The sequence below is a fragment of the Monodelphis domestica genome, chromosome 1 (assembly GCF_027887165.1).
Source record: "Monodelphis domestica isolate mMonDom1 chromosome 1, mMonDom1.pri, whole genome shotgun sequence".
Lineage (NCBI taxonomy): Eukaryota > Metazoa > Chordata > Mammalia > Didelphimorphia > Didelphidae > Monodelphis > Monodelphis domestica.
Window position 1 is genome coordinate 704,529,622 of NC_077227.1, and position 72,089 is coordinate 704,601,710.

The window sequence follows — 72,089 nt, forward strand, 5'->3', positions numbered from 1 at the left end:
AGTGTAGGTAGCCAATGGATGTTGGCTTAGAAGATTCATCTTGAGGACTGGGAATGTTTTATTTTTGTCTTTGAATACCAAGTGCTGCGTGGGATGAAGCACAGTGCTGAGTAGGTACTTAACCCATGTTTGTTGAGTGATTTTTCTTCTTCATCATCAATAATTATTTTTAATTTTTAATTTTTATTATTAACTTATGAATAACTTATTAATCCTATTCTGTGCCAGGTGCTAGGAATGTAAGAAAGGCAGAAACACAAGGTCTCTGTCCTCCTTATCAGTGAGTGCAACATAATTTAAAGCAGTCGACATAGACTCTTTTTGTTCACTCCTTGGATGTCTTGGGGACCATTTAGTATGCTGACCAAAAAGTCCCAATCAATCACTTTCAATAGGAATATCTCTAGCTTGCTCTATTCCCAGGATGGGACGTTGGTGCTGGACAGAGCAGATCTATCATCCATCTGACTGCTGCTGTGAGTCAGTGGTCATGTCTAGACCTTAATTAATGAAATATTAGCCAAATGGAGCATTTATACTGTTGAGAATTACATGTATGGATATGTATGCATATAAGAGCCATGTGTTTCTGAGCCAGATGACCTTGGTGCACATGCTTGGTGATAAACACAAGACTTTCACTGGCAGAGAAACATTTATTTATTTTAGAATTTATGGAAAAATATATACTGTCTTCCCCAAATGTCTCTGGCTCTTTAGGCCATATGGGGGCAAGAAGCCCTCAAACACCACCCAGATAGAGAAAAGCCAGCGTCATCTTACTGTATCCAACAGAGCTCTTCCTATCCATTAGGCCAACCCGGATGCCTAAGCTGTGCTCAACTTTGCCTTTTGTCCTGAAGATGAACAGCCTGGGACTCACACTACAAAAGGGAAGCCAATTCTGTCTGGTCCTTCCTTGAAAAACAGCTTGTCTCCGGCCTTCCGGTTCACAAAAGTCACAACTGTGAAGCAGGTACACTCCCACTGCTTGAAGCTAAGCTGGGACAGGCTACCTCAGGGAACAGTCTACCTCATCCCTGGCAAGAGAAATCATGCATGATGGATACGAATGAGTCTATGCGGCCATTACACAGACAAGCCAACAAACACCGAGCTAATGAATGCCTTGTGCCATTGCTGGAAAAAATCTGCCTGTCCTTTGGGCTGATCTTCAATAGCCGATGAAAGGCAAAATTTCTTCTGTCCTTGATCTCAAAGTTAGACAAACTTAGACAACTCCATCTTCCTCTTAATCTGTGCCCATAAAACGTTTTTATTAAGACCATGGATAATTGTAAGTTCCCGGAGGAAAAATAGCATTTGGTGACTCTGAACAGTTTTCTTTCTATTGGACAATAACCGTCTGTCCTGGACGTCTTCCATGCTCTCAGCCCCTTTTGCTTGGACTTTTGCAGTCACCTCCTAATTGGTCTCCCAGCCTCCAGTCTCATCTCTCCTTTAATCCATCATGCATGGAATTGCCACACAGCACAGTTCTTACCACACATCACTCCCCTGCTTGAGGAACCTCCATTGGCTCCCTATTTTTACAGCATAAAATGCAAATTTCTCTGTTTCATCATTTTAACTCATTCCCAATTTGCCTCCACTCTATCTTTCCCAGCTCTTTCACATGACTGCCCTTCCTGGTCCCTACGTTCCACCCAAAGTGCTTTCTTTACTGTACTCCAGACACAGTATTGCCTCTCTTACTTCTACACATTTCCAAAGCTCTTGCCCATTCTTAGAATATCTTTTTGCTATTGATTTATAGAATACTCTGTCTCCAAGGGCTTCCTCTTATATTTTTATATATAATATTTTATATTATATTATTATTATATTATATATTTCCTGATCCTCCTCCGTTCATAGAATCTTACCCCAAATAAACAGTTTATATTTCCTTTGAATGGTGTAACTCAGAGCCAGGATATCCTCAGTTCAAGTCCCACCTCTGATAACATACTGGCTATGGGGTGTGACTTCTCAGTTCTCTGATGAGACCATCAGTCAAAGAGAAAGCATTGATCTGCATTCTGGGAATTCCTTCCATCAGTGAAATCATAAGTCTAGTCTCTATCCCCATTCCTATATTTTTTATCAATTTATCTTTCTTTGTATTATCTTCCTCTGGTAGAATGAAAGCTCCCTGAGGTCAGGCACTACTTCATTTTTATCGTCATCTTACAAATAGTAGGTGCTTAATAAATGTTCACTCAATGAATGTTATTTTTATTTCATTTTCCAAAATTTGAGATTATATCCTATCTTAGGGATGTAGGTAGGACAAATTCATGCCATTATTTTTTACCATTTGCTTCTTGGAGTCAAACATTGAGATGATGGGCCAAGATTCTTGATTAGTATTGTATCTGAGTCAGTTGACACATATTCATTAGGTACCTATTGTATGTCAGGCTCTGTTCCATCTTCCGTCCCAATATCTTGTTGCCAAAAAGTTCAAAAAAATTTTTTTTTACCTTATTAGATACTTCCTGAGTGGAAAGCATAGTATTGATCACTAGGGAACATACAGAGGTTAGCTAAGAAATGGTAACTACCCTTCCAGAATCTACAATCTAGCTTTAAAAGAAATTAAAAGACCTTGAGGTTTCCATATGCTTTTACATAAATAAGTGTATAGGGTCCAAGAGATTCTAACTCCAAGGATATAATTTACGTAAAAGGAAAGTCACTATCAAGAAAAATTATTAAATATCCACTTGCTTATGAGGAAACCCGCATCGACCTTAATATGTATAAACTCTTTCATTATTCAGAGTACTAGACACAGGTGTTACGTCAACAATTTTTAAACCATTGAGGTTAATGGCTGTCCTGGGGCTACCAGCCCTCAGTGTACAAACTTGTATCAATGGTATGTGTAAAATCACTCTACTGGGCAGAATTACAGAAAGAAGAAAATCTAGCAGTCATAAAATCCAACTCAATTCAGAACAGGAATGCCCTCTACAGTGCTCCCTACATGTAGTCATCCAGTCTCTTCCAGGGATGGGGAACCAGCTATCTTCTGAGGCAGACCATTGCATTCTGGGATGAATCTCATTGTCTAGATGGTCTCTCTTGTCTACCCTTTGTTTGGATTCCTGTCTTCTGGTGCCAAATAGAACACAGCTAGTGGCCCTTTTATATAACAGCCCCTCAAATGCTGAGAGAAAGCTGCAGGATCACCCAGATGTCTCTTCTCCAAGCGAAATATTGCCTTTTCCTTCAACTCATCCTTGAATGTCCTGATTTCCAAATCTCTTCCTTTTCTTTTTTTTAATTTTATTTTAACTCTTACTTTCCATCTTAGAATTAATACTGTGTATTGGCTCCAAGGCAGAAGAGTGGTCAGGGCTGGGCAATGACGGTTAAGTGACTTGCCCAGGGTCACCCAGCTAGGAAGTGTCTGAAGCCAGATTTGAGGCCTGTTAGTGGTAAAATTTAGGATTGAGACTGAATAGGTTATTTAATGATCATAAGGGATTTAAATTATAAATCCCAATGAAATACTCAAGTCAGAATAGAAATTTATGGTAGTTTATTTACAATAGAAGGAAGAAGTTAAGAAGAAGGATAAAGAGGGAAAGGGGTAAAGATCTACTCCAGCCTGGCCTGAGTCAGGGGGAGTTCAGAGGCCTTTCAGCCAAGGGGCCTTCCCACAAGACTAAATCTAACTCAGCTTCCAGCTAGAAGACATCCTCCAAGCTTAGGGGCCTCCTTGGAGATTGGAAACGTTAGACGGGTCAAGGAAAAGGGGAGTCAGCCTTATCACTCACCACATGGCCATTCAGGGAAGCCGTCTCACCTAGACCACCCTTCAGAGCTCCTCCAAGTCAAATTCCACTGCCCAAGTTCGCAAAAGCCGCCAAAGCGCCAAAGTCCCTCTCATAGGAAGTGATGTGAAATATAAAGGCAGTTCTTTACATCACTTCCTGCATCTCACATGTTCCAATGGTGGCTTAAACTTGGCTTAGGACAGCCCAGGGGGTCAGTCGTTTCTGATTTGTCACTTGCTAGCACAGGAGGGTCACCTATCATCCACCCCCACAGTTAATCCTTAAGTAGGGGTGTATACATTCCTGGTTGCTAGAATTCTAAAGACTAAGTAGGGTGGAGTAAATTTAAAATTCACAGCCCAAGATCACCCATCTCCAGGTCTGACTCAGAGAACTTTCTATTCAAGTTGTACACTTAATACTTAGTATCTGTGTGACTTTAGGCAGATCACTTACCTTTTCTGGAGACATTTTCTCCTTTATAAGATAAGAGTTTGGATGAGATTGATGGCCTCTGAAGCCTTTCCCACTGTAAATCTATGAACCTATTACCTTTGCCTAATTTTGCTTTATATTTTCATATCACACTATTTATTCATATTGAACTCAGAGTCCCTAACACTTACAAATTGTTCTTGTACAGACATCTGTCTAGCTCTGTCTCCATTGCTTCAGACCTTCTGCGATTGACTTTTAGAAACCTGGTACAAGACTTTATCCCTTTTAAATTTCTTTACAATAGAGCTAGTCCATTTTAGCCTCCCGAGATCTTTCTGGATGTGAACAATAAAAGGTTATGTCAGTGAATATTCATGAAGAAGTGAGACTAAAAGGACTGTATAACATAATGGGAAGGTGAGTAATCAAGGCAGAAATCTGGGTCCTTGCAGAAGTTCCTGTGATCCCAATTGCCTATAGTAGTTAGGGCAAACTTACATATCAGAAGGCCCTTACTATTCAGATTTGTGGCATGGGAAATCAAAGAAAAAAAATGTGGTTCTGGGAGTAAAAGATCTGGGTTGAATACTAGGCAAGTCATTTCACCTTTGCTGTGTCTCAGTTTCCTCAGAGAAAATGAAATATTTTATATAATATAAAACAATTAATTTTAACTATCAATGACCATTTATTAAGTATCCTGTGTACTGAACATTAAAGGAACAAGACCAGCAGCCAGATATAGGAACCAGGATTTAAGATCAAAGTGAAACCAGTAGCTAGGAGGACTTGATTCTAAGCCATTGAATTGTGGACCAAAAGATCTTTAAATTTCCTTTGCTTGAGAGCTTGGTTGCTCCTAAAGTCTCGGGTCAAGCATAAGCAGCTAAGATTGAAGCCAGAGAGAGGGTTGGGAGGATACAGGGAAGAAATTCAATTTAACAAATAAGGGTTAAGTGCCTTGATTATGAAGATATTGTGGCACAGAGCCTGCACTCAGGGAGTTTATATTCTACTGAGAGGGATATGATATGTTCACAAATGAAACAAAGTTGAAAATGATAGAAGCAAAGGAGAGCTAGACAAAATCCTGTGAGAGAGCTAGAGTGGAGGGGAGAGTGATCATCTTTATCTAAGGGGTTCAAGGGGGACTTCATGGAAGAGACAGCTTCTGAGTTGGAGAAGGGAGGAACTTCAACAGATGGAGATTAATTGGGTGGGGGAGGGAGGAGGAGGCAAAACATACCTATTGGGGGGAGGGATTGGTGTGAGCAAAAGTACAGGTACTAGAAAAATCAAAATGAGATTTGTGGGACCAGCTAGATGGCTCAGTGGATTGAACCAGGTCTAGAGATGGGAGGTCCTGGGTTCAAACCTGGCCTCAGATACTTCCTACCTGTGTGACCTTGGGCAAGTCACTTAACCCCCATTGCCTAGCCCTTACCACTCTTCTGTCTTGGAACCAATATATAGTATTAATTCTAAGGTAGAAGGTATGAGTTTTATTATATATATTTTAAAATGCAATATGGATATGGAGATAGTCTAGTTTGGCAGGAGTGTAAAATATATAAAGAAGAAAAGCAAGACAAGGCTGGACAGTAGGTTTTCTCTGATTATGGAGTGCCTTGAATTCCAGTTTGGAGAGTTTACTTATTCAGTAGTCAGTGAGGAGTCCCTGAAGATTGAAGACTAGATAAGGAACATGATCTTGGCAGTGAATTAAGAAGATTATTTCAACAGTATGAAGGGTAGAATGGAAAGACGGCCTGAAGACAGACAGACCAGCTAGGACAGTTTTATACTGGCATGGATGAGAAGAGACAAGGCTCTAAATTAGGATGACTGCAGGGAGGGGATAGATGTGGAAGATATTGCTAAGATAGGACGGACGTGGCAACAGGACTAAATGTGTATGGACAGAGATGAGGAAGATCCAAAGGTGACTCCAAATTCTGGGAATGACTGGGGAAATGGTGGTGCAATTAGGAGGAGAGGAATTCAAGGGAAAACAGATTTGGTGGACAAAATGGTGCCTTCAGAAAGAGCTCTGAGTTGTGGGGGTTGGAGATTTGGAAGAGCCTGGAGCAAGAAAAGTCCATGGCAGACTGGACTGAATTAGCAAAACTCTGGGTACATAATTAGGCACTTCATAAATACTTACATATCTTGCTATTGATCCCTCTTTGGTATCACTGCACTTAGGAACCAATGGCCACAAAAAAAGAAAAGGAAAGAGCTAAGGGAAAATGTGCCTTCCATTAAGGTTAATGTAGAATAATGGGAGGGACAGCTAGGTGGTGCAGTGGATAGAATGTCAGGCCTGGAGTCTGGAAAACTCATCTTCCTGAGTGTGAACCAAGTCTCTGGCACTTACTAGCTGTGTGACCTTTGACAAGTCACTTAATCCAGTTTCCCTCAGTTTCCTCATGTGTAAAATGAGCTGAAAAAGGAAATAGCAAACAACTCTAGTATCTTTGCTAAGAAAACACTAAATGAGGTTAAAAAGAGTCCATTGGACATGACTGAAAACAACTGGAATAAAAACCTCAAAGAACAGAATAATGGAAGGAAAACTAGACTTTAAGTCAACCAAGAAGTAGGTCTGAATCCCACTTCTAACTCTTACTGTATTACCCTGGGCAATTTATCCAACATAAGCCTCAATTCTGAGCCTCAGTTCGTGTGTGTGTGTGTGTGTGTGTGTGTGTGTGTGTGTGTGTGTGTGTGTGTGTGTGTGTGTGTAAAATGAGGGCAATGATATCTGTCTCCTAGGGTTGTTGAAAGGAGAAAATAAGATAATCTATTAAATTTACTTGGTAACTTTAAAGTGTGATATAAATGTCAAGTCTGATTATTATTCAAAGTCATTAAATGGTAGCATTAGAGCAGAAATGTGGGAAGAAGGAAAGGATTTGTTTATTTTTGGTGGTATTAATGTGACCTCTATTTCTATAGATTTTGTGAAAGCTTATGAATGGGGTGAGAGCCAACCCCGAGAGCTCATTTGGATGAAAGTGGACAGACCTGTCTCTGTCCTCTCCTGACGCTGCCTGAGAAGTTTTATTTGATACTTGCCATTTAACTTTCCCAGTCTCTCCCTAAGTAATTTTTTCCATATCTTAGCTGAGTTATAAAACATACACACACACACACACACACACACACACACACACACACACACACACACACAGAATTTGAACTTGATTTTCATCCAGCCCATCCTGAATTTTAGATCTAAGCTTCTTGAATCCTATATTTGACACCAGTATAAGATATACAGCACTTTGCTGGGGCAAAGAGTCAATTCCCATCCTCTGTAGGAGTAATGCATTGGATGAAAGCCACAACATTATCTCTCCTATATCTAGCACAGAAGAAAAGAGTTTCATAGTAGGGCTCCAACCAAGAGCCCAAACCAGAGCCTATTTTCCCCTTTCCTGTTCAGCACATGTTCAAACCCAATCCCACTGATTGGCATGCCCAGTAGCATATATATATATGTTTACTGATGGATTGATTAAACAGATGGAAAATGGCCATCCATCACATATTAGCTGCTCTGCCGTTGCCAGGCATTTCTATGGAATATTATGACATAACAAAGACACACGTAGAGTGTTTTCTCAGCCAAAATAAAGACCAAGGAGACTGCTTTACCCAAATAATGGTGTGCTTCTGGATCATTCAGCATATGGTATTGCCTTGCTTCCCATGCTGGCCAAATGTGCGTCCCTGGCTCTATAGATGTGGGCCCACCCACACTTGGGCTAGTTTAGATCCTGGGTTTAGATCCTTGCCATTTAACTTTCCCAGATTCTCCCTAAGTCACCACTACTTCACCCCACATTCTACACATTCCTACTAATTACGTGATCTTATCTTTCAGGTCTATGACTCATGGCTCTGTTTTCCCAGTATCTTTTTAAATATTTCCCTTCTCTCAGATCCTCATTTGTTCCTCCTCTCTTTCTGAGCGAACTTCTTTGGATGGAATCTCTGCTCCCTTGCCCCCTTCACTTAAAATACTTGACACCTTCCCCTTTCCTGTCTATCCATCAAATATACACCCTCAAATATCATCTATTACACTTGTAGAACTCTTCTGACCCTGCTAGCAATAGATTGATAGATAGATGATTGATAGACAGACAGACAGATTGATGGAAGGACAGATGAAGAGAGGGAGATAAAGAGATAGAGAGATAGAGCAAGATAGATAAGAAGATAGATAGGGAGATAAATGACAGGATAGACACAAAAAGACAGACAGACAGACAGAGATAGGTAGGTAGATAGATGATAGGAAAGAAAGGAAGAAGGGAAGGAAGGAAGGAAGGAAGGAAGGAAGGAAGGAAGGAAGGAAGGAAGGAAGGAAGGAAGGAAGGAAGGAAGGAAGGAAGGAAGGAAGGAAGGAAGGAAGGAAAAAAGAGAGCCAAGTCTAGAGACAGTAAGTCCTTGGTTCAAACCTGACTTCAGACACTTCTTAGCTGTGTGACTCTGGGCAAAGTCATTGCCTAGCCCTTGCCATTCTTCTGCTTTAAAACCAACACATAGTACTTATTCTAAAATGCAAGGTAAAGCTTTTTTTTTTTAAATAAAAATTTTTTAAAGGTGGAAGGAGAAAATACAAGAGACTAAATTAATTTTAAGTTTCCTTTGAGCTAAAACATGCTATTATGTATGGATGTTTTATAACATAAATATTTTTAAATGTATGTAACATATATTTGTATGTATATATATAATATTATATATATATATATATATATATATGCAACCAACAAGTCTCAAAACCATTGGTTAGTTAAGGGGAAATCTACCTCACACATGTGAAGATTTTCCCCCAATGGAATGAGCAGATGAGAACAATTTGTTCCAATGGCCATGAAGGTAGCTGAAGCAGATGCCATGGAGCACTTAGAGCTTGATTAGATATCAAAGATGCCAAGGTATTCCACTACATCTTGGGCCATCACCAGTGATTCTAACTTTTGTTTTGGCACTGGACATCAATGACTCTGGAAGAGAGTGTAAAGTTGACAACTTTGTATATTTGTATTTCACTTTAATCCAAATCACATGTGAATCAAGATAATACCCTGAGATATCATTGTTCCTCTTCAAAACAAAGGTGAACAACATATATACACATATATGTATATGTCTACATATATATTTTGTGCATTTTTTGTACACCTATATATGTTACCCAAAATAGTCACCCAAATGGGAACTACGATCTCAGTATATCCAACATACCAAGACTCCTCTTCTTGGAACATAGTTCCCATTCCCAATTTAAGACCACTGAGCAGAACCTTGTGACTTACTCACTTTAGTTTAATCCCTGGAGAAATAGCAGCATTGCTTTAGGATCACCAGTTTTACTGGAACCTGATAGATTTAAAAAGCATTTCCATGAAGCCAAAGTACATGACAGATGTGTAGTACCTAAACAGCATCCCCTAAATAACACACACACCAGGAAGTGCATACTGGGCAAGAGAAATACAATCTTCCAGTTTCAAACAAGATTATTTCATTGTCTCATAGGATGAGTACCAAGTCAGGATAACCTGACATCAAATTTCAGCTCAAGTATCAAAGTTATCCAAAATATTCTTAAATTATTTTTAAGTCACTATCTAGACAGTGGTGGGGAAAAGATTTGTGTAAAATGGTACCCCAGCTTCTGGAAAGTTTATTTATCAAATTCTCAAATTAAGATTTTTATTTGCAATTCAAGGATTATTTTTTGCCAGTTAGTTACAAACAAAACAGTAAGTTTCTGATGCATAATTCTATCTTTCTAGGTATCTGAAAGATGATTAAAAGTTTTGCTATCTTCAGTAATATATTAAACCATTTACATAATTTCCATTATATTATCTGCATCAGTAATCAGACAAAAATAATAAGCGCTTGCTATGTGACAGGCACTATGAAGTCCAGTGTCCTTAATGATAATTATTCTGTAATTTCTATTGCTCATGACCCGATTCTGAATCACTATCATAAACCCTTCAGTTTATATAAACAAATCTACATGACCCAACAATTTGTTCTATGCTTCTTTGTTAATGTATTATTAGTTGAATTCATATGGAAGTCACCCATGATGGGTGTTTTGATTCCACTCTTGTATCTTAGCCATTTCATAGGAGCCTTCTGAAAATTCATAACTTTTCCTTCCATTCAAGATACATATCTGTGATTATCAATCTTTGCTGCATGTGATGAGGACTCTGTATTCCAAAAGTATATCACTAAATATTTTATTATTTATTGCCTTTTGTGCAGTGGTATATTACATGGATGTTATGTCTCTTCAGCTTTCAAGTTCTATGATCCTGAGATGGATATTGAATTATTTTTTCACTTGAGTTGCTATCATCTTAACTCCTGTCATCTTAACCATTTGGCTTTGGCTTTTGCTTGTTGATTTAATAGAATAAGAATTCCTGACTATCTTAATTCTATTTCATGTGTTTCTTTTTCATTGTCTTTTATTGGGTGTTATGATTTCCAAGTTTCCCATTATGCATACTATGCATAGACATTAGGGCCTCCCTTCACATCTTTCTACAAGTCTTTGCTAGTTTTCTCTGCCATGGTGGTAGTTGATTCCTGTCTTTTGGAATATCCCTAGGTAGGTCCACCTTTCCTTCTATGTTCTTTACTGTGACAATAATTCTCAGCAGAACCAGCTTATAAATTGATGATATTGTAGGAGCTCAACTGGTCAACATTTCAGAATTTCTGCCAGATCATTAGAGTTACCTGGAAGAACTCAGGGCATATAAAATCCCCATTGTACATTACCCTGATGCCATTCCATTACTTTATTAGTCTCACCTCTTCTCCCCATGCCTGTGATATGGATGATGGGTTTGTCTTTAAGGAGATGGTGGTTATGACGGTGGTGGTGGTATCAATAGCCCTGGCAAGTAGCCATGGCATGGCAGCAACATGACAAATTATTTTCCAGGACCATGCAATTCTGCCCTCTGGGACCAAGTAGAGCAAGGCTTCTTCATTGAAACAAAAGCCTCTCTTCTCTTCAAATATCCAAAGTCCCAACTAGCAATCAAAATCCTAATCCTACCTTGTCAGACTAGTCTCCTGCCACTCCCCTTTACTCGTCCAATATCCTAGCCTGACTGGACCATCCTTTGTCCCCCAGTTTCCTCACTTCTCCCCCTCTATAACTTTCTTCCCTCTATTCTTTCTACCTCACATGCTGTCCTCAGCTTTGAACGTTCAATCCCTACTATCCAGCCCTTAAAACCCAGTTACAAGCTATGAAGTCTTCCCCAATTCCTTCTCTCACCTTCCCTCCAACTTAGAGGTAAACTTTCCCCTGAACTCCAAAGCACTTAGTTTGTACCTCTCTTAATAGTGATGATTATCCTCTTTACTTCATCATAAATATTTGCCTTATCTCGCTCACTAGATCATCAGGTCCACGGGAGTAGGAACCAACATGTATCTTCTTTGAATCTTGCACATAGCAAGCTCTCGGCAAATATTTGTAGATTCCTGTTGATTCATTGGTTAAATTCGGTATTCTTCAAGTGTTCATTAACAAATTGACGAAATAAGGAATATATATGTATATATTCTGAAGTGACTCTTTGGGTATCTTATCTTATTATATGCCTCACTTTGAAAGAGAGAAAATTATCCTGGATGTAACTGTTACTAATTCGATACCCTGTTTTTGATAAGAGGCATCTCTCCCTCTGGCTCTACAGCCTCTGCGAGAGGAATCTAAAGAGGATATTACCTTTTGACGAAAGGGAAATGATCTATCTTTGGAGTGGCTTTTGAAGGTCTTCCTCTTCCTATGTAGATTTATTCTCCCAACAATCAATTTCCCCTCCAGAGTGGTACTAGCATATTGTAATATGCAAAAAGTAAGGCCCCTGGGAGTCCATCGCACACAATACATGGCTAACTCCTCACAGATGGTTTACTTTTAAGATTTATAATAAAACATTCCAGTAGGAGGGTACCATCAATGAGCCATATTCTATGACTCTGGATGTGAAGATAGGGCTGATGAAAGAAAATCTTTGGAAGTAAGCCCCCTTTGTGTGTGACCCAGAGAGGAGTGGGATTGAACTTTCTTCCCTCATCCTCCCAAGTACTGGAATTTCTGCCATCTTTCCCCTGTATTGATTTTAAATAGACTTATCTTTATTTTTGTTTCCCTCGATAGTCTTAAGCTCCTTGAGGGCAGTGACCATTTCTTCTGCCATTTTGTGTGAAGCAGCTGGTATAGTGACTAATATCTTTCACACACTTAACCAAGACTGATTTATTGACTAAAAAGACTGCAAATATTCAAGTCCTTTCCCCCTCCACCCCTCCTTTAGATTGTAAACTCCTTGGGCAGAACTGTCTTTTGCCTCTTTTTATATTCCCAGTCCTTAACACAGTGCTTGGCACATAGTATGTGCTTAATCAATGTGTATTGAATTGAATTATTGAAGTCAAAGAATGGGGTGGAATTCCCACCTCTGATACCCACTTGCCTGTGTGATCTCAGGCAAATAAGTTATTTAACCTCCCTAGGATTCAGTTTTCTCATCTGTAAATTCTTGTTGCTGATTTATCCATTTGTTCCTGGTACTTTGTTCCATCTGGGATGCAGTCTAACTGCTTGGATTTAATTTGCATTTAAAAGAAAATGCCATAACTCTTAAAAAGCCTTGTTTAAATAAGTTTTTTTTCCAATAAAAAAAAGTGGGACCTCTGTGATTCTTTATGCCTCTAGAACTATGAAATATCATCTCAGGATTACTGGGTTAAAAAGCAAAATAAAACATTTTAACTTTCTGTTCTAGTGGCAACTCTAAGACAGAAGGACAAAGGCTAGGCAAATGGAGTTAAGTGAGTTGCCCAGGGTCACACAGTGAGGAAGTGTCTAAGGACAGATTTGAACTCAGGTCATCACAACTCTAAGCCTGGTACTGTCTCCACTGAGCCTAGCTCTCCCTTGTGAATTGGTTTTTAGATTCACTTAAGGAGCACTAGACCAGCTGAGTGCTGAAATAATGGGAAACAAGATACATGTATTTTGATGTGGAAGAAAAGGAGATTTGAATCCCTGGCTAGCTGAGGGCACGCTAGGTAAATAGATGAACAATATTAAATGATAGGAGTGATTGAAGGGGATCTAAATCAGTTTAATTTGTTTTAGGCAAACATTAATTTGTTTAGATGGCCCAGGTACAAAGCCACCACCTCTGCCATAAAGTCTTCAGTTTCTTCTCTCACCTTCTCTCCCAGCCGGAGGTAAACTCTCCTCTGTAGCTTTCTTAATAGTGTCAGTTGTCTTCTACACTGTCATAATTATTTGTCTTCTGTCTCTCACTGGATGCTAATGTCCATAGTGGAAGGGACCGCCATGTCTCTTCTTTGTTGAATCCATGGATCATTGGATTTCCACTGATTCATTGCTTAAATTCCATATTATTCTTCAATTATTCATTAAACAAGCTGAGCCTAGAGTCTGGAGGAACTGAACTCAAATCTGTCTTCTGACACTTACCAGCTAGATGACTCTAGGCAAGTCACTTCACTTGTCTGCCTCAGTTTCCTCATTGGAGATAAAAATAGCAGGGTTGTTGTGATAATCAAAAGAGATGATATTTGTAAAGTGCTTAATATGGGGCTTGGTGCTTAATAAGTGTTTCCTTCTTGATGATTTCATTTGTCTCTGATTTGGCTCAGAATGAGACAGCCTCCACTGTTTGATTCACAAATGAAGACTGTCAAAGGGAGTCAGCCCATATGGCAGGCTTTTACTTTTCTTATTCTGCATCAAAACGTATGTGTCCTAGACCAACATGTCATAGCACGTACCAAGATAAGGAAAAAATGGAAAAATGATTTGGACATAAAGGGTGATAGTATAAGTAAATTCGGGGAGCCTGAAAAAATGTATCTGTCAGGTCTATGGAAAAGGAAGAGTTTATTACCAAACAAGAGACAGAGAAGATTACAGATAATTTTGATTACAAGAAATTAAAAGGTTTTTACACAACAAAACCAATGAAGTCAAAAATTAAAAGGAAAACTAGAAACTGAGGGGAAAATTTTGCAGCAACTTTCTCTGATAAACACCTCATTTCTCAAGTATTTAAAACTATATCTGCACTATATCCCATTATTTTAGGACTCAGTTCTTTGTTGGATGCCTTAAATGGATCTAATTCACATTGAAGTGCTTATGGCAAAGGAGGTCAGAGTTATCTATATCCTCTTCTTTCTCCATCCCCAATCAGGAGAATTCTCTTTGGAGAATAACCATGGCCTCTAAAGCCCTTCAGCTCCATGACTTCCCAGAGTATCTCCGAGGCACGCAGGAAGGTGACAGAACCAATAGTCTAACCCTTTTTGCCAACAATTCAGGGATATTCTGCTCAGAATAGACTTAGTCCTAGGTTAGGCAGGGAATATGGTAGAAGCAGATCTTCTCCAAGGATGTGACCCAGCATCTGTTGGGTGTGCTGAGAATTGTATGACACTTCCATTCAAAGTTGGCCATAGCATGGCACCATTTCTCATGGCAAAGAATAATACTTGGCTGTGAGAAAAAAGAAGTGTGAGAACCAGAACACCATTAGAGTCTTAGAGTGAGAACACTTTCCTCTTCATTCACAAAGGGTGTATTCTAGTATTTTAAAACATTTTTTAGTTTAATTGATACCTTTTGTATTAACATCAGAATTATTTCTAAACGTATCTCTCCTATTAGGCAAAATACTTGGCACCTACTAGGTTAAGCATAACATCTAGCACATAGTAGGCACTATAAGAATATTTATTCCCTTCTTTGTCCTTTACCATTCTCCTACCATCCCTTAGAAAGCCATCCCTTCAGATAAAGGATTTTTAAAAGGAAAAATAAAATTAATTGAGACAAAATTCCAACAATTCAGCTAAGCGTGATAGTATATACCAGTGATGGTGACTCTTTTAGAGATGGAGTGCCATGCCCCTCCTCCCCCCACCCCCAGAGAGTGCTGGGCACACTCTGCCCCCTTCCCCTTACCCCACACAGGGGAGAGAAAAAGTATTTCTATTGGGCTGCTGGGCAGAGGGGCGGATGATGTGAAGAAATGTCATCAGGCGCAGTGCAGAGGTGGAAGGGAGCAGTTCCATCCGAGTTGCTCTGTCTTTCTAGAAACAAATCATGGGTGGGAGGGAGGGCATAAGGAGTGCTCTGAGTGCCACCTTTGGCACCTATGCCATTGGTTCACCACCACTGGTATATACTATGTTCCACACCCTTGGTCATCTACCTCTAGGGGATTGATGAGGCTGGAAGTAGAATTTGGTTGTAAATCTGGAGCTCTCACCCATAAGTCAATAACTGAAATTTCATGCAACAGGTAGGGCTTGGTCTATATGTTGTGTCTGAGTTTGCAATTCTATGACTGTAGAAAAGGAATGATAGAAGAGCAGAATGATAGGAGCAATGGATAGGTACTCATAAGACAGCAGTTCTTGCCCAGGTTCTATCACAAACTAACTATGGGATGTTGGAAAGTCTCTATGCCACAGTCTTTGCCCCAAGTTCCCCATCTGTAAAATGAGGTGACTGAGCTAGATTATCTTTATCTCCATCCCCAGGCTTTCTCCAGAACCCACTTCTGTATCACTTTAAGTCTACTGCCCGTATCCACCTATGTGCTCAGTAGGCACCTCAGACAATCGATCCACAAAAGCACCTCCGGGTGCCAGGTACTACATTAAGCACCAAGAATACAAATATGAAAAAGGAAGTCAGAGCCTGTCCTTGAGAAGCTTACAATCTAATGAGGAAGAAAACACAAAAAAGGAAGAAGACAGCTGGATAAGAGAAGAAGGTGCTCCAACTCAAGCTGTCTCATCGCACTCATCTTTCCCTCAAAGCTAGCCTTTTTGGTTGGGGTGCCATCATCTTCAAGTCATCAGAGTTCGCAGTGTTGGAGACATCCTTGGCTCATCCTTTCCCTTTCCCTTCCCCTTCATACTCAATGACTAGTTAAATCTTCTCAGTCTTGTCTTCATGATAAAACTCATATCTACCCCCTTCTCTTCTCTTGCCAAAGCTACAATCCAAGCTCAGGCTCTTACCCATTGCTGCCTAGAACATTACAACAGCCTCTTAATGGGTCTTCTTACCCCTAATTTCTGTCCCTTCTAATCCATCCATCACGATAGCCAAATGAGATTCCTAAAGCACAGATTGCACAGTGGTGTTTTCATATTTGAGATTCTCCAGTAGTTTCCCATTGCCTTTAGGATAAATTATGAACTCCTCTTTATGGTTTTAATCTACCTTTCTAAATCCATTGAACATTATTCTCCATCATATACTTCATAATAATGATGATGATAACAACAGATAGTATTTATGTAACACCTTAAAGTTTACAAAACACTTTATATGTATTATCTAGGAGATACTAGTATTATCCCCATTTTACCAATAAGGAAACTGAGGCAGACAACAATTAAGTGACTTGCCCAAGGACACATAACTAGTCAGTTTCTGAGGTTGGATTTGAACTCAAGTCTTCCTGACTCCTGATCTCCTCTCTCCATTGAGCCACCTAGCCACACAAAACAATATGTCCCTCATTCCTCAAATTCACTTCCTTCTGAGCTTGCATATGCATAATGTCTTTTATGCCTACTTGTCAAAAACGAGTAGGTTTTTACATTGCCATGTACCAGGGCAGCTAGTTAGCACACTGAGCACAGTGGATAGAGCTCAACACGTGGAGGCAAGAGGTCCTGGGTTCAAAACTGGCCTTAGTCACTTCCTAGCTGTGGGATTCTAGGCAAGTCACTTAACCCCCAGTGCCTAGCACTTACCACTCTTCTGTCTTAAAACCAATCCTTAGTATTGATTCTAAGATGGAAGGTGAAGGTTTTCTTTTTTGTTTTAACTGCCTTGTATTAAATAAGAGGCACCTAGGTAGCCTACTGGATACAGCATCAGACATGGAGTCAGGAAGACCCAAGTTCAAATCTATCTGTGTGATCCTAGGAAAGTCATTGAATCTTAAAATTAAGATTAGCCTGCCTGGTTCGGTTTACTTATCTACAAAATGGGGGTAATAATAGCACCTATCTCAGGGTTCTTGTGAGGATAAAAATGAGATAACATTTGTAAAGCATTTTGCAAACCCTAAAATGATAAATCTTTCCTGAATGAATAACGTCAGAGGCAGAATTTGAGCCCGAAGTTTCCTGAATCCAAACCCAGCATACCATCCACTATGCCAAGCTAGCTCCACTGTGGTGTGGAATGTCATTACGAACCAGTTTAAGCCCTAACTCAGCATCCCAACTCCCAAAAGGCATTCTTACAAAATTTAAATATATCCTATTATGAAATAAGCAAGAAGCAATTCAGAAGGATGATACCATTTCCTGGATTACCTTGGAATAAGCTTTCGGGTATTATTTCAATCCTTTCAGTGACAGTATTTGAGCAGTTGGTCATCAAATTCAGCCCTGGACGGGGCGAGGTCTCCGGAGAGGACTCTGCCCTTTGGAGAGAGACCAGCTTTGTCAAATTTGGTCACAAATGCATCAGAAGAGCCTCTTTTCTTGGGCATCATCTAAGCCCATTCATCTGCCAGTCATGATGGGAGCAAAGGAGATAATTACCACCTCCTGTGACTCTGGGCCACATTTTTGAAATGCCCAAAGTATTTGCAGATAGTGTTGGTACAGGGGAAAGAAGCCATTCATAGCAGGCTTAAACAGAGAGGAGCCTCTGAATCCAAGGAGGAAATGAGGGGACAGCAGCTTGAGGCAGTATTACATCAGGGAAACAAAGGAAATCTGAAGATCATAATGGAGTAGTTTTTGCCTTTGTGCCTTACCTAATAAAGGCACACAGGCCTTGATTCTTCAGTCTATAAGGTCTATGGGCAGCTAAGTGGTGCAGTGGCTAGAGTCCTGAGTTCAAATTTGGCCTCACATACTCGCTAGCTGGGTGACTCTGGGCAAGTCCCGTATCCCTGCTTGCCTCAGTTTCCCCATTTGTAAAATAAGCTGGAGAAGGAAAAGACAAATCACTCCAGGAATCTCTGCCAACAAAACCCTAAATGAAGATGAAAAAGTCAGACATGGGTGAAAAACTACTAAACAACAACAAAGTTCTCTACACTGGTCTGCACTCATCATACATCAACCCTGGAAGACAATGAGACAGAAAGTTGGTCAATAAACATTTATTAAGCACCTGCTGTGTGCTAGGCATTGCGCTAAGAATTGGGAACACAAAGACAAAAGACAGCCCCTACCTTTGAGGAGCTCACAGTCTAATGAGGGAGACACCATAAAAACAGTTCTATACAAACAGCTAATCCAGGGCAGCTAAGTGGCAAAATGGATATGAGTGTTGTGTGTTGAGTCAGGAAGATTCGTCATCCTGAGTTCAAATCTAGCCTCAGACACTTATAACCGCATGACCCAAATGGCAAATCACTCTGGAGTTTTTGCCAAGAAAATCCCAAATAGGGTCATGAAGAGTAAGACATGATTGAAAAATGAACAACTAAAGAGGATAAATCAGAGATAATCAGCAGAGGGAAGGGAACCCTCGAATATCAGAGACTATACTGACCTTGGAGATAAGATGATCTGGTTTTGAGTACAGCCTCAGACACTTACCAGCTCCTAAGTGACTCGACCCTTTTGTGTCTCGGGTTTTTTCATCTGGAAAACGGATATTGTAATAGCAGCTGCCTAACAGGGTTATTATGAGGCTCAGATGGGATAACAGGACCATAGATTTGGAGCTGGAAGAGACCTTGGAGGTCATCTGATCCAGCCCTTTTATTTTATAGATAACAAAACTGAGAACCAGTGATTCTGCCAAGAAAGCAAACGAATAAATAGCTGACCTGGAATTGACTTCAATTCTACTAATCCAGACTTACTCTCATAATATTAGTGGGAGATTTGTCTTTGGCATCTCAACCACCCGCTTCCACCCTGTAGTTAGTACGTGTTACCTCCCCAGCTGTCCAAGGTCTTCCACCGAGACCTTCTTATCCCCCATGAAACCAATCAGGGCTCCACAACTATTTCCCTCCCATCCTTCTATAAAAATTCCCTCTCAGCCAGCTGCTAAGTTGGAAAAGATGCCAAGTTAAGGCATTGTTGCTTCAAGGGGTATTTGTATTTTAAGCCAGACCAAAGGTAAGAACGGCTAATAATGTTGGAATTCCAGACATTTTGGCAAGTGAGTGGGAGGGAGGTTGAAGGGTTCTCTGCAAATCACACCCCTAGGACCAAGGCTGGTTGTAAATATGAATAGTTGGACTAGTTCTGAAGAGGGAGGGCTCACCCCCATCCTCTTCTCTCTCACTCTCTTTTTTCCTCCTTTTCTCCCTCAGTTGTACCCACTGTACATTGACCCCCACATAGTGATGCCATTTTGGTCCTCTTCAAATATGAAGGGCAACAACCAGTCTCCCTAGTTGATCAGAATGGGCCTTTCTCCCTTCTTCATTTTGCTATTGGCTTTCCCCTCCATTCCCCTCGGTATTCCTCTCATCCCTCATCCCTCTAATTACAACTGGTGTTATAACAACCCATCCATCAACCAATTACCAAGTTGGTATTTAGTTCCTTACTCATTGAGATTCCATTTAATTCACTAAGCATTTATTAAGCTCCTGCTACACTTGAAATACATACTGGAGATACAAAATCAAAGTAAAATTGTTCCTGCCCTCAAGAATCCTACATCCTACTCCATCAAAAGCAACAGGTATTCAAGTCAGGAAATAAAAAAATATATACAAAGTAATTTTGGGAAAAGGGTGATGGCATAAATGGCAAGGGAAAGAGAAGGACCAGGAAGGGTGGTGTAGAAAAGTGCACATACCCAAAGAAAAGAGACTCAAGGGAAATCTCCCTGACTAGAGGCTCAAGAGTGACCCTGCCAATCTAAACCATCTGAGCTCCTGCTCTTCTCCTCATTGCAACAAAGGACCTGGAAGGGCTTTGATAGTCAAACTACACATTGTTGACTTGTGTGTAAACTGGATTTAAGTTGCACAGGACCATCCAATCAAGACATCACCAGTGACATCACTGGTTCTCTTTGAGAGGATGAGGAGCAGCTAGGTGACTCAGTAAATTGAGAGCCAGGTCTGGAGATGGGAGGTCCCATCGTTTTCTTTTTTAATTTTGGAAAATGTTATTTAATTAGTTAATTTAGAATATTTTTTCCATGGTTACAAGATTCATGTTCTTTCCCTCTCCTCCTCCCTCCCCCCTCCCATAGCCAATGAGCGATTCCATTGGGTTTTACACATGTCATTGATCAAGACCTATTTCCATATTATTGATATTTGCACTAGGGTGATCATTTAGAGTCTACATCCCCAATCATATCCCCATCAACCCATGTGATCAAGCAGTTGTTTTTCTTCAGTGTTTCTCTACTCCCACAGTTCTTTCTCTGGATGTGGATAGTGTTCTTTCTCATAAGTCCCTCAGAATTGTCCTGGTCATTGCATTGCTGCTAGTAGAGAAGTCCATTACATTCAATTGTACCACAGTGTATCAGTCTCTGTGTACAATGTTCTCCTGGTTCTTCTCCTTTCACTCTGCATCACTTCCTGGAGGTTGTTCCAGTTCACATGGAATCCCTCCAGTTCATTATTCCTTTGAGCACAATAGTATTCCATCATCAACATATACCACAATTTGCTTAGCCATTCCCCAATTGATGGGCATCCCCTCATTTTCCACTTTTTTGCCACCACAAAGAGCGCAGCTATGAATATTCTTGTACAAGTCTTTTTCCTTATTATCTCTTTGGGGTACAAACCCAGCAGTGCTATGGCTGGATCAAAGGTAGGCAGTCTTTTAGCACCCTTTGGGCATAGCTCCAAATTGACCTCCAGAATGGTTGGATCAATTCACAACTCCACCAGCAATGAATTAATGTCCCAGCTTTGCCACATCCCCTCCAGCATTCACTACTTTCTGTAGCTGTTATGTTAGCCAATCTGCTAGGTGTGAGGTGATACCTCAGAGTTGTTTTGCTTTGCATTTCTCTGATTATAAGAGATTTAGAGCACTTTTTCATGTGTTTATTAATAGTTTTGATTTCTTTATCTGAAAATTGCCTATTCATGTCCCTTGCTCATGTATCAATTGGGGAATGATTTGAGTAATTAGACCTTTGTCCCAGCTTCAAATCTAGGCTCAAATGTTTCCTAGTTGTGTACCTGGGCAAGTCACTTAACCCAAGTTGCCTATCCTTTATTGCTTTTCTGCCTTGGAACCAATACATAATATTGAAAATAAGACAGAAGGTAATGGTTAGAAAAAAAAGGGGGGGAAGAAAGATGAACACATTGGTTTCCTATTAACAGGATGTTAGAACTAGGAATTACCTTCAAGATAATACCAACAACTAGAATTTAATACAGCATCTATTATGTTCCAGACTCTGTGATATGCCCTTTGCAAATATTGCTTCATTTGAACTTCACAACAACCCTGTGAGGTGGGTGCATTATTATCTCCATGTTACAGTTGAGAAAACTAAAGTAATTAGAAATTAAGTGACTCAGGCTCACAAAACTAGGAAGAATCTTAGACTAGATTTGAACTCACACCTTTTGACTCCACACCCAACACTTTATCCACTGAACCCCCTACCTGCCTTAATCAAGGATTCTTAACCTTGTTTGTGTCCTGGATCTCTTGGTGTCAGTCTGGTGAAGCCCATAGCTCCCTTCTCAGAATCCTGCATTTAAAGGCATAAAAGAAGATATGAAGAGAATAAAAAGAAAGTAAACCAATTATATTGAAATAATTATAAAAAAAATTTTAAGCCTCAAGACTATGGGCAGCTAAGTATCAAAGTGGATAGAACTCTACATTGGAAAGACCCAAGTTCAAATCTGATCTAATAAAACCTCCTAGCTATGTGACCCTGGGCAAGTCACCTAAACCTGTTTGTCTAGCCTTTGCTCTTCTTTCTCAGAGTTGTTACTAAGACAGAAAGTAAGGGTTAAAATGATAATTTTAAAAACCCTTCTATAACCCCAGATTAAGAACTCCTGATATTAGTCCAATCTGTTCATCAAGGCTCAGGTTTCTAAATTTTCCCTGCCACCCAGAAAACAAGTATTCCTTCCTCTTTTGTACCCATTGGTTGGGTTTCCATTTTATTTCAAGTAGTAATTGCAAACATATCCACAGTCCCTCACTTGCTCCTCTCCCCCAACCCTCTACAGGGGCCATTGGGTGTATGGAAGGTTAGAGCCCCAACTCTAGGGTTTTCTTTCCTAATTCTTCCCTGCTTTCATCCCTGACTCCATAGAAGAGATGCCTCCAGGACTCCTGCTGTCTCTTTCCAGAGGAAGTCCGGCAGCAGCAGCCACTGCGTCCTGACAGCAAGTATGCATGGGAGGATGAATGGTTCAGAAGGCATCTCCAACTAAAAATAACCTCCATGTGGAGCTGTTATTCTGGTTCTCCTTGTCTGCTGGTGTGACACAGAAATAGAGTGTATGGGGCGCTGGGCAGGGGCCAGGAAATTAACACCAAATGCTGCTGAATGGTGCTGCCACTCCATCAACAATGTCCTGGGGGGTGCCAATCCCTTCACGGCATGCCCCATCTGTGAGGTTATATTTGGAGCATGGCTGGCGGGGAAGGCTTCCAGGCAGTGGAAGCAGAAGCAGAAGAAAGCAATAGGAAAATGTTTTCTGTTGTTTTTAACTTTTCACATTTGGAAAAAGTAATAAAAGACAGACAGAACGCAGAAGAGTTTTCGGTTTGTCTCAGGCGAAGACATTCCTGAGCTATTGGTTGGGTGCTCGTGTCAGTCAGTCGGTCAGCAAACATTTATTCAAAGCACTTACTATGTGCCAGACACTGTGCTAAGATCTGGGAATTTAAAGAAAGACAACAAACAGTCTCTTTGCTCAAAAAGGAGACATTCTCGAAGTGAATCAACAAGGTAAGGGCTTACTATGTGCCTGGCACTGGGCGTAGAAATACAAAGAACAAAACAATCCCTACTGTCATGAAAGCTACATTCCAAAACTCCATTTAAGGTGAGTTCAGCTCAGAAATCGTCTTATTTCTCACCTGGATGCCTTGCTCTGGGACTTCTCCCCCAGCCACAGGAAACTCATCATTGGGATAATCTCATCATCCTTGTGAGACCTTAACAGCCTTGGGATGCCCATCTCATCTTCACCTTCTACAGTACCTCTGATTCCAGAGTGGGACCATGAATGCCAAGACCTCCATTTAAGGAAGGAGTTCAACATCTCCATCATCTCTGATCCTCCCTCCCCATTTTTAGCTTCAATGTGCTGCCTTCCCCCATTGCATCAGTAGATCCCAAGTTCTCTAAGGGCAAGGACTGTCCTTTGTCCTATTTGTATCCCTAGGACTTAGTACAGTGCCTGGCACATTGTTGTTCAGTCATTTCAGTCATGTCCAATTCTTGATGACCCTATTTGGAGTTTTCTTGACAAAAATGGTGGAGTGGCTTACCATTACCTTCTTCAGCTCTTTCTGCAGATGAGAAACTAAGGCAAACAGGGTTAAGTGACTTACCCAAGGTCACATAGCTAGATAGTAATTATCTGAGGCTGGAATTGAACTGGTTGAGAGTGGTCTTCCTGGGCCCAGCCCTTTATTCATTTCACCACCTATCTGTCCTTCTGGCATGTAGCAAACATTTAATTAATGTTTATTGACTATTGTTGACTACATTCCATAAAGTTTTCTGAGAGAGAAGACACTAGCAGCTGGAGAGAGTGAAGGGTCGACCAGGAAAGACCTCATATGGTAGGTGAGAATTGAGTTAAAGTTGAAGGAAGTCAGGAATTTTAAGAGGAGGAGGTGAGAGGGAGAGAGCATTCCAAATATGAGGGACAGTCAGGATAAAGTCAAAGAGTCAGCTATGAACTTTTGGAAAAACTCAGAATGAAGCAGCTTGGACTATTTAGAGTAAGGAATCATGTAAGAGATGACTTAAATGGGGAAGAAACTGGAGTTTTCAAATCTCAGAGAAGGTAGCTAGGTGACTCAGTGGATCAAGAACCAGGTCTAGAGGTGGGAGGTCAGGTCCTGGATTCAAATCTGATCTCAGACACTTCCTAGCTCTGTGACTCTAGACAAGTCACTTCACCCCCATTGCCTAGCCCTTACCACTCTTCTGTCTTGGAACTAATGGTATTGATTCTAAGACAGAAGGGTAGAAATTTTAAAAAATAATAAATCAGAAAAGTTTTTAAAAATAAAAAATAAAATAAGTCAGAACCAGGTGATATCTTAGAAATTACCAGGTCCAATACCTTTTTTTTTTAACACAGTGATTGTTTATTGAAAAAACCATATTACATTGCTATTTGAATGTTACAATATACTAGCAAATAAATATATAATATACAAACATGTTCTTATCAAGAGAAAAGGTAAAAAAAATGATTCTCCAGCAGTAGACAACTCACTCTGGAAACTTTCTTCTCTTACTCCAATAATATGTTCCTTATCCTTAGAAAAACAGAATTCATTTTTTATTATAAATATGTAACAAATTATAATAGACATGCTTATCCAAGAGAAACACATTCTCACATTAGCTATTTCCAAAAATCCATGTCTCATTCTTTTTTCCCCTCTCTCCCACCCCTCCCCAAGGAGGCAGGTGATATTATATGGGTTGTACATATATTATCATAGTTCCCTGTTTGTCACATTGTGAAATAAGAGATATATTAGAGTTAGTAAGTTGAGGCCCAAAGGAATCCAGAGACTTGTCCAGTTCACATTGGGAGTAAATAACAGACAGAATTCAAACCCAGATCCTTTGGCTTTAAATTTAGTTTTCTTTCTACATCACTTAATACTATGAGGGAATTTCATTTACGTAGGAAAGAGAATGTAGTCATACAATGTCAGAGCTGGGAATTCCTTAGAAATTGCTTAGTCTAATTCTTCCATTTTAAAATGGGGAAACTGAGACACAAAGACCATAAAAGACCAGTCTCGTGTCTCATTTCCCAAGAGTCCTGCTTTCTGATGGAGAAGTGAGACATTAATTTGTCCTCAGCTGACAAGGATTCCATTCAACATTTGTACATGAGCTTCATTCAAATAGCTTACCAGTCTCCTTCTGAAAATATGGCACCCAGAACAAAATTCAATATCCCAACTGTGATATAACCATCTCAGTGCAAGTCATCATGGAAGTCATGGAAGTAGGTCAGGTCCCTCCCCTCGGGGAGCAGGTAAGACTTGGTACCCATCAATAAGTCCACACTCATCCAGGCAACACCTCATGTTAGTTACCTTGAATTGTGGGCAAGTGATTGATTGCAACAGACATTTCGATGCCACAAGAGAAGAGGTTCTATTCTGGTATCTACTCTTGGCATGAAGGAGACCCTGGGTTCTCATAGCAAAGTCCAACTTCTGACACATCTTACCATCTTACCAAACCAGAAGGTATTCAGATATGAACTCTGTGACCTATTAATGGGTATCTGATATTTGGGGATTTGGGAACCTGAAAAGGTCAGACCAAGCTGGTCACAGAGTGATGAATTGGCAACTAGAGCCAGTCTCGAAGACTACCTACTGCTAGAAAAATGACATCTACGTCAATGAAGGAAGGACCCCCTGTGTAAAATAATAAAATTTCAAAGTGAAGAAAAGTGAGAAACAGCACTTTTATTAGAAAGAAAATTGGGCTTTGGGGTTAGAAAATCTGGATTTAAATTTCAGTGAACTTCTTACTCTCTTTGTGATCTTGGGCAAGTCAACTAACCTCTTAGAGTCTCAGTTTCCCCATTTGTAAGAGGAAAGAATTAAACAATATGATCACTTCAGCTCTAAATCATAGACATTCAATATAATACATATTTTTGGAACAGAGTTAATCTTGTTAGTACGTTTTCTGCGATAAACAATCTTCACGAGTGAGAATGAAAACATTTTCAGCACATTGACATTATCTCATCTGGTTTCCTCATCTTACAGGTGAATGCCAAGAAAGGTTAAAGGGACTTGCTTAGGAAATTAAAAATAATTTCATTTATGTAAGGGAAATGCTTACTTTGGCAAGTATAACCTTATGTATTAAAACTCTAGTCCTTTGTCAGAATAAACAAAATAGATTTAACAATCTTATTAAACTTGGCTTTTGTAAACTAAAAAAAAAAAAAACAACAAACGAACTAACAACAAAGCTTTACTGAACTCTGAATCTCATTTTCTTCACCTGAAAAAGAGAGATAACCAGGTTAAGCCAACAGGCATGTATGAGATGCACCAGACATAGCGCCATGCAAACACAAACAAAACCAAAAGAAAGACAGTCCCTGCTTTCAAGGAGCTTACATTCCAATTGGGGAAGACAATATATAACGGGAATCTGAAAACAAGGAGGAAAGAAGGTACCTAAATGGAAGCATGATGAAGAAAGAAATCCAAAGAAGCAGGAAGGGAGCAGAGAGGAATGAAGGAGGGAATATGACTGCCAACGTCAAGTTTCCTTAAAAGAGAGGCTCCCAAAGGAACTGACTAATCAGTTAGTAACCATTTATTAAGTATATGCTATGTGTCAGGCACTAGGGATGCAAATAGGGACAAAACTCATTTTCTGCCCTCAAGGAGCTTCTAATCCAATGGAACCCAATCAGAGGAAAGGACCACAAGGGAGAGGGCTCTTCCAGAGTGAGAATTCTTCTGGGTCCTGATGGAGAGAGAAGTCTAGAGGTTCCAGGAATAGAGTCCAGAGAGGAATGAAGGAAAGTCTGGAAAGCCTTTTCCCTATTTCTTTCACAAGAGGCAACGTGGCATAATGAATAAAGAGCTGGTCTTGGAGACAAGCTGATCTGAGTTCAAATCCTGATTCTGATGTATACTGGCCATGAGACCTTGAGCTTAACCTCTCAGTGTCCTGATAACATTTGTAAAGCATTTAGCACAGTGTCTGGCCCATGGTAGTTGCTTCATAAAGCCTCTTTAAGGACTAGGACTAGAAATTGTAAGGCTCTTGCCCCCTCTGCATTGGTGTTTACTCACTAAGACCTCCCTACACGAATGGTCGCCTCCAAAATTCTATTCCACAGTTTTGTGGTGAAGAAAGCATTTTGTAAAGCTTCATATAAATGTAAGCCATTATCACTTCTATTATTTTCTTTTTCCTGGGTGGCCATGGTCAAAACATTCCAATTCTATTGTTCAGCTTTCTGGTGAGGAGCTTCTCTGGACTTTGGTTACCGATTGGTCTTCAGACAGCAGGCTTCCTTTTTCTTTGTTTTATTCATGCCTTTTGTTCTTATGTCATAGTCCTAGGCTGGATAGGACCACTGTTGAGAACTCAATCTAGTCAGAAAACCCAACACTGAATGCTAGCTCTTTACTTAAAATGGATATAAATTTGGGCAAGTCACTACCCTGGAATAATCCTCAGTTTCTCCATCAGTTAATAGAGCAGCTGAATTCGGTGATCTCTAAGATCCTTTCCAGTCTTTCCTCTGTATCAGTTCTTAATCCTAGAGCCATGAACTTTTGAAATTTTATTATTTTTTATAAATAGATTTCAACATTATTGGTTTCCTTTACCATCCTCTTGCCCTTTTTTTTATGCATTCATAAACGAAGAAAGGGGCCACGGCTTTCCCAGACTGTTGCCCAGGGGCATCATGACCCAAGTCGGGTTAAGAAGCCTGGACTGTACAATCGTACGATCCAGATGCTCCCGCCTTCCTGACGTTAAGCCTGAAGTCTTGAAGGTGGCATATAGATGGAGGATAAGAAGCTGGAGCCTGTGTGCATTCCCTTTGGGTTATCTGGGAGTTGCATCAATGAAATATATAGTCTTCCCACCCCCATCAGCCAAACACACACACACACACACACACACACACACACACACACACACCAGCTTTTCCCTCCCAGACCTGAGAGGTACAGGCTGGAGTTTCACTCCTGTGGTTTATAAGGTCAGCACTGCCCCAGAATGGAATGACTGCCTTATGGGGTGTTTGTTTGAATAGTGATTAATCTGTACAAGAAAACGATTTTATGATTGTTCTTTTGCCAGATTCCTTTCTTTAAAAGGCTCCTGTTTTACTACGGGGAACACATGGCATAACTGTTGCTAACCCCAATGACCGCCTTAGCAGACCAGCAAGGAAGGTCTCAAGAAAAACCGCACCCACAATCCCATCCTCCTTGGGTGGAGACTGTGCCTTGGAGGCTGGTGGGAAAGGTCCAACTCCAAGGAGTTTGGCATAAATCATCTGACCTTAGTTTTTTGACCTGGGAAGAGGAATTGGAGTTCCTCCACTCCCTGAGGCTTTAGCATGACTTCCCCTGGCCGGATTTCTGCTTGGATTACAATGAATTGGTTGAATCTAGAGTTATAAGCTTCCTACCGATCCATCACTGAATCCCAGAAGATGGCGGATGAATGGCTGTTCTCTGAACACTCAAGCTCTCACACTAAGCAAGACTATAAAGACCAAAATCAAGAGGTGCCTTCCTTCAAGGAACCTACAATCTGCCAGGGAAGGGAGTATGGGACACATAGATAAGGATAATATAAGATGGGGAGTGATGGGTGCAAAGGGGAGATACAGAGGAAGTGTTCTAGGAAGATAAATATGTTCAGTTATGGGACAGATATTTATTTCCTTCATACCAAAGAACTATTGAGTACAAAAAACTGTCACCAGGACACACTGACCAAAAGACTTCAGACTATTTGAAGAGGGAAGAACACTAGCTACTGAGGGGTTTGGGGAAATTTTCACAGAAGTGGTATGACCTGAGTTAGACCTTGGGGGAAAAGGACCCTGAAAAGTGGAGATAAGGAAAGAATGCATTGCAAATATGGTGGATGCCAACTCAAATGGCAAGGAGACAGCAGATGGCATAGCAAAACCAAGACTGGAACTGGATGCTTGAAGGAGAATAAAGTGAAATGGGGCCAGAAAGGTAGATTGGAATCATTGCCTTAGAGATTTAGAGGTGGAAGGGATGTTAGAGGCCAGCCAGTCCAATTCCCTCAGTTTACAGATAAGAAAATTGAGGTACAGAAAAGTTAAACAACTAATAAGTGTCTGAGATTTGATCTAAATCCAGATATTCCTAATTCTAAGTCCAGTCCTCTAGCCATTACTCTGCTCTGCCATAATGATAATAATTAATGATAATAACAACAGTAATTTTGCTGCTGTTCAGCCATTTCAGTTGGGTTTAACTCTTCATGACCCCATTTGGAGTTTTCTTTGCAAAAATACTGAAATGATTTACCATTCATTCTCCAGCTCATTTTACTGATGAGGAAACTGAGGAAAACAAGGTTAGGTTTATGTGTCAAACACAGGTTACTAAATTCTTTTTTTTAAACATTATTTTATTTGGTCATTTCCAAACATTATTCATTGGAAACAAAAATCATTTTCTTTTCCTCCCCCCCACCTCCTAAATTATTTACAAATATTATCTTATTTGATCCTATTAGTACCAAAATTTTATAGATGAGGAAACTGAGGCAAACAGATTTAAATGACTTAGCCAGGGTCACAGAGCTCTTACATATCTGAAGCCGGATTGGAACAGTTCTTCTTGACTCCAGACTCAGCACTGTCTCCATCATGCCATCGAGATGCCTTCTAGGAAGTCAGATTGTAGAGGGCTTTAAATGCCAGGCTGAAGAATTTCTATTTATTATTTCTATTTATTCATTTTATTTGTATAAATTTTAAAATAATATTTATATATTATCATAATGGCAATAGGCAGAACCTAAAGGATTTTGGATAAGGCAGTGACACCATGTCTGTAATTCATGTTGCTGTCCTATCATAAAGAATCATATTATTTAATTTCCAATTAATTTTTGATTTGCCTTTCCATGTACCCTTGCTAATTATTATCTTTATTGCATTATGATATGAAAAGGTTGCATTTATTATTTCTGCTTTTTTGCACTTGTTTACCATGTTTTTATGCCCTAGTACATAGTCAATCTCTGTGAATGTACCATGTGCTGCTGAAAAGAAGGTGTATTCCTTTTTGTCCCTATTTGTTTTTCTATATATATCTATTAACTCCAGTTTTTATAAGATTCATTCACCTCTTACCTCTTTCTTATTTATTTTTTGGTTTGATTTATGCTTTCCTATCATAAAAGGAAAACAGAAGCCACATAAGTTACATTAATACATTAGGCTCATTATAGTCTGTGTTCCCGGGAGAATGACATAAGACCCTGAGGACCAGAATCTTTAACCCAAAAGAAAGATATCAGTCAACAGAGAAGAATATGGTAGGTGGCTCAGTGGATTGAGATCCTGGAGATATCAGGTCCTGGATTCAAATCTGTCCTCAGACACTTCCTAGCTGGGTGACCCTGAGCAAGTCGCTTAACCCCCATTGCCTAGCCCTTGTTGCTCTTTTGTCTTGGAACTGATACACAGCATTGATTCTAAGATGGAAGGCAAAGGGTTTAAAAACGTAAAATAAGAAGCTATATGAAGATCTTTCCCAGAGCTTGTTCTGGTACCCAAGATACCCAGCTATGAATCTAGCCCCTTCTTCCCTCCTGCAGCCGCCCTTCTCTGAAGAAGATGCAGTGATACTGAGAGTGACTAGATACTTCCTAGAGAATCCCCCAGATACCATCTCCCTGGATGAAGGCAGAATGAGTGGAACCAGCCCTTTTCCCAGGCTCTCTGGGCTGTGCTCCTTTGGGCTAGATCTCCCCACAGGCAATATTCTGGACTCTGACTCTGACTTAGGGACAAGAGGCTTTGGATGCCTGGTTTCTGAGAAGGACAAGAAGACTGGGGAGGGTAGAAACTCTCTCGGGATCCAAAATGCGTATACCTGGATATGGCAGGGGTATGGTATAGATATACACAAAAACTTATAGCCCAGCTACATATAGGAATGTGTATGTATTTAATCTCACTCTCTCTGATATATATATATATCTATATATACATACATATATATGTAGATATCTCTACCTTTATAGATAAATGTATAGATATAAAGAGAGGAAGATACATGTATATCTAAATACACTCTACAGATTCTTAGCACACAAATTTCCATCTATCTCTTGGTTTCTTTTCTCCTTCCTCTCTTTTAGAAATCTAATAATTATAATAATAATAATGGATAGCACTTACACTATGACAGGTACCATGCTAACTTTCCAATTATTATCTTATATGATCCTCATAGCAATGGGGAAAGGGGAGGGAGAGAGGCTACTACTGTCCCCATTTTAAAGATGCAGGCATTGGGACAAATGGGGTTGAATGACTTGCCCAGGGTCATGCAACTAGAAGATGCCTGAGGCAATATTTGAACTCAGGTCTCCCTGACTCCCTTTATCCACTATGCTACTTACCTCTCCATAAGAAGTATGGATAATTTGTATAACCCAGCCCAAATGTCTCAGAGAAAAATGGAAAATGAAAAAAGCAAATGGAAAATGAGTAGTTATGACCCTGCAAACCCCTAAATTTATTGGATGCAAATGGCAGACAGTGCCTAGGCAATGGAAGAAGAAGGAATCAAGCAGAAGATTCTCCTGGCAGAAAATTGAGACTAATTTAAAGGGTCCATGAAAGAGAGAGAGAGACAAAAAAAAAAGAGGTGAAGAAGACATTTTGGAGGAAATCCAGGTCTTGGAGCTCCTAGTGTCTACCTGTGTAGAGATAATGCACCAGAGAAGGAGAGGGACCCTAAAACGTGTCCTGCCAGAAAAGGGAAATACTTTCTGGACAACATCTGTTCAATAAATCAAAGAGCCGTGGAATCTTAGCACTAGAGCAGAGCTAGGAGTTTTTCTCATCCATCCTTTCCTGACAGTCATCCAATTTCAACTGAAAATGCTCATCGGTCACTTAATTGATTGAACTCTATTTCTTCCCAACTCTTAACTAGATCAGAGATGTCAGAGTTGGAAAGGACCTAAAAAGTACTCTAGGTCAAAGGTTCTTAATCAAGGTCTGCAAATTAGATCACAGATTTGTTTTTAGATTGTTTTGATCATTGAATGTCAGTACAATTGGTTTCCTGTGTATCCCCACTGATTAGAATGAGGCTTGGGAAATCGAGACCCATAGACTTAGCCAGACTACTAAAGGGGACTAGGACACACAAAAAAGTTAAGATCTTGGCCAATGCCATCACTATGCACTGGAAAAGTTGAAGTCAACAGAATATTGATGAGAAAGTCAGAATGACTTGAATATGAATCCAAAGTCACATATACTTATTAAATAAAGTCACTGCACTTTTATGCCTCAGTTTCCTCACTTGTATAAGGAGAAAAATAGCATCCAATGGGGCAGGTAGGTGGCTCAGGGGATAGAAAGCCAGACCCAGAGATGAGAGATCCTGGGTTCAAATTTGGCCTCAGAAACTTTCTAGTTGTGTGACCCTGGGCAAGTCACTTAACTCCAATTGCCTAGTCCTTATGGATCTTTTGCCTTGGAACTCTTACTTCGTATCAATTGTAAGAGAAGGTAAATGTTTAAATATGAATTAATGAATAAATTTAAGCTATTATTACTGAGAAGTAAGTGAATTCAAAAAAATAAATTGACATGTCCAAGGTAACAAAAAACTAAAATTAGAATCCAAGTTTTCTAATTATAGAGAGAGTATGATGGAGTGGGAAAGTCATTGAATCTGGAAAAGATATTACTTCCTACCTGGATGTGTGACCTTGGACTAATCACTTCTCTTTCCTTGGTCTCAGTTTCTACTTTGGATATCTGTGTTCTACATAAGGCATCATCCCACTGCAATATGAGGTTTAATGTGGTCTAATGAAAAGGCATCACCGAAGGAAGTCTAATTCCATCATGGTATCCATTCAGTCTCTCCTTTCTGGCTGCTTTGAAAACCAGACGTGAAGATGTCCATATACGAGCTGTGTGATCCTGGGCAAGTCACTGAACCTTCATTGCCTGGCCCTTGCCACTCTTTTGTGAATTGATACTAAAACAGAAGGTATAGATTTGATTTAAAAAGAAGAGGTCCTTCCACCCACCTCACCAGACTCCCTTTAGACTTCAGGTCTTATATCCAAGCAAGTATTCTTTTTTCCCTCCTGGTCTTTAACGAAATGGTTAATTATAGAACCCAGATGATATTAATATTAAAATTATTTCTTTTATTGGATAAACTAATGGCTTCTCTTAAGATAAAAATTCTTGAAAAAATACCCAAATATATTTAAATTTGGTGATTCAGATGTTTTAAAAATCTATTTTAATGGTCGCCTCTCCCAGCCAAATAATCACAGCCCACCCTGTCTGATTCCCAGCATTTCATTTTTCGGCTTTCTTCCATGTTAAAAAAAAAAATGTATTCCCCCCCCCCCCTGCTGCTAACAGCTGCTTATACTTACTTTTGTTTTGAATTTTATTTGGGAAGACTTTTCTGTAGTTTCTCCGTCTTCATTCAGATTGGGGAGCGTTGGGGTGCTGAGCTTTGTAGACAAGAGGTATTGGATGCTGGTTGAATGAATGAAAATCTGAAGGATGAGCTGAGTTCTTCCCTACCTGTGACTTGGGCAGCATATAACATTATGGTAAATACACTAGACCTGGAACCAGGAAGGCCTAGGCTCATAGTCTGGCTCCATTTCTTACTGTGCCCCAGTTTCCTTATCTGTAAAATGGGGATAATAATACTTTGCACTAAAGCTAGTCCCTCATTAGTGGGATAACCGAATCCCCCAAAGTGGTTACGTTATTTGAATTCACACTGTATATTTCCATTGGGCTGGAACAAATGGTCATATTTGACATAATCATAACTTTGAATAATCTGAATCCAAATACATGTGACTATTTTAAGGGCTTCCTTATCCATTATTTGTACTAATGAAGACCTAGTTATACTTACCATTAAAGAGTTGTGGGGAGGCAAAAGATAGAACTTATGATTATTAAATAGTCTTGCTGTTCCATTTTACAGGGAAAGTCCTTACTTAGATTTATGAAAAACAGTCACCAATAAGAAATCCATCAACCCTCCACCCAACTGGCCTTGGTCCTCGGGTCTCCTACCCAAGTATACATCTTAGTCGTCTAAAATAAAGTCATGGACTTGCTTCTCTTCCCACATATCATCCCACATACAGTGGGATGTTCTATTGTGGTTGTTCCCATTTAGTGGTTTGTGAACCCCCAAGGTATTTGTACTAAAAAGTCTTTAATGGTGCCTTAAGCAGGAACTAATGTAAAGAATATTATGAGTAATATTTTAAGTTACCCCGGGGGCTCACAAAAATACATTTTTTTGTTGTCATTAAAAGGGATTCATGGAACACAAAATGGGAAACACTATTCTCTAAGAAAAATTCCGCCAGGGGAAACTAGGTGGCTCGGTGGATTGGGAGCTAGAGATGAGAGGTCCTGGGTTCAAATCAGACCTCAGACACTTCCCAGCTGGGTGACCCAGGGCAAGTCACTTAACCCCCACTGCCTAACCCTTAGTGCTCTTCTACCTTGGAACCAGATGGGATGTAAGGGTTTAAAAAAAAAAAGAAAGAACAAGGAAAATCCTGCCCACCCAAGTGATAGAATTAAATTTGGGGTTAAATCTTTGGTAAGTATTATGAGATCAGTAATATAATTACTTCAGTGCCTGGCATATAATAGATACTTAATAAATGCTAGTTAATTGACTGGTTGTTTGACAGTTTTGCCTTTCTCCCCCTCATTTCATAAAACATTTTCTTATCATCTCAAACAATGAAAACAAAATATATTTTGTTGTCATCTATGGATTCATGCAGATTGTCCTAAGTATTGGGATGTTCATTGTAATTCTGGGTTCAAATCCTGGTTTGACCCCTTGCTAACCATGTCCATCCGCCATCTTGGTTCTTGATGTGGCAATAGTGAAAGAGACATAAAAAAAGAGCTGTTATATTTGTTCATCGCATAGCCCATAGAATCATGGAAGTACGCTTTCCACCCTCAGTGCTGCCAATGCTATTGGCCCCGGACTTCATTGATTTCCCCACTTCTTTCTGCCCATCTACATTCACCCCATCCTTTAAGGCCCAGCTCATGTTTCACTTCCTTCATGATCTTTCTCTCTGAAACCTCCAGTCCATAGTGCTCTCTCCCTCCTTTGAGTGCTCCTTGGGATAAACCTAGCACTCAGCAGAATCTGCTGGTGCCTCTTTTATTAGTGTATTGAACTTTCTTTAAATCTCTTAACATTATTCCCTTTTTCACTCATGTATCTCATTTGGCAGGTGCTTTACCTAGAGTTAGGAAGACCCAAGTTCAAAACCAACCTCAGATACTGACTATCTGTATGACTTTGGGTAACTCATTTAACCCCATCCGAGGCTCAGTTTCCTCAGCAGCAAAATGGGCATAATAACAATTACCTCCCCAGGTTGTTGTGAGGTTGAAATGCAATCCTATCTGTGAAGTATTTGGCATACGGTAGGCTCAATGCTTCTTTCCTTGTTGAATGCTGGTTTGCTTCCTACCAAGTTTGTTGGGGGATGAAATGTGATTGTGTTTTGTAAACTGTAAAGTATCATATAAATTTTAGATATTATGATGATTAATCATTCCTTACATCAAGTAAATGCTGTGCTCCCTAAAGATAGAAGCCCTGTCTTAGCTTCCTTTGTAGAGCACTTAGCACAGTCCTGGGAACATCATCATAACTTTTATGCCATTCATTTCAATTCAATATACATGAATATATATGACATGATATGTCTATATTTAGATATATTTTTATAAACCCATATATGTATGGGTGGACTTGCTAGGTAGTACAGTGGTGTGCCACTCGGGCTGAACCTGGAATCTAGAAGTTCTGAGTTCAGATCCAGCCTTAAATACTTACTAGGGGGGCAGCTGGATAGCTCAGTGGATTGAGAGGCAGGCTTAGAGACAGGAGGTCCTAGGTTCAAATCTGGCCTCAGATACTTCCTAGCTGTGTGACCCTGGGAAAGTCACTTGATCCCCATTGCCTAGCCCTTATCACTCTTCTGCCTTAGAACCAATACACCATATTGACTCCAAGATGAAAGGTATGGGTTTAAAAAAAAATACTTACTAGTTGTATGACCCTAGGCAAGTCACTTCACCCTGTTTGCTTCAGTTTCTTCTTCTATATAATGGGTTGGAGAAGGAAATAACAAAGCATTCTAGTATGTTTGCCAAGAAAACCCCAAGTGGGGTCATGAAGAGCTGGGCATGGCTGAATGACTGAACCGATGTGTAGTTATGTCTGTTTAAATATGTGTGTATATTTTTTATCTATGCACACACACAATACACATAAGCAAACCCATATATTCTCTATACTATACCTACTGTGTAAAGGACCTACATGAGATCCTCTAAGGGATTCAGAGAACTGATCCCTATCCTCCAGGTCAGAATCTTTGAGATCACAGTTTTAGAGATGAAAGACAACTCAGAAGACACCTATCTGGTCCAACCCCCTCATTTTACAAAGAAAGGAAACTGAGGCTCAGAGATGAAATGGTTTTCCCAAAACCCCATCAGTAATAAATAGCCAGATTGAGACTTGAACCCAGATCTTTGTCTTCCAAATTCCAGCTCCTCTTCACTATCTTTGGAAAATTAGCCTTAGGAATCTAATTTGCCAGCTCACAGTGGTCTAGAGCCTTCAGTGGCCTTAGACATCATATAGTCCAACCCTTTTTTTTTTACATGGGAAGAAACTAAGGCTCAGGATGGGAAGATCAGAGGCATTTAGTAACAGAGCCAAGCTTTGGACCTTAATCTGTTCCTCCATGCTTCTATCATCATCATTACTAGCAACATCTTATGATGATCACTGCTCTTTGATCTTTACGGGTGATGCCACTGATCTAGGGAGCCATAGAGAATGAGGGAGTTATAGTCTATAGATTCCCATGTTCCTTCTAGCTCCAAAGCCCTCATCGCAAGCCTAGAGCATCCCCAAGTCTCTTTAGGAGTCTGTGTGTATCCTTGGGGCACCCCAGAAAGGAGAGCCCTGGAGAGATCTGGGATCACGCCCAGGTGGTTGTTGGAGTCTCGCTGCCAGAAAGATTTGGCCACATCCATTGCTTCTTTGTCTCCCTGATCACAAAGTTAGACTTCCTTTGACTTAGGGAGTAAGTCCATGTCTGAGCTAATGACCAGCCGCCCACCTGAAGGAGTTGCTCAGACCAGCATTTCCTCCGCTGAACGCCAGCGGGTTGAATGATTTCTGTATCTCCCAGTTAATAACAGCTGCACTATCCTGAACTTAGTCTCTGTGGCATATTTCAGCTCCAACAGGGTTGGAAGAAAATGAGGTGAAATACCCAAAGCACCAAATAAATGCATTCTTTCCCACTCTGTTTGTGCTGGGGTTTTCTCTGAAAGAATCTGTTCTTGGATCTTGTAGGATAAATAGGTTGCTCTGGATGAAAATGCCTTTGCCTACTCCTTTAAGGAGATTCTGGGTTTGAAGCCCACCTCTGCCTCTTAGGACTTACGTGACCTTGAATGAGTGCTCCATGAAAAGTCAGAGGCTCTGGATTCAAATCCAGTCTCTGTCATTGACTTTATTTCTGACCTTGAGTAAGTGCTTTATTAAAAGTCAGCAGGGAAGAGTTGGGGGCAGCTGAGTAGCTCAGTGGATAGAGGGCCAGGCCTAGAGATGGGAGGTCCTAGGTTCAAATCTGGGCTCAGACACTTCCCAGCTGTGTGACCCTGGGCAAGTCACTTGACCCCCATTGCCTAGCCCTTACCCCTCTTCTCCCTTGGAGCCAATACACACTATTGATTCCAAGACAGAAGGTAAGGGTTTAAAAAAAAGTTAACAGAGCAGCCAAGCTTTAGAGATAGTGGGTCCTGGGTTTAAATGTGGTCTCAGACACTTCCTAGATGTGGGACCCTGAATAAATCATTTAACTCCCATTGTCTAGCCTTTATTGCTTTTCTGCCTTGGAACAGTATTGATTCTAAGACAGAAGTTGACAAAAAAAAAGTCAGAGGCTCTCAGTTCAAACTCTCTCTGCCATTGATTATATCTGTGTCCTTGGGGAAGTTCTCCATTAGAAGTCAGAGGATCTAGGTTCAGATTTTACTATGTAACTTTGAGAGAATGCTGAATTTAGAGTTTAATGATCTGGGTTCAAATCCATCTTCACATTGACTATGTGTGTGACTCTAGGCATATCACCCAGCCTCAGTTTCTTGATTAATAAAATGAGAGGGTTGGATCAGATAGCCTCTGAGGTCCCTTCTAGCTGAATATCGATGGTCCTGTGGACCATTATGTGAAATTTACACATTCTTCCCTGGAAATGGAGGGAATCTGGATTTTTCTTCGTGGTAAAGGACCTAGAATATCTCTGCCCCTGGTTAGAAAGTGGGCCTTCTGGACCATCCCTGACTCTGCGCCATCTCTCCCTGAGGGCCCCTGGATTCCTCCCCAGGTCCTGGCACCTCAGATTCCGAACCCTGCTTCCTCTGCTCTGGCTTTCCGAACCATAAACATGATTGATCGGGATGGTCCACAGGCTACTGAGTTATTTATGGATCTGCTGGGATCCTGGGGCTGCCAGCCCAGGGCACCCAGCCAACAGGGCAAGGGGCCAACCCGTGCAGTCAGAAGTCTCTGTAGCACAGCCCAGCAGGCTTGGGGTAGGATGTGTAGGAGCTGAGTTAAAGTCTTTAAAAATGCTTAACAGACCCATCAAACTGGAGTCATCTTTGGAAGTGTCTGGCACTACCCACAAACGGCCAGGGGAAAGCGAGCAGACAAATGCTCTCTTTGTGAAGGGACACCTCTCTGAGGACCAGTCCTGGAGGATCAGAGAATGTAGATTCCTGGAACTGGCTGGGACCTCAGGGGCCACCAGGAATCCCCTGTTCAATGTACAGGACACTCACTACATCTTGGGGAACCTGTTCTCTTCTTCCACAACTTTAATGGTTAGGAAGTGGTTCCCAAGAGCAAACCCAAATCAGCCTCTTTGTAGCTGGCATTCGGTGTGCCCAGCACTGCCCTTTGAGGCCAACCAGAACAAGTCAAATCCATCTTCCACATGCCAGCCCTTCAAATCCTTGGAGACGGAGTTCATGCTTCACTGTCCTCTCATCCCTTCTCCAGGTAAACAACTCTGTCCCTTCCACTCACAGTCACACGCCAAGAACTCTAAATTCTTTGTCATCCTGTTTGTGTCCTCTACTCACTCTAAAATTAATCAGTGTCTTAATTTTTGTTGTCGTTCAGTTGTTTCAGTCAGGTCTGGCTCTTTGTGAGCTCATTTAGGGTTTTCTTGGCTAAGATACTGGAGTGTTTTGCCATTTCCTTCTCCAGCTCATTTGACAGATGAGGAAACTGAGGCAAGTAGGGAGAAGTGACTTGTCTGGGATCATACAGCTAAGGTACTAGAGTGGTTTACCATTTCCTTCTCCAGCTCATTTGACAGATGAGGAAACTGAGGCAAGTAGGGAGAAGTGACTTGTCTGGGATCATACAGCTAAGGTACTAGAGTGGTTTACCATCTCCTTCTCCAGCTCATTTGACAGATGAGGAAACTGAGGCAAGAAAGGAGAAGTGGCTTGTATGGGATCATATAGCTAAGAATCTGGAGTGGTTTGTCATTTCCTTCTCCAGCTCATTTGACAGATGAAGAAACTGAGGCAAGCAAGGAGAAGTGACTTGTCTAGGATCATACAGTATAAGATACTGGAGTAGTTTGCCATTTTTTCTCCAGCTCATTTGACAGATGAGGAAACTGGGTCAAGCAGGGAGAAGTGGCTTGTCTGGGATCTATAGCTAAGATACTGGAGTGGGTCATTTCCTTCTCCAACTCATTTGACAGGTGAGGGAACTGAGGAAAACATGGAGAAGTGATTTGTCTGGGATCATACAGCTAAGATACTGGAGTGGTTTGCCATTTTTTCTCCAGCTCATTTTATAGATAAGGAAACTGAGGCAAGCAGGGAGAAGTGGCTTGAATGGGATCATATAGCTAAGATACTGGAATGGGTCACCATTTCCTTCTCCAACTAATTTGACAGATGAAGAAACTGAGGAAAACAGGGAGAAGTCATTTGCCTGGGATCATACAGCTAAGATACTGGAGTGGTTTGCCATTTTTTCTCCAATTCATTTTATAGATGAGGAAACTGAGGCAAACAGGGGTTAAATGACTTGGCTAGAGTTATATAACTAGTAAGCATATCAGGCTGGGTTTGAACTCAGTTCTTCCTGACCTGACTGTAGGTCCATCATTCTCCCCACTGTTTTACCTAGTTGCCAGATGAGAAGATTGGATTAGATGGCCTTGAAAGGTGCTTACAGTCCTAATATTCCTGTGATTAGGCTAGGGTCCCTAGGGTTATTGAATGTCCCAAGGGTTATTGAATGTGTTCTGGAGTCATGCTATACACGGTTCTTTCTCTGTTGGTCAATTCTTGATTCTTCAGGAGGGTTTTTCAAGACTCGGTTATCTAGACTCGGTTAGATTCGCCAAGTCCTTGAAAAGAGTCATCCATGCTCTAGACACCATGCTAGGTGCTAAGGAGATGAAGACAAAAATCAAGTCTTGTCTACCTTCAAAAAATTGGCTTTTTTGTTTTAAACCCTTACCTTCTTAGAATCAGTACTAGCGATTCTCAGGCAGAAGAGTGGTAAGGGCCAGGCAATCAGGGTTAAGTGACTTGTCCAGGGTCACAAAGCTAGGAAGTATCAGGAGCCAAATTTGAAGCCTCCAGGTCTGATGCCCTATCCATTGTACTACCTAACTGCCTCAAAGAATTTTCTTTTTAGTTCTTGCTCTTAAGAATAAAATGGAATTTCTCTAAATCAATATCCATCAAGCATTTATTAGACACTTAGTATTTACCAAGCCCTCTTCTAACCAACAGAGATACAAAGAAAGACAAAAATACAGCCCTTACCCTCAAGTTCTAATAGGGTCACTTTGAGGTTACTGGGGAGCTTGTTGCATTCTGTTCTCCAATTAATGATTTCGAAGAACAATTCCTCAATTTAGCAACTAATTCATAGCTTGATGGATGATCCCAGCTTTGGCTGACACTTAGTACTCACAGTGAACCCCAGAGCCCAACTAGAAACCCTGGAATGACCTAGAATTGCTTTAGTTTTATTTTTCAGAGATCAAAAGTTGAACTTTGGACAAAATCCCCAAACTACAGTCAATGAAGAGGTCACAGAGGCCAGGTCAAGGGGGTACAAGTAACCAAGCTCTCCATCTGAGTCTTTTAAGAAGCAATTCTCCATTCACAGAATACTTTAACATTTGCCAAACAAATTTCGTTACCCTTGCAACAACCCTAGGAGGTATATGTTGTCATTATCCTCAGTTTTATAGACTAAAAAAATGAAGCAAATAAAGGATAAATGACTTGCCCAGGGTCACGCATCTAGTAAATTTCTTGAGGCAGAATCTAAACTCAGTTTTCCTGATTTCAGCTCCAACACTCCACCCCCTGGGCCATCCAAAACAAACAAACAAAAAACTGGGGGAAGAAGGGGAAGAGGGGAAAGAGAAGGAAAAAGGGATTAAGGTTAGGCAAAATAATTGGAAGAATTAGGGCTAGGACAATGAAGGCCACTTTCTCCCCAGGAATCATGAAGATCCAACCTGCTAGATAGATGAAGTTTCACTTTTCTACCTCTTTTCCTATCAATTCCTTTCCACCATTTAAAGCCCAGCCACAATGGTACCTTCTCCATGTCTTCTTCCTCCATGTTGGAGAACGTTGGTTTTATACTTCAATATTGACCTTACCACGTAATATTGTGCACTTGGTCACTGAAATGGGTATCTTAGCCCCTTACTGGATTGTAATCTCCACGAGGGCAGTTTTGGGATGATTTTTCCCAAAACTTCCTTTTTAACCCCCTTACCTTTCATCTTAGAATTGATCCTAAGTATTGCTTCCAAGGCAAAAGAGCAATAAGGGTTAGGCAGTTAGGGTTGTGACTTGCCCAGGGTCACACAGCTGGAAAGTATCTGAGGTCATATTTGAACCCAGAACTTCTCATCTCCAGGTCCCATTCACTAGCCATTGAGCCACCTAGATGCCCTCCCCACCCTCATATCTCCCCCAGTTCCAGCACTTAGTGGAACACTGCACACAGTAGGTGTTTAATAGTTACAGTGAAGACAGTCGACACTAGCTCTTGAAAACGAAATGGCTAGATGCCAGCACATTCTTAATATATTCCAGGGACAGAAGTTCCTTTTTTTTTTTTCTGAGTCCAAGATTTGCCAACTGACTTTCTGCCAGATATAGCTGCCTGCCATCAGCATGAAAACAAACAGTCTCCGTGCTGCATTCATGAGTCACCCTTGTATCAACAAATAGACAAGCCAAGGATATTATTTCTTGGGAGGGAAATCACTGGGGGAAGACAGTTCTCCTTTGACAATCCTACCTCATCTCCAGGTTTAGCCCCTGGGGCTCCGGCTCATCTCTCCATCCCCAGGAGATTATGGGGATCAGCTTATTGGAGGAAGCCAGGAAGGAGCCAGATGCTTCTGGGAGGAAGGCAAAAAGGAGTAAAAACAAAGCATAAACCTCTCCTTATGAAAGATAGTGTGGGGGGGGGCGCTGCCTTCGCCTTTAAAGCTGGGATTCCTTAACCCTTTGTGTGACTCAGACCCTTCTGGAAAGCCTGTGGACCCCTCCTCAGGATCAGGGTTTAAAAGGCATAAAATTAAGAGAAACCAAACGTTGGTGGAAATGAAGAGAGAATTTTTTCCCAATTCCTAAAATCCATCTAAGTTCACGGATGCCCAAGATCTTTGGGTCTGTTGACCTCAGGTTAAAACTGGAGGTGCAGGGGCAGCTAGGTAGCAGAGTAGACAGGGGATCAGGCCTGGGGTTGTGAGGACCTGGGTTTAAATCTGACTCCAGATATTTCCTAGCTGTGAGACCCTGGGCAAGTCACTTAAACCCTGTTGCCTAGCCCTGGCCATTGTTCTGTGTTAGAAGCAATATTAAGACAGATGGTAAGGGCTTAAAAACAATACATTAAAAAAAAACCCTGAACAGTCACCCGAAGAAAGGATGTCTGACTGCTTCAGGCAGAAGAAAGGAAGGCAAGGCTCAGTGACTCAGTTCAGAATGCCACTGTCCAGCCTGTGTGTGCTGTTTGTGCTTTAATATGAACAGATGACATTATCTGGTGGTCTGGGGAAGCATCATGGTGTCACCTCCAAAGGGTCCGCCTCTAAGTGGTCAACTTTAGATTCAGGATGCCCTGGATTCCAGTCTTGCTTCTGACATATCTCTGTTTTGTGGCAATCATTTCAATTCCTTTACATTTGGGGATAATTGCTCATCTGCATTGGTAGAAGATGTTCCTTTACTGGCAAGCTACCTACACTGAAGAAATCTCAGGTCTGCCATAGAGTAAGTCTTAATAAATCTTTGTTCATTTGACTTCGATATTGATGTATTTATTTATTTACATATGCTTATATTTATCTATTTATTTTATCTCCTTTGATCCCCACAATGACCCAGAGAGGTAGGTGATAGTAATATCCCTGCAAATAATTTTACAGTTGAGGAATTTACCATTGAGGGAAAATAATTTTACAGTTGAGGAAACTGAGGCAGGCAGAAGTGAAGTGGCTCACTGGAGTCATATAGAGCATGTGTCTGAGGCAGAATTTGAACTCAAATCTTCCTGATTCCAGGTCCATCACTCAAATCCATTGAGCTTCCCAGCTTCCTTTAAGGACCCTTTCTGCTCTCAAACGATATATTATGATTTTTTTCAAGGGCTCAAAGCTAGTTAGTTACAGGGTTGGAATAGGAACATCATGGTATCTTAGCCCACTGATATTTCCACAGGATGGTGTTAGTGGAAAGAGCCTTGGGTTTGAATCCCAATTACTCACTAGTCATGTGACATCTGATATGCTCCCAGCTCTGACATTCCATGTTCTAACAAACCTTCCAGCTCTGACGTTCTCTGTTCTAAGGTCCAATCTATTACTGGCATTCCCTCTCTGTCCTTCCATCTCTGACATTCTGTGTTCTAAGGCCCCTCCCAGTGGTGACATCTTGTTTTCTAAGCTCCTTCCCAACCCTGACATTTTCTGTTCTGAGGTCCTCCCATCTCTGACCTTTTATGTTCTAAGAATCCTCCCAGTTCTGGCATTCTATGCTATAAGGGCCCTCCTATAAGGTCTGAACCTTTTCTGTGCCCTTGGCCCCTGTTGCAGTCTGATGAAACCTAATTTTTGATCACTCCTCAGAATAATGTTTTTTACTGCATCAAATAAGATACAAAGGTTTACAAGGGATCCCCAAAGTCAGTGGAAACAAAGATGTAATGTTTTTCCCATTCCATTTAATGAACTCCTTGAAATTTATCCACAGACCTCTTCAGGGTTCATGGACCTAAGATTTACAATCTTTATTTTCAGGTGCTTTTCATCAATGATATTCTCTGTTCAAAGTCTTCTACAGTTCTGATTCTCTCTTCAAAAATCTCTTTCCTTGGACCATGACATTTTTTATTAATAACTTATAAATTAATTATGATAATTAATTATGATTATTCATGATTAATTATAACTAATATATAATTAAACATTGGGCATTAATATAATCAAGAATTATATAAGAATACCTTATATGAGGATAGCTACACAACTCAGTAGACAGAGTATTGAGATTGGTATTAGGAAGAACTGATCAGGTCCTGCATCATATACTTACTAACTGTGTGAACTTGGGCAAGTCATTTAACCTCTTTTTGCCTTGGTTTCTTCAAATGTAAAATGGAAATTATAATGATAGCTAATGGATAACATTCATATCATGCTTGCTATGTACCAGATAGTATGCTAAATACATTTGGTAGGAAGAGTAGAAAATTAGATGCTACCATTATCCATCTTTTTAGATAATAGCACCTACCTCTCAGGATTGTTGTGGGGATCAAATGAAATAGTATTAGTTTAGTAAAATGTCTGGCACATACCTATCATCATCACCATCACCATCCTCATTATCACCACCATCACTATCACCACCATCATCACCATCATCATTACAATTACTATCATCATTATCACCATCATCATTATCATCACCACCACTGTCATCACCATCACCATCATCATTACAATTATTATCATCTCCACCATCACCATCATCATCATTATCACCACCATCACTATCATCATCACCACCATCATCATTACAATTACTATCATCATTATCACCATCATCATTATCATCACCACCACTGTCATCACCATCACCATCATCATTACAATTATTATCATCTCCACCATCACCATCATCATCATTATCACCACCATCACTATCATCATCACCACCATCATCATTACAATTACTATCATCATTATCACCATCATCATTATCATCACCATCACCATCATCATTACAATTATTATCATCTCCACCATCACCATCATCATCATTATCACCACCATCACTATCATCATCACCACCATCATCATTACAATTACTATCATCATTATCACCATCATCATTATCATCACCACCACTGTCATCACCATCACCATCATCATTACAATTATTATCATCTCCACCATCACCATCATCATCATTATCATCACCATCACCATCAGCATCAGTGTCACCACCACCACTACCATCAGAAGCAGCACCATTACCAACACCATCATCATCATCATCATTACAATTGCTCTCATCAGTCATCACCATAATCATCACCATTAGCATCATCCCCATTCCCATCACCATCATTATACTCTATAGCCTAGCCCTCTAGTCAGCCTAAAGATCCCATTGTCCTGAAAGGATACGTCTAGTCCTCCTTCCCTGTGGGAAAGTTTCCTTTAAATAGAAGGCCCTAAGTAGAGTCTGGAACTTTTCATTGAAAGGGAGGAGAAGAATCTTCCAGACTAAGACATGAGGTGAGAAGGGAAGAAAAGAGCATCTGTGCTTATTTCCTGTCTTACTGATTTTTTTACATGCTCAGCAAAGTCTGTCTCTCTTTGAGCTACTACCCAATGAATGGAGAAACTGGCCCATAGGAACAGACCCCTGGATCCCTTTAGTCTCATCTCTGGTCTCTGATATGTACTCATCCAGATGCTCTGACGGAAGGCCTAACTCCCAGAATAATGCCCCTAATTGTGCAGTGATATACCATAGGGGGAAATTGCTTCCTGAATCCAGCTGGTACATCTGTGTGCTCTGAAGAAAATGGCATCTTGATCCAATAATCACTTGGAAAGCGTGCTGAGCTTTACAATTCCAAGAATACACTCACTGTCCCTCCCCATATATACTTCACTTGGAAGCCACCTCCCTCTCCCTGGACACATTCTCTGACAGTGATGCTTATCAGGCAGGCAGCTGTGAGAGTAATGTCACCAGGAACAGGGTTATCCAACCCACCATGGGGCAGCTCAAGGAATCCCATTATACTAGTTCATTGGGTGGGATTCCAAGGATGGTAGACCAATGTTGTTGCTTTTTCTCAGCCTTCCCTCTATATTCTCCCCAAAGCACGTGCACACGCGTGCGCGCGCGCGCACACACACACACACACACACACACACACCCATAAAGCAAAGGTTAAACCAGAGAATAAATGCAAAGCATGCCAGCTGACACATTAATCCAGAAGTCAAAACTCTCCTTTTTTATTAGCTCATTGAGTAAAAAAAGACCGTTTCTTTGCAGATTATGATCCAACTGACTCCTTTCCCCTGCTTTGGTCCATATTTTCAAGGGCAGTATGGAATCAACCTTTAAAGGCATTTGTAATAACCCACATTTCTAGATGCTTTAATGATGGTGATATACAATGGAGTTGAATGGAAAAGTATTTAAGTATTTACCAGGAGCCAAGTTTACAGCCTTAAGCTCTAAGAATATAAATAGAAAAGTGAAATGGTCTCTGCTTTCAAGGAGCTCACATTCTAATTAGAAGAGAAAAAAACTGGGGAAAGGAATTCTGGATGTTGAGTCAGAAGACCTGAATTTCCATCCCAACTCTGATACTTTCTGCAAGTATGATCTTGAGTAAATCACTTCCATTAGACTGTGATCTAGTCAGGGATAAGGATTCTCTTTTGCCTCTTTTTGCATCCCCAGAGCTTAGGACAGTGCCTGGCACCTAGGAGGGTCATAATTAATTTTTTTGACTGGCTTCCCCTTTCTGGGTCTTGGTTTTCTCCTCTGTAAATGAAGGGATTTGAACTAGAATGATCTCTTAAGATGTCGTCCATCTCTAAATTCTTTGTTCCTATGAAATCATCTGAGTGTTTGACTGGACATATGTCTCCCAATAATTCATTGGTCCCAGCCCAGCCTCTGAACCTGTGCCAACAAGGCTGTCCTTTCTTCTTTGGGATATCATGTCTCCAGACAATGATCCTGTCAGCTTTTCCAAGTGAACACCCTCAGTTTTTCCAACAGATCATCCTGGGATGTAGTTTGGCATCTCCTTGCCATCTTATCAATATCCCTCTTGTAATATAACAAAAACTGACTACCATACAATACAGTGGACATAGACCAGCCTGGCTGATGCTAAGCACAATGGGATGATCAATTCCCTGATTCTTGACTCTAAACTCATCTAATGTTAGCTCATCAAAATAAGGAAAAATAAAAAATCAGACAAAATGCCAAAAAAATCAGAGTGGAAGGTGCCTCACAGGGCATCAAGTCCAGCCTCTAGCTGAATTACCTCCATGCCATCTCTGACATCATGGTGTCTGCCCTCCACTTGAATAGTTTTCATGATTAGGGGTTCATTATTTTCCAAGCCAGCACTCTTAAGACAGCTTCAGTCATTAAGAATTTTTTTTTCTTTATATCAAATGAAAATCTGCCTCTCCAGCTCCTACCCACTATCCTTCATTGCAAACTCTGGCACCAAGCTTAGTGAGTTAATTCCCCCCCCCCAACCCAAATTTAGTCATATTTCAAAGTTTAAAAATTTCAGAAATAACTCAAGTTCTAGTCCTCACATCTAGATATCATACTGAAGTAAGAAAATAAATAAATATCTAAAAAGCTTAGGAATCATGACAAGGATTAGTTGTATTTGAAACTGATTGAGGGCGTGTCAATGTTATAAAACATTTAATAGGAGTTTAAAACAGATAATTGAAGTCTCTCTTCCATATGAAAGCACTTTAATTACTTAAAGACAGCTATCATGTCAGTCATTCAGTCAACAAGTATTTATGAAGCATTTACAATGTACCAGACACTGTGTTTCCCACCCCAACGTACTCCTTTGGCTTTCTCCATCATGGCCCCAGGAATCTCATTATTCTGCAATATCATATCACCCCTGGTAGTCATACTTCATCAATATCCTTTGTCCCTAGGGTCCCTTTGTTTGGAGGGAGGAGAGTGCCCTCCTTAAATGGAAGTCCTGGGGGGAGTTCATCCTCATTTTTCCATACTCAGCCCTCATATTGATACATTCCCTCCTATCCTCCCTTCTCAATTGTTTTTTTTTTTGTACTGTTTTACTCATTATACTATAAACTTATTCAAGGGTAAGAATTATCTTCTTTTTCAAGTTTGTAACCTTAGAACTTAGTACAATGTCAGGTACATAGTAGGTGCTTAATAAATGTTTACTGATTGACTGATTAAGCACCAAAAACTCAAAGGCAAAAACACAGTACTTGTCCTCAAGGAGCTCACATTCTAATAAGAGATACCGCATTCAAAAAAAAAATGTGCATGGAAGATATAAATGAAGGACAGCTTCAAAAGGAAAACATTAGGATGCCTCAATTCTGTGTCTTCTCCAGGTTAAACATCCTCCATTGAATCTTGATATAGGATGGTTTTGAGTCCCCTCACCATCATGGCTATCTGGCCTCCTTTGGTTAAACTCCAGGGTTTGTCAGTGTTCTGGTTGGGATATGGCCTCTGAACTGAATTCTCTGAGTGTGATCTGACCAGGGCCACAGAGAGCAGGAGGGGGGAGGGAACTATTATCCCCCTTATTCTGCTTACCGTGCTTCTATAAATACACATTTCATTTTTTGGCTACCATATCACATTATTGACTTGTTGAACTTTTCACTAAAACCCCCAGGTCCTTCTTGTAGGAACTATTGTCTAGCCACGTTTCCTCCATCCATTATGAAATCTAATCAGCCGCAGGGGCCTGAGTCCATCTATTTACTTCTTGGCAGGCTCTCTTCCCATTCAAGTTAGAAGCATCAGCTGAAATATTGTTTCCTGAAACTTGCCTCCATCTTAGGCAATGGAAATTACAGGGTTCATACTCCCTTCTGTTATAAGATAGGCAGGTATATTATGCCTTACATGCTATAGAAGGGGAGAACCAATAGCCATTCCAATGGGGTAAAAAGGAGGAAAGCAAGGACTCGGCCAGAAGAAACTTTCATCCCAAAGAACCACAGATTGCATCGGTCAGTGAATGGTCATTTTCTCTGTGCCATAGAAATAGGTTGGAAGGCATTACTCTGAACAGAGCTTACTCTTGCCTCTTCATATTCTAATGCCAAGAAAAGATGGGGAGAAAAGCTTTCTCTGCATTCTAGAAAGTGGGAGTGCAAACCTGCGAACATCTCCATGGAGAGTGTCGTTATTTTTCACTGAACCTTTATACTATTTATACTATACCGACAGTATTGTCCTCCTTTGACATCAACTTGAGGACTAAATGGCACTGGGATTTGGGAGGTCTTGACTCCAGTGTGTTGATCCCACAGCCACATTTGTACTGTTCTCTTCTTTGCCTTTAAAAGGCAATTTTTGCTGTCCTCCTCCATCCAACCCCCTCCCCTACTTTGAATTTGGATGTCTCATTTTCCATGATTGTTTCCAGTTACAACATTGGTCTTTTCCACCATGGGGACATCAATGGTTCGAGCTTTCACTGACTGGAATTTTTTTTTTCTCCATTGACCATTGTCTTAATTTTGTGGGAGTGAAAGGAACTATTCCTAAGGGGTCTTCTCCTTATCTCCTGAGTCCACATACGGTTTTGTTTAATGCCTCACTAAATTTCTCCAGGCCAAACCATTGTGACTGGTCATATTTGGGAGCGTGACCTACATTTTCCTCACTGGGGCAATGATAAGCCAAGATCTCTTGTTCACGCATTGAAGCTTGGAGGGGGTGACGTAGTCAGTATCCCTCATTAAGTTGGGGTGGGGGGCTTCTAGGAGGAAAAGACATCTGTGAGGCTTCTCCCTTTGTGCCTCAGAATTGTTCATTGTTGGCCTTGCTCAGCTCGCTAATGGAATGCAGAATTTCCCTTTTCCAGTTGAGTCTGGTTATTATTATCCTGTTCCCCCTTCCCTCCTCCCCATCCTGTCCCCAAATTTGTGATTCCCAAATCTTGGGTTATTTATGGCTATGGATTTAGCTATTAAAATGTGGGTTTCACTTATGATTAGAAGGACCTTTCATCAGGCAGAGATGCTGGCATCAGCTCATTAGGCTGGGATGGTTTGATTTCAACTATCCTGAGCTTTCCACTTTTGTCTTTTCTTCCCAGATCTGCGGGGCTAAGGCACTTGGATGCTGGCAGGTACTGTACTATTTCTCAGGGGGCAAGCCAAGAAGTTGGATCTGCCTGCCGCCTTTTAGGATTAGCATGGGATTGCAAATCTCCTCCACATTAGGCTGGGGATTTCATTACGTTTGGAAGCTGCTCACCTTTGAAGTTCCAACCCCAGAGAATCCTAGAATGCTAGCATTGGAATGGGCCTTAGAGACCATTTAGGCCAGGGTCCACACTTTATTTCACAGAAGAGGAAACCATGTCTTTGTCTTCAAGGCTTCCTCCCTCCTTCCTTCTTCCCCTATCCATCTCTCTTTTTCTTGTATCCTTCCTTCCTTCCTTCCTTCCTTCCTTCCTTCCTTCCTTCCTTCCTTCCTTCCTTCCTTCCTTCCTTCCTTCCTTCCTTCCTTCCTTCCTTCCTTCCTTCCTTCTTTTCTCCTTTTCTTATCTCTCTCCCTTTTTTGTTTCCTTCTCTCTCTCTTTCTTCCCTCTCTCCCTTCCTCCTCTATTTTCCTCCCTCCTGTCATATGGAAGAAACTTGAGACTTATCCTATTTGACCTCAGAGGGAAGATTTAGAAATACCAAAGCAAATTTGGAAGATGGATGTGGAATGTTATTTTTTTTCTTATATCAATATAATTAGAATCATCTCAGAATGTACAGCAGCTTGCCTGTTTTGTGCTCAGTCACTGCCTGAGAATGCTGTGGGCTCCCCTTTACTGAAGGCCTTTGGGAACACCTGTCCAGGTACAAATTGGATTAGATAATCCCTGAGTGCTCTTGCAGTTTAAGAATCTTCCAGACAAAGTCCAGTAGTCCTTAAAGAGATAGGATTCTCTTCTTTTAGAAGTATTTTTCTTCCAGAACAACATTTCACTTATAATAGACTATCTTTGGTTTTCTTGAATGCTTTAAGAGGAAGAATACTTCTTAGAGAGACACAAAAATGGGAAAGTTTCAAACCAGGGTCAGAGAAATATCCTGGGTCATTCATGCCTGAGTCTCTGGAATAGAGTATCATAAAAGCTCTGTGATTGGTGGCAGAAGACCTCAGTGAAGGAATTTACTACTGTGGAACTTCAGACAAGTCCCTTAATCTCCCTAGGCCTCAGTTTCCTCATCTATACAATGCACTTCTGCCTCTTAGCTTCCCCAGATTCCTCAGTTAAAATCTTACCTTCAAGAATCCTTTCTTATTCCCTCTTAAAAAAAACCAACCCTTATCTTTTGTCTTAGAATCCATAGTAATAAAAGCAGCAGCAATTAGGGTTAAGTGACTTGCCCAGGGTAAAAAAGCCAGGAAATAAATGTCTTAAGCCACATTTGAACTCAGGTCCTCCCATTTCCAGGCTTGGTACTTTATTCACTGTGTGATTTGACTGCACCTCCTCATTCCCTCTTAATCCCAATGCCTTTCCTCTGAAATTAGTTCCAATTTACCCTATATTTCTCCTGTAGGTACATTATTCTTTGTATGTGATCGTTCCATTAGACTGGGAGCTCCTTGAGATTAGGGTCTGTATTTGCCTTTTGTTGCTTCTCCCCTAGACTTAGTACAATTCCCAATAAATAATAGGTGCTTCATAAATAATAATCATGCTAAATAACAGGCATATTTATTAAAATATATCTATAAATAATTACAAATCATAAATGCTTGTTGTCTTGTTGATGAGGAGGAAGTTTAACTAGACTGCCTCTGAGATAACCAGCTCTAGATCTAGTGGATCATTTTAAGGTGGCTAAAGATGGAGCCTCAGATGAAAATAATCCAGACCAGCAAAGCACTCCAATTCTCATCCTTGGGAATAGGTTTTTGGCAAAAGAGATGGAAGAAATGTCCAAGTGACATCAAGCATAAGTTCTGAGACTCATCTGATGATTTAGGGATTGTGGGGCTGTTTGAGTGCTATCGTTGGGCAATGTTGTCAAAGAGGGTTCCGTGGCTCTTCATGGTTCCAATTCTTTCTGACTGATCTCTTTTCCGGGAACCTCATCTCTCCCACATTTACCCCAAACACCTTTCTACTCCAAATTTTAGTGCCAGAAGTGACTTGAGAGATATTCTAATCCAACCCCCCTCATCTGATAAATAAGGTAACTGAGATAGAGAGGAATCGAATCACTTACCCATGATCACTCAAGTAAGAAGGATTCAAATCCTGCTCTTTTGATTCTGAATCAAATGGTTTTTCTATTATGCCATGGCCTAAGATAAATCCTACCGTTTGACCCTGAGCAAATCATTTAACCCCAACTGCTTAGCCTTTACTGCTATGGATTCTAAGATACAAGGTAAGGATTTAACCAAAAAAAGAGGAATAAAAAAGAATTCTTGAAAAAGGTGAGATTTTCATTGAGGAAGCCAGGGAAACCAAGAGGCAGAGGTGTATTGTACATATGAGGAAATGCCTTGCTAGTCTGAAACCCTCATCCATCCATCCATCCATCAATCCTTCCATCCATCCATTTCACCATCAAACATTTGGTAAATTTCAGATCCACAGAGAGGAAAATGAAGAGATAATAAAATGCCTGTCCTCATGGAGCTTTTGATCTACTAAGTTATGGCCCCTACTTTAGTTTTGTGGTCTGCTCCCCACAGTTTATGTCTCAGATCTTCTACCCCCTCTTCCAGCCAGAAGACGAGCAAATTAACATGGGCTTCATGGATGATCTTCTGAAAAACACTTACCAAAGAAGAGATAATGTAAGATCATTGATCAAGAGCTTCTATTAGGAACAAATTTAAAGTTAGAGATCAGAATTTAAAATAAAAAAAAGATTTTGGTTCAGAAACAAATTTTTAGAATTTATTAACCGAACTTTTAGAATTTTAGAAAGTGGGCAAGTTAACATGGGCTTCACTGTTAAGTCTCTGAAAAACGTTTCCCCACACAAGATAATGCAGAATGGTTCATTGAGAGCTCCTAGGGTAAAAAACAAATTTAGGGTTAGAAACACAGTTTTAGAATTTATGGTTAGGGTTCGAAACAAACTTCAGGTTAGCCTTAGGGACTATTTAGTCTAGCTTCTCATTTTATAGATCATAGAATCATAGAGTAGAGGGAAAAATAAAGTATTCTTTAAGTACTTATTGTGTGCCAAGCACAGAGCTAAATACTGAGAAGACAATACAAGCAAATATGACAGCCCTATCCTCAAGGAACCTCCATTCTTATGGGGACAGATGGCATAGAAGAGGACCTGAAATGCACGGAAAGAAAGGAAAGGCTGCTGGAGAGGAGATGGAGAAGTCCAGAGAATGAATTGAGCCAGGACTGAAGTGAATATGGGTGGGGACCAGGATATATTGGCAAAGATTTAATAACCAGTTCTCTAGGAGGGAAAGTGTACAGATGACTCACTTTTAATCTACATTATGAACATCTTCCTCCATCATGTCCTTAAATCTAGACAATCAACAAAACAATCCATCAAGCCCTGATTTGTAAGCTCTTGCCAATTTCTGAGACATAAAGGGAAAATTTAACAATTGGCTCTCAGGAGCAGACTCCAGAACATGCCTGCTGGGGATCTCCATGAAATGATGATCTGGGCTAGGGATTCACTAATCAGGAGAACAAGCCCAAAAAGGCTTATTCGGGGTTGGAAGGGACTCCAACAGCCATCTAGCGCAACGGTCTCATTTTATAGCTGGGGAAACTGAGGTTCAAGGATACCAAGTGTTTTGTCCACGCAGATAGGAAGCATCAGAGGTGGTATTTGAATCTCGGTTCTCTGACTTCAGAGTTAATGCTCTTTTGCTACACCACAGAATTCTTTCTCCTACTCATACCAGGTGTGAAGGGAGCAGTATGTTTGTCTGGCTGGCAAAGGAAAGAGATTGATGCTTGGGTTGTTCACATGGCCTTTTGGAATCTCTCTCCTTGCTCTCTCTCCATCCATCCCTCTTGTAATATTTCTGTTCCTGTTGTTTTTGAAAGCTTCTTGGTGGGGGCCCCCCTGCATCTGCCCTTCTTAGGGATTAGATCTAAAGGGATCTTTTGATATCAAATATTATTTAGTGGCCAAGGTCCCATGTGACATGTAGTCACACTTGAGTTCAATAATGTTGAGGCAATACTTTTATAAACTCAGGGCTCTGAGATGAACACATACCACAGGCATCTCCTAGAAAGATCTTGGCTACAGGACAATTAATGGTATTATCAACCAGTCAGTGTATCATACCCTCCAAGAGCACTGGTCCAATTTGGGGGTTGCCTTCTTCCTGTTGCAATTCCCCTGGAAATTTAATGAAATGAATGAATGAATGAATGAATGAGCATTTAGTAAGAAAGATCTTACTAATGGGCATCTAAGTGACACAGTAAGTAGCATGGTAGACCTGCCTGGTGTCAAGAAGACTTATTTTCCCAAGTTCAAATCTGGTTTCAGAAACTTACCATCTGTGTGACCCTGGGCAAGTCACTTAACCCTGAATGCTTCTGTTTCCTCATCAATCAATTGAAATGGCAAGAAAAATGGCAAACCCCTCCAGAATCTCTGTCAAGAAAACTCCAAATGGCACCACAGAGTCTGACAAAACCAAACAACAAAATCAATGGTGTAATAGTTCATCATCCCTTTACTTTTTACTGAATTCTAACCTTAGATGTACTGGGTAGTTACTTCATCTGCCAAATAATGGTATAAGCTTATTGTGATATGTGTGGGAAATACTTAGTAACCATAAATGCTTTATAAATAAAAGTAATTATTATTAATCATCCTCAGTCATAAACTACCTTTAAAAAGCGGAACTGAACTAATATCTTCTCATTTCCCACCCAAACACACTCATTTTGAATTTCTTTGACTTCTTCACTATGTTCCAGCACCATATATTTCTGAGATTCCACTAATGGCCCCTAATGGCTTTTTAAACTAAATACATGAACTGTATGACCTTGGGCTAGTCACTTAAGTTCCTCATATGAAAGATGAGGATAATATTCATACCTATCCCAAGAGGCAATCAGATGAAGTGATGTGTGTACAGCACCTTGCAAATCCTAAAGCACTCTATAAATGTGAGTTATTGTTATTATTACCCATGTGCCTTGGGAAGTCGGAAGTTATCACGGGAAGTCTTCAAGGAGAGGATGGGCAACCACTTGTCAGGTTCATTGTTGAGGAATCATCAAAGCATGGATTTAGATATGGAAGGAAACTTGGAGGTCATTTGAGACCAAATTTTCATTTTGCAGATAGAGAAACTGAGGCCAACATGTTAACTGACTTTCCTAAGGTCACATAGACAGTAAGTGTCTGAGATAGGATTTGAATCTAGAGCTTCCCATGTCCAGGTCTAATGGGCATCTGACCTGGTCATTGAGCTACAGACTGATCTCAGTGACCTCTGAGGTTCCTCCTACCTCAGGGATTTAGGAACCTGGGAAGTGGCAGCCCTGATGAAAACAAGAAATATTTACTTTCTGTATTTTGCTCATTGACTGACACCTTAACCTGATACCATATTTGGGACCTGACACCAGCTGGGAAATAGTCCCTCCTGAGATGTTGGAAGGGCAAAGAACTTTCTAACTCTCCCCATTGCAGAGCAGGGTCAGCTGGTGGCACAATAGATAGAATGTTGGGCCTGGAGTCAAGAAAATCTAAGTTCAAATCTGGCCTCAGATACTTATTAGCTCTGTGATCCTGGGATAGTCATTTAACTTCTGCATGCCTCAGTTTCCTCAATTGTAAAATAGGGATCATAATAGCACCTACCTCAAAGAGTTGTTGTGAAGATCAAATTAACTATTCATAAAAAGAGCCCAGCACTGTGTCTGGCACATAGTAGGTGCAACATAAATGCTTATCCTCTCTTCCTTCTCCTTACCTCTAAGTAGTGCCCCTTATACAATATGCCAGATACTGTTTGAGAACTCAGAGAGATAGAAAATAACTAGAAGATATGGTCTCTAACCTTAAAGAGCTTGTATGGGAAGGTAAGATACATCTACATGAAAGGAAACATAACAGTACTAGTCAGTATTAACAACAACAACAATAATAGCGCTAACACGTATATAGCTCTAGGAGATTTGCTAAAAGCCCTTTACATGTGTTATCTCATTTGCTCCTTCTGACTGTCTAGTAGGTGCTATTATGATCCCCATTTTACAGATGAAGAAACCGAGGGAGACAGAGAGTAAATGACTCGCCCAGGATACGCAGTTGAAAGTATCTGAAGTCATATTTAGATTCAGGTCTTCCTAACCCCAGATCCAATGCTCTGTGCACTGTGGTGCCACCTAGCTACCAATATAGGTGGTAGTGAGTGGTATAGACATTGACAGTTTTGGCACATGAACTGGGATATACCTACGAGATCATCTAGTCCAGGGATTCTTCATCTGGGGGAGCCATTAAGATGGGGGTCTCTAACCCAGGATCCAAGGACTTGGAGAGGAAAAAATTCTGTCTTCACATCAGTATAACTGGTTTCCTTTGCAATCCTATGCATTTTATCTTATACATTTACAAACAGAATTTTGAGAAGGGGGCCATAGGTTTCACCAGATGTTACTCAAGGGGTCCATGGCATAAAATCAGGTTATGGAGTCCTGACCTGGCCAAACCTCCTGATTCTTCAGATTAGGGTACAAGAGATACTCTCAGACAGAAGTGTCTTGCCCAAAGTCATCTAGGGGAGCAGGACTGAACCTTAGTTAGACAATGATATCTCCAGGAAGGGTAGAGGAATGGAGAAACTACTGGCTACTTCTAAGGAGAAGATGATCAGGGAGGAGGCAGGATGTGTGCTGAGTGGATCTTGAGGATTGTGGATAAACAGCAATAAACAACAGTGTTGATCATGCAGCTGAGTTGGTCAAGAGCGGATCATTAACCCTCAAACGCGATTTCTTTGATTTGCTTATCTTTGTTAGGAGAGCAGGATTTGGAAGTTGAGAGATGAATCATGTTCTGTCTATTTGCCTTATAGCATCATTAGGAGAATTAGGACATAGTGGATTCCTCTCTCCAGTTTCCAACAATAGAGGCTGTTTTGCATTCCTCGGATATGAAACCAACAATAAAATGGGGGCAAAGTCTTGCTCAGGAGGCCAGTTCTCTTTGGCTAACTTTCTAATAAGTTAACTAGTCTCTGGGATCAGTGCGTTCAGGAAGCCACCACCAGGGGACAGCACAGATGATAATGTACCTTCCCTCTCATAGAGCATGGAGATGATGTTTTGGGTCCAACATCAGTTGGACACATGCTTTGAGTTGTTTTTTCCAACACTGGTGCTAATCCATCCCTGCTATCTTGCCTAATCACCCCTGTGACCAAAAGCACGTGTGGCGAGCCAGCTGGCTAGGGCTGGGGGTACCGGCTATGGCCAGTTAATCAAACATCTGTGAGCTAGACTTTGTGGGAACTAGACATGTGACAGCTCATAGGTCAGCAAATTTGGAAAGTTTATCTTGATTTTATCATCATAAAAAAAAATCCAAGGTGAACTTGCCACATTGAGGGCTTGATGCTAAGAAGACAAAGGCAATGACTCTCTACTTTGAGCAAGTCATTCAGCCTCTCAGTCTCAGTTTCCCCATCTGTAAAATGAGGAAATGGCCACAATGTGGTAGCAAGAACAATAGGTTGGAAATCCAGAGTCTCTGCTATTTACTATCTTCAGTTATTGGGCAAGTCATTCAATCAACAAGATGAACTTTAAGGGCCCTTCCAATTCTGTCTGAATCTTAGTCTTGTTATTCAGTCATTTTCAGTTGTGGACAACTCCTGACCCCTTTGGGATTTCATTGGCAAGGATAATAGAGTGGTTTACTGTTTCCTTCTCCAGCTCATTTTACAGATGAGGAAACTAAGGCAAATAGGGTAAAGTGACTTGCCCAAGGTCACATTACTAGTAAGTATCTGAGGCTGGATTTCAACTCTTGAAGATGAGTCTTCCTGATTCTAAATTCAGTCCTCTATCCACTGTGCCACCTACCTGCCTCTGAATCTTAATTTACACTCTAACAAGGAAGAAGACACATTCACATAAGATGCCTAACATCACAATAAGTGATTGATAAGTCCAATGTATAATGCCCGTCTTTTCCTTATCTTCAAGGTGTCTCTGCAGTACCAGGAGCACTCCTGTTTGGACACGTCTTGCCCAGATACTGCCCTAGACTCAACCTTTTCCCAGTCTGTATTTGCTAATGTCCCCTTCCCCACTGCTAGCCTTTCTTCTGAGATTACGTTCCTCCTGTCCATATAATCGTGGATGTAAATAATTGTTTGCATGTTGCCTCCCTCTTAGGCCAGGAGATTCTTAAGGACAAAGAATTGATGCCTTTCCTTGTATTTTCAGCACTTATTTTGAATCCCCAGGCACAATGCCTCACACATAGTGAGCACTTTATAAATGTTCATTGACCATCTGACACAGGAATTCTCTCAGTTAGATGTCCAGGTAGGAAGTTCTCATGTATCGCTGCCCCCTTGGAGGACTTCAAACAGAGGCTGAACAGTCATTTGTTGGGTATATTATGGTGGTGATTCTTTATGCATTGACTAGAGAGCCACTGAGGTCCTCTCTAACTCTCAAATTCTGGGATTCAGCAAACTCATACTGAGGTGGTAACACTTAATGTGTTTGCCCTTCCACCCAAGCTTTTGTGTCTTAACTGGGGACTCCTGGGAAGCCAGTGCCAGGAACTGAAAGAAATTAATCTTTACTGGTGAAATTTCATACTCTGTGAAAGGATCATGGGATTTGGAGCTGGAAGGAATCTTAAAGAGACCAATCCCCCTTATTTTACAGGAAATTGAGGTCCGGAAAGGTACAGCACCTGGCTCACAGACACATAAATAGTGAGCAGCATCAGATTTCACCAAATTTGAAACATGGAAGGGACGTCAACACCATCTAAGTCCAGCAAAGGAATAATATAACATAATGGAATAACTATAATATAGCCTAGAAATGATCATCCAGCTGAGCTTGAAGACCTCCATGGAGGAGAAGCCCATCCTTTCAGCAGGCAGCCCTTTCTGCTTTTGGACAGCCCTAACTATTAAGAAGTTTTCCCTGACATCAAGAATCTACTTGCCTTTTGCAACTTCTATCCAATGCTCCTGCCTCAACCCTTTGAGGACAAATATTACAAGTCTGTCTAAGCCTTCTTCTCTATGGAAGACATACTTGAAAACAGTTATCTTTCACCCCTGAGCCTTCTCGTCTCCAAACTAAAAATGCTCAATTCCATCACTTGATATTCAAACGTCATGGACTCAAGATCCTTCACCGCTCTGGTCTCCCTCCTCAAGATATTCTCCAGCTCATCAAAGTCTTTACTAGGATATGGCACTCAGAACTGAACACACTCCTGAGACAGAATTTAATCAGGGAACAGTAGAGTAGAGTGGGATGATCACCTCCCTATTCTGGGAACCTATAGCCCATTTATTGCAATCCCTGATCTCACCAGATTTGGAGGCTACCACAGCATATGACTGACAGGTATTGAGGTTACTGCCAACTAAAATTCCCACATTGTTTTCAGAACTGCTGCTGATCAATGCCCTTCCTATCTCATATTCATGAAGTGGACTCTGTGCCTGAGTGCCAGGCTTTGTATTTGTCCTTCTTGAGGAATTTGAATCTTGTTATATTCAGTGCAATGATCTAGCCTGTCGGTTGCAATTTTAGTCCTAATTTCGTTGTCTCCGTGTTACCTATGCCTCCTAGCTTTGTGCCAACCACAGAGTTGATCAGCATAACTATCTATGTTATTAATAAAAATGTTAAATAAATATAACTAATAAATATAAGTATAAATAAATGAAAGTAAAAACCCAGCACAGGATGAAGCATTACTCCACTGAAGACCCTCATTACTTTGATATTGAATCATTTAATCACTGATTTTTGAGTCTGGTCATCCCATCATCTAATCCAGCTCTCGCCATTATCTTCATTATCTACAAAAGTAGTATAAAATATTTTACCAAACGCTTTGCTAAAATCAGATTAATTTTATGTTCACAGAATTTAAGAGGCAGCTGGGTGGCTCAGTGGATAGAATGTTGGGCATGGAGTCAGGAAGGCTTGAATTCAAATTCAGCCTCAGACATTTACTCTCTATTGTGACCTTGGATTTGCAAGTCACTTAACCTCTGATTGCCTTAATCCACTGGAAAAGGAAATGGGAAACCATTCCAGTGCCTTTGCCAAGAAAACTCCATGGAAAGTATAGTTCATGGTATCATGAAGAGTCAGATAGAACAACAAGAACAGCATTCCCCTCACCTACTGATTTAGTAATCCTTCCATAAAAGGAAAGGTTAATCTAGCATGATTTGTTCTTGAGGAAGCTGGGCTGGTTCTTTGTCACCACCGCTTCCCTTTCTAAATGTTTATTGATCTGAGGGACTTATGAGAAAGAATGTTCTCCACATCTAGAGAAAGAACTGTGGGAGTAGAAATCCAGAAGAAAACCTATCACTTATCACTTGTTTATATGGGTATATGATTTGAGGTTTGGGTTTTAAAAGATTATTATAAAAATTAATGATGAGGAAATAGGTTTTGAGTGATGATAAATGTATAACCTCGTAGAATTGTTTGTCAACTCCAGGAAGGGGGAGAGAAGGGTGAGGGAGGCAACATGAATCATGTAACCATGGAAAAGTTTTTTAAATAAAATTGGAAAAAGGTAATAAAATAAATTGACTATCCCTTTAATGATCCTTTCTACAACTCTCCCAAGAATCAAAGTCAAGTTCCCTGACCTATAGTTTTCAGACTCTGATCTATTCCCCTTTTTTGAAACTCAGATCCACTTTTGCTTTTCTCTAATCTCAGAAATTTGCCTTAAGATTTAATCTACTCTGCTGCTACTTGTGTGACTCTGGTCAAGTCATTTGCCTGATAGGGACCTCTTTTTCCACTTCTGAGCAATTAAAGGTAAATCCTTACATACTTGTGGATTCAAAGATAGATTATTTTTGCACTTAAAGAGTTTGGAAGACAGGAGAACATTACACACAGAGACTGATATACTGTGGCACAATTGAATGTAATGGATTTCTCTACTAGCAACAATGCAATGATCCAGGACAATTCTGAGGGACTTAAGAGAAAGAACACTTATCCATATCCAGAGAAAGAACTGTGGGAGTGGATCACATGGGTCGATGAGGGTATGATTGGGGGTGTAGACTCTAAACGATCACCCTAGTGCAAATAATAATATGGAAATAGGGCTTGATCAATGACACATGTAAAACCCAGTAGAATTGTGCATTGGCTATGGGAGGTGGTGCAGGAAGGGGAGGGAAAGAACATGAATCTTGTAACCATGCAAAAATATTCTAAATTAATTAAATAAAATTTCCCAAATAAAAAATTAAATTTTAAAAAAGAGTTTGAAAGAATTGAAACACAAATTAGCTTGTGTGACTGTAGGTAAGTTATTTAAACTTTTTCAGATTCAGTTCTTTGTAATAATAATAGCATCTCTCTCACAGATGCAAATGAGATAATCTTTGTAAAGAATTTTTGAAATCTTAAAACCCTATATAAATGCCAGCTATTATTATTATTGTCATCTTTACTATTATTAAGTGACATGCTGTTTTAGTGAAAATTTCACCTTTGAAGATTGTTATAATATTAAAACTGTGGCCACCAAGGAATTTATTTATGAAGTTCCTAAAATGAAACACTCAAGTCAGAATGGAATTTATGGTGGTTTAATCACAATGGGAGTAAGAGAAGGGAGAGGGAGAGAAGGAGAGAGGAGAAAAGGGAAAGGGGTTACTCAACCTCTGGCAGAGCCAGAGGGAGTTAGGCTCAAAAGGCCAAGATAGAGAAGGAATCAGTCCTTGACTCACGTGACCCTGACCGATCTGAAGGGAAGCTATCTGCGGGCCTCCATCTTGCTCAAGCTTCTAGCACAAACTGGCCTCTAGTCCTGTCCACAGGAAGTGAGCGAATTCCAGAGGCTGCTTTCTCCGTCACTTCCTGTGCCTCACAAGTGCCAATGGTGGCTCAAACTTGGCTTAGGACAGCCCAGGTGGGCAGTTAGTTATTTCTGATTTGTCATTGACTAGCACATGCCCATGTAGTATGGGTGTGCACAATTTGGGGTGCTAGACCAAGCAAGATGGAGATTTTAAAATTCATTATCCCCCCTGATGATGATTGGGGGACTAGTCTCCCCAATTGATCACTAACATAAGCGTACTGCACCCCGAAAAATTCTAAAAACTATAATAGTTGTAGATTAGGGGAAATAGAAGAGAGAGAAAGACAGCAAACCAATGTTTTGCTGGGTGCCTTGACAAAAGCCAATTAGGGGGCAGTCCCCTTTGGCAAAAGAGTGTACATTCAAAAAATGTTCAATCAACCGTACCCCAAGGTTCATTCTGGATCTTCCTGTAGTGAAAAGATTTAGGTATCTTTCTGCAAACAGTTCATTCTCTGGATTCAGTTAGTTAGCAAGCCTCTTCTCTGAAGATTTATCTCGAACAAAATTTAAATCTTGGATTTTATGAAATACAATCCCCCCTGAAGAAAGTGTTGAAAAACACTGAGTCCAGCTGAGGATACAAGGTTTAGTTGTGGGGGTGTGTGAGTTAATTCAAAAGGAAAACAAAAACAAAATAGAAAACAAAAAACAAAAGAAAAAAAGGGAAAATTACAATGCCTTAGAGAGAGTATACAGTCCATTGACTTTGTACTTCCCTAAAGATAACCAGAATGCTTGTTAGTGGTTGGGGGTAAAGGAATGTTTGGGGGATTTTGACCTATTTCATCCTTGCTTTTAACCATGTTAGAAAGAATGGCCTGATCTCGCCCAGGTGTATCTCCCCTGTTGGGGCATGGAAGCTCCAGGTATTCCCTGATATAAAAGGAAGACTAGGTTTAACTGGCTACCTCCTTTCCCTTTCATTTTTCAGCCTCAGCCCCTTCTTTCTGATGGATATTCTTCCCCAGGAGACTAGTTAGCCTCTGTACAGAAACGGCAAGCCCTGCTGACAAATTTTGATTCATGTGCATGTACCCCCCTCCTTGAGCAAATGGAGCCAGTAGATGATTAAAGTCTCAGTAAGAGAGGAAGAGCAGGCAGTGACCAAGGTTTTGACTTGAATTAAATTAATTATTTATTTATTGTTTCTGTCTATGCTTGTTGTTCTTTCTTTTTCCTCTTAATTTTTATTGATTTTAGTAAAATGTAGGAACAATTTTTGACAATTATTTTTTGACATTTTAAAAATTCCTATTTTCTCTCTCTCTCCCTCTCCCTCCCAGTGGTGAATAGCCTGATATAGGTTATACCCATACTTTCATATCATATATATTTCCATTTTGCTCATGTCATTATAGAAGATACATTTCACACATATATTAGAAATCTCATGAAGGAAATAGAGTGGAAGATGGCATGTTTTCATCTTTACTCAGATTCCATGAGTTCCTTCTTTGGCTGTGGACAACATTTTCATCGTGAGTCCCTTGAGGTTATCTTGGAAACTTGCTTTGATGATAATGGTTGGGTCCTTATATTGATTTAGAATCTTGAACCCTAGAGACTACATTTCCCACAATCCCCCTTTCCCTTTTCCTGTCATGGGTTATGGGTTAATTTTGCATTCAGTTTCAGTTTTGAGCAGGTTTCTAGCTCAATTCATGCTCTGGTGTTTTGGCTCTGCTGGCTGTAGCAGTGTGGAACTAGGTGGCCCAGTTAGGTGGTTGGTGTCTAATTTTCCCTTTTTGCTCCAAGTTGATCTTTTTTTTAAACCCTTACCTTCCATCTTGGAGTCAATTGACTCCAAGGCAGAAGAGTGGTAACAGCTAGGCAATGGGGGTCAAGTGACTTGCCCAGGGTCACACAGCTGGGAAGGGTCTGAGGCCAGATTTGAACCTAGAACCTCCCATCTCTAGGACTGGCTCTTAATCCACTGAGCTACCCAGCTGCCCCCTCCAAGTTGATTTTTAATAAATAGTATTAAAATAAATATAAATATATAATATAAATATAAAATTAAATTAAATTAAAATAACATTTTGAGTATCAAATTATTAATTCTTATCTTTACATCCTTCACAGTTGATCATAATAAATTATTTCTATTACTGTATACAGTGTTTTTCTGATTCTGCTTACTTCACTTGGCATTCGTTGATATAAGTCTTCCTGGGTTTTTTGAAACTCATTCCATTCATCATTTTTTGGCTCAATAGTATTCTATTACAATCATAGATCCCAACTTGCTCATCCAATCCCCAAGTGATGGACAACCCTTCAGTTTCCAATTCTTACCTACTCCAAAAAAGAGCTGCTAAAAATATTTTGGTAACAAATAGACTCATTGTCCTTTCTGGTTAGTTTTGTAAAAGATCCATTCATAGTCATAACACCAGGCAAGACATTGCCTCTCTTGAAGCCTTGGCTTCTCCTCTAGAAAGTGGCTGCTCAGTTTGCATTGACACTGACAGAAAGATGGAAAGCCACCTTCTCTATTTTCATGTGTTCCACACTCCTCACGGTGGTGGAGAGGGAATCTAGGAGTCCTTACATGCAAATAACACTTTATACAGCCTTGGTCATGGTGGTTCAGTCTTTTAATTTTTTTTTCAGTTGTGTCTGACTCTTTGTGGCGCCATAGTGCACAGAGTGCTGAACCTGGAGCAGAACATAGAACATAGAATCAGAAAGACTTTTCTTCCTGAATTCAAATCTGGTCTCAGACACTTACCAGCTTGTGACCGTGGAAAAGTAACTTAACCCCATATGCCTCAGTTTCCTCATCTATAAAATGAGCTGGAAAAGGAAATGGCAAACTACTCCAGTATCTGCCAAGAAAACCCCAAATGAGGTTATAGAGTTGGACATAACTGAAAAATGACTGAAAAGCAAAAAATGTCAAGTCCTGTCCCAGGTAACTAAAAGTACTTAGAGTGACTTTACATTCTAACGAAGAAGACAACAAGTACATTTGAAAATATATACAGCATAAATATTAAATGAATAGATGCAAATATACATCTTGCACAAGAGGTGCAAGGGTTGAATGTAAGGCTATTTGGGGGAAAGGACCCTAGCAGTTGGGGAATCAGAAAAGGCCACAGGCAGAAAGATGATACCTGAACTACATCCTAAAAGAGAGGGATTCTGTGAGGTGGAAGTAAGAAATCGTGTATTCCAGCAGGGAGAGAAGCCCAGAACAAAGGTGTGGAGACAGTACAAGATATTAGTCTAGATCTAGCTTCCACCATATTGTTTTCCAGTTTTTCCCAACAGTGTTTGTTAAAGAGTAAGTCCTTATTCCAAAAGCTGGGGTCTCTGGGTTTATCAAACACTAGTTTGCGAAGGTCATTTACTCCTGTATGTTGTGTGTCTAATCTGTTCCATCCATCCTTAGCTAGTACCAGAATGTTTTGATGATTGTTATAATTTGAGATGTGGTACTACTAGGCCACCTTCCTTCACATTCTTTTTTCATTAGTTCCCTTAATATTCTTGACCTTTTGTTCTTCCAGATCAATTTTGTTATTTTTCTAGTTGTACAAAATAATCTCTGGTAGCTTGGTTGGTATGGCACTAAATAGATGAATTAATTTAGGTAGAATAATCATTTTTATTATATTACCTTGACCTACCCATGAGCAATTTTGCCAGTTGCTTAGATCTGACTTTATTTGTGTGAAAATTGTTTTATAATTGTGTTCAGATAATTCATGAGTTTATCTTGCCAAGTAGATTCCCAGGTACTTTATATTGTCTAGAGTGGTTTTAAATGGAGTTTCTCTTAACTCTTGCTCCTGGACTTTGTGGGGATAGAAAAGCTGGTGATTTATGTGGACTTATTTTGTATCCTGCAACTTTGATAAAATTAATTATTTCAATCAGTTTTTTAGTTGATTCTCTAGAATTCCTTAAGTAGATCATCATATCATCTGCAAAGATTGACAGTTTAGTTTCCTCACTGCCTACCTTAATTCCTTCGACTTCTTTTTCTTTCCTTGTTGCTAAAACTAGCATTTCTAATATAATATTCAGGTCATCCTTCCACCAATGCACATAGGCTCCTTCTCTGAAATGTAAAATCTGAGATTGTGGCCAAACTCAAATAAAAATGGGGGCCATTAATCTTTAAATAAAGATTGATCACATATTGACTTAGTTTTGTTTTAAAACCCTTACCATCTATTTTAGAATCTATATATTAGTTCCAAGGCAGAAGAATGGTCAAGGTGAGGCATTTGGAGTTGAGTGACTTGCCCAGGGTCACACCAACTTGGTTTTAAAGTAGAATATTATCTATGTTTTATTTTCATTTATTTTGCTAAATATTCCCCAATTATGATGTAGACTTTAAATGGTCACTCTAATGCAAATATCAATAATATAGAAGTAGGTCTTGATTAATGAGGAGGGGAGGGAAAGAACATGAATCATGTAACCATGGAAAAATTTTCTTAATCAATAAATTTTTTTTAAAAATAAAAAATATAAATATTCCCCAATTACATTTCAATCTGGTTTGGGTAGCACTGGAGTGTGGTCTGCCATATTGTTTGATACTTCTGCCTGCTCCAGGGCACACATCTGGGTCCCTCAGCCATCAAGTTTCAGAAACAGCATTCAAATTTAAGTTATCATGGATTAGAAGTCAGCTCTACAAACCTCACCGATCTTTGTATGATAATGACCACAAAAACTGACATTTTGGTAGCATTTGAAAGTTTAATGTTTTCCATGAATTATCTTGTTTGTCTAGCAGCAGCCCAACCTTTTTTCTGCAGATGAATGTCCAGCAGGGGATGTGGTCAGGCATATGGCTATATGAGGAACGGGCCATAAACAGGCTCTTGTGGGATACCCAGGAGCTATTAAATGGCGCTGGAGACCACAGACTAAGAGAGCAGTTCTCTGTGTAAAGAGTATTCTGTTCCAAAGTCCCCTGATTTTTTTTTTCCAAGAGGAGCAACCAATCTGGGCAGCAGGTCCCCAGGTGACTGGCCACCTTTGAAGATGAAGAATGGGTATGCAGAAGGGCTTGCTCAGGTGGGAGGGGCAGAAACTACATCCCCACCTCTCTCAAGAGGATGGACCACACTGGAAGAAGCTGGAACGATAATAAAACAAACTCTTTTAGAAAGCATCCCCTGCCTAGGTATTTGGGGCTCTGCCCAGACCTCAAGGGCATGACTCTGATAAATCAAAGAGGAGCCTTGTTTTGTAAGCCACTGGATTATACGTGTTGGTTTTCTCTTGGGCTTTTGGCAAACTTTAGCCATTTCTACAGAAGAGAAATGACAGACATAACGTTTGCCCATCAATGCTGGACCTTGCAGGGCTTGGTTGGACTGAGCCATACACAACTCTCCTCTGTCCTCCTCCAGGGATGTAAATGAGTGGCCCCATTTTACAGATAAAAAAAAAAAACCTGGAAAAAGTTGAAATGCCTTGGATGCAATGATTTAGTAATAGAACTGAGAGCCCTGACTAAAATCAAAGAATTGTGTCCCTTTCCTAAGCCCATAAGGCTCAGTTGGGGATCTACCTTAATATTCCAAAAGATCCCTGATTTGAGCTCGGGCTCCCCCCCCCACTCCTGCCATATAAGGCTTCCTTTCCATGCAGAACCCCTTCACCCAGCTAAAAAGTAACAGTTTTATAAGTTGTAGGGTAAAAAGACTTCATTACCATGTGACCAGTCTCCTTGCAAGGAGTCTCTCCAAACCGAGTGAAGCATCCTCAGATGGCAGACATCTGGTCCATCAACAAGCCCATTTCTAATTTTGCAGTATTTGGGCCAACTTACACTCTGCTGACAGCCTTCAAGAACTTGGGATCATTGTTATGCCATGATCTCTATTATGCCATGAAATCAACAGAATGCAAGGTTCTTAAGGGTAGGGACTGTTCCTTTTTTTTTTTTAAATCTTTGCACTCCCAGCAACAACCATAGTGCTTGGCACACAGGAGGTGCCTAAAAGTACTTGTAGAATTGAAATCAATAATCGTGTGACCTTTTTTGTTGTTCAGTCATTCAATCGTGTCCAATTTATAATGACCTCACGAGTCTTAGAATGTTATTATCTTCCACCATCTCCCCAAATCTTCCCAAACTCATGTTCATTGCTTCCATGACACAATCTTTCCATCTCCTCTTCTGCCACCCCTTCTCCTTTTGCCTTCAATCTTTTCCAACATCTGGGTCTTTTCCATTGAGTCCTGTCCTCTTATTATGTGTCCAAAGTATTTAAGCTTTAGTTTCAATATTTAACTTTCCAGTGAACAGTCTGCATTAATTTCTTTAAGTATTGACTAATTTAATCTCCTTGCTGTCCAAGGGACTTTCAAAAGTCTTCTCCAGGACTATATTTTGGAAGTGTCAATTCTACAGTGCTCAGCTTTCCTTATAATTCAACTCTTGTAGCAATACATTGCTACTGAAAAAATCATACTTTTAACTATATGACTATATGATGGTGAGGTGATGTTTCTGCTTTTTAGAATTCCATCCAGATTTAGCATAGCTTTCTTTCTAAAGAGCAAAGATCTTTTCATTTCATGGCTGTAGTGGTCCTTGAGATCAGGAATAAAAAATCTGGCATTGCTTCCTTTTCTTCTCACTCTATTTGTCAAGAAGTTATGGAACAAGTTGTCATAATCCTAGCTTTTTCGTGTGCTTCATAGCCATCTTTTACTTTCTTTTCTTTCACACTCATCAAGAGACTTCTTAATTCTTCATTTTCTGCCATCAGAATGGTATTATCTGCACACCTAAGACTGTTCATATTTCTCCCAGAAATCATCATTCTGGTTTTTGATTCATCTAGCCTGGTATTTTGCATGATGTGTGATATACTCTGCATATAAATTGAAGAAATAAAGTTACAGTATACTCCTTTCCCAATCTTGAATCAATTAGTTGTTTGCCACGTTCAGTTCTAACTGTTCCTTCTTGACCCGAATACAGTAAATGGATAGACTCTAGTGGAAGGAGTGATTGGGAAGGGCCTCTTTGAAGAAGGTAATATTTGAAGTAAGTCTTGAAGAGAGGCCAGGAAGCCAAGTGAAGGAGTTAAGGAAGGAGAGCATTCCAGGCACAGAGAACATCCAGTGAAAATGCCTGGAACAAGAGATGAGATGTCTTTCAAGAGGAATAGCCTAGAAGCTAGTGTTATTGGATTGCAGAGTACATGGTAAGGAGGAAGAAGGAAGACCAAAAGGAGATGAGAGAAAGGTTGAGAAGGGCTTTGAAAGCCAAACAGAATATATTGTGTTTGATCCTGAAGGTAATAGGGAGCTCCTAGAAGACTTATGAAGTCTTATTCAGGGTAGAATTTCATTTAAGTAGAATATTTTGAGGATATTCAGCAGTTAGTGGAAGATGCATAGTACTCTCATGGTTAGATGATGATGGTGACCTTGACACCAAGTGAGCAAGAGAATTCTCAGGGACTTCTCTTTGGGGTTTTCTAATTAAAGAGATGACCTTGATAACTATGGCACTCTGGATTAAAAGTATGACATATTAGAGCTCATCTCTAAATTCATTCCTTTTATAGGTAAGGAGACTGAAGCCCAGAAAGGGAGGAAACTTGTCCAACTTCTCACAATAAGATGCTACAATTTGAGAAGGTTCAAGCTAGATGACGCCCTAGAGGCCATAATGATTCAGTATAAAAAAGAGAGATCATATGATTAGGAGTCAAGAGATTTTGGTCTTACCTCTGGTTCTGCTATTGACTAATGCTTGTAGGGTTGTTAAGAGAATCCAAAGGAGTAGGGATGGAAAGGACTTTACCAAATTCCAAATTGAAGCTACTGTGCAAATATGCTATTAGTTATTTAATTTGGAGATGGTCCTTTCCTCCCTCTGTGCCTCCTACCTCTTCTGGACCTCTCTCTTAAGTGAGAAGATTGAACTAGCCAGTCTCTACATGGACCCTTCTAGTTCTACCATGCTATAAGCCCATGACCCAAGTCTTGTTGAAGCTTTAGACACCAATGTCCATCATTGATCTGGCTTGGCTCTTTCTGCATATGAAAAAGAAGGGTCTCAACCATGCCTTTGAGAGCAAAGTAACTCAAATACAGCTTTACTCTCTCCCATTTTCAGAAAAGTGTGGGAAGGAAGATGGTGGTGGCAGCAGATGGGTTTGAGCTGTGTCAGAAACGCTTCAGACCAGCTCCTCAATGGCTGAACCATGCCAGCTGGCACATCTTGCTGCTAACTGAAGTACATTGTAGTTAGACACCAGGGAGGCTTGGGGGCATATTGCTCTGGAGAATTAATCACGAGCAAGTGCACATTTTGGATTTGAGGCATTTCAGAATGACAAGATTTGACTCTGGTATTATCTGGGCTCCGAAGTACCACACAGATGGAGTTGAGGATTTGCCATGGTGTTATTATTCCAAGAGCAACATGAAGCACTTCCCCAGGGCTTTTGATCCCCTAAGCTCAGTGCAAACATGGACAAGTCTGTGGGCTGAGTTGGAATGAGGACATACGATAAAGCATGTACCTTACCAGCTGCCAGCTGCAGGCAGTTTGTTAATTAGTCATGCCAACTTAGAGCCCTGGATTTCATTTTCTGTCTTCTCTTCTTCTTCCACCTGGTTGAATCTGACAGTGAACTCAGGTCAATGTGCTGTTGATAGATCTGGCTATTAACACTAACTGTGCTTAAATCCTCTCCCCTAGTCATTAGCAGAAGGATTAAAGATTCTGTCTGGGTTATATTTGCCATTAAATCCAAGAGAAAGTCAGAAATGGTTTAGATGCATTGGAAGATGCCCTGAATGAAATGAAGAGGGAGTGTGTCTTTTCCTAAATTCAGGAGACCCAGGCAGAGAACTACTTTGATATTCTGGAAATGAGAGGGTGTAGACACGTGGTACAAGCTCATTTGGGGGTCAGAGGATCAAAGGACCAAGATCTGAAAGGGACCTTGGAGACCACATTGTCTAATTGTTACAGATCCATCAGTCAATCGAGAAAGAAACATTTAAGCAAATATCAAGTACTGAGCAAATAGGATACAAAGATAAAACAATGCCTGCCTTCAGGTAACTTTCTATCTATTAGAGGAGATAGCATGAGTGTGTGTGTGTGTGTGTGTGTGCACATGTGTATACTGCGTCTTCTGATAAAAGAAACATTGTTTGAAGGTATGTGTCTATGCTTATACATCCATACATATACAGATAGATAAGTATATATGTACATCTATGAATTTGTTGTTGTTATTCAATTATTTCAGTCACGTCTGACTCTC